A 71,091-nucleotide genomic window follows, 5' to 3' on the forward strand; every position below is an offset into this window, starting at 1 on the left:
AGATCATGTATCTTTTTTTTTGCCATTCGCTTGATTTATGCAAAAGTGCAGCATGAACATTCTGCTAAATATCTTATTTTTTGTGTGTCATCAAATCATGCAGATATTGAAACAATATAAGGATAAGACTTGCCATTTTTGACTGAACAGTCCCTTCATGAACGTGATGTTTTGGTATGGGTTTAAGGTGCAAATATTGTTTTTCTAAAATAGGCATTTAAAAGGTGCCAACATTTTGCACACCACTCTCGCTGCAGGTTAATTCAGAGGACCAAAAAGAATCAAATAAAACGTCAGAAAAGATTAGAAGAATTATTTGTGCTGATAAAATACATTTGAAACCTGAAGACAGATCCACTGGCTAAACCCAGCAGAATAAAGCCTGGCTCTCTGCATCGTGAAATTTCCCTTACAGACTATTTTCGCATTTCTTTGGCAAATGTCTGAGAGAACAACGCGCGTACAACGCGTCTCCTGATCGCTGGGAAGAACTTAAATTGCGTCTGAAGCACATTATGCGCGAGGGAAGACGTCTTACGGTAACTTCCTGTGAACAACAAATATGGTACTTGGGTAAGTTATATTCTATCATCCTTTGAGGAAACATGATTTAATAGTGGGCCTTAAACTGTAATTAAATCTCAATTAAATTTCACTGTCTATTGTAATAGAAATGTATAAAGCACAGAATGCACTTCAAACTAAACAGCTTTCTGTTGCTTAAATTTATGTGATCAAATGGCATGGGGAACTTTTTCACTACTGTGACAAAACTCCCAATCGTGCAGATTCTAGATGAAATCACTGGATTCTGACCACAAAATTCAACACTATCTCTCGGCAAGTCATACGTTTTTGATTTAGTGGCTAATTCATATGAAATCGTATGATCTTATTCATACAAATGAGTACAATTTGCTTATAAAGCTCAACTTTGTTCAACAATAAAGCTCAACTTGACTTGACTTATCCCCCAATGACTGTTGGGTTTAGGAGTGGGGTTGGGTGCTCTGCCTCTTTTTTAAAAATGTACATTTCCGCATGACCGAACTCATACGAATTAGCCAGTAAATTGACAAAACGTAAAATAGTTACGTTTTCTCGTGAGATCAGGCTGCAAAATTATAAAAAGTAATAGTAAATGTGACCGTATATTTAGGGTATGTTTACACAACAACAAAGTAGTTGGAAAATTTATTCTTCACAATTTATAAATTTTGCGTATTAATGTCAATGTTGTCAAAATCTAAATAAGCTGTATTATGCATGCCAGGCCAGTGGGTGGCAATGTCACTTTGTAAAGAAACACTACACTCCTGCATGCAAACAGTCCTGTAGGCCACTACTTATGGTTTCGCATAAGAAATTACGCCAAACTATGGTAAACGTTATTGCATCTTTTGAGTCGGTTTACATAAAACAATGTACTTAAAAAGGATCTAAGACGCGTGGACATTTTGACTTTACTCACTTTATTTGCGCGTCAATTTTGTTTCATTCACACGTCCAATTCACTTCACAATAGATGTGGCTTCGCGTCATGGGCAGGGCTTGTGTCTGCCCGTTGACTCTAGCTTCGTTGCTAAATGGCTAACATGGAATTTAATTAGCAAAATAGCTGTGTTTATGTGCTTTATAAAAGCTGAAAAACAGCATAGTTTCGTTCGGCACCGTGTCTGAGCCCACTTAATCCTTTCAGAGGTGCAACCAGCTCTGTGAGTTCACCAACTCCACCAGAAACTATACCTGGATGACAGAAGCTTTCAGCGGTGCTTCAGACTGAGCCGAGCCCAGTTTGACGAACTGTTGTTCGGTGTTGGCAAGAGGATTTCTCCTCGGAACACCAACAACACTACATCATAATCTCTCTCCTACAAGAGCAAGCTCCTGATTGGTTAATGCGCCGCGAATGTCTGCTGAAGTTCAGATATTCCAACTTGAGTGATTCGCATGAAACGCACGTTAAGCGAGTCAAACGTGCAAAATGCTCAAATCAAGCCACTTCATTGATTCGCATGAAATGCGCCACAGGATGTCTATTCGTGTCTTTGCAATGGCTTTGCAATGACTTAACATGTAAATCACTCGTGTTTAATGCTTCATTCATGCGTCTGGTGTGACGCAGCATTACATTTTGGTGCAGTAAAATATATATTACACATATAACTCCTTTTCCAAGGTACCAAAATAATAAACCGTACTGCATGACTTTTTAACACTTTTTCCTTAGGGTAATTAGCACAACAATAAAGAACCAAAAGGGTGAAGCTAGACTCGCCGATGAACGTGTCTGAAATTCTAAGTTGTTTACATGTAGACCAGTGTTTCTCAACAATTTTCCATGTCTCCTTAACCAATCAGCTCATTAGAGGAGACTGAAAGACCTGTAATGGGTGTGACAGAGAAAGGAGACATCCAAAACATGCAGTGTTGGTGGGCCTTCAGGAACGTGGTTGAGAAACACTGATAAAGAGTTTTTAGATTTTAGTTGACAACAATGTTGTGTAAACATACCCTAAATCTGAATAAACAACACTGCTAACTTTACACAGTATTATAAATGTTGCATAAAACTACATCCATTCTCACTGGGGATAATTCACAATCAGATTACTGATCAGTACAATTCTAATAGTCCATAATGACAATCAACTGATTCAAAAACAGCTGAGCAGGAGGTTTAATACCATATTATTCATCATTTATAACATTTATTCCATTGTTTTTACCCTACTATAGACTTTTAAAGTTTCATAAGTGGGGCCGTGCAGTTGATTAAAAAAATTAGCTTAATAAAAATCACACTTATAAAAGTGATTAGGTCCTGATTTGTCAGGTAAACATCATCAATATGTCTCACGACTGCCTCAGGCACAATTACAGCCTACAAGCTTTCTATTACTTAAAATACACTGAGGTTTAAACCCTTGGCTTGGAATAAATGCCTCTATTGTATAAATAACAGGAAAGGGGGGACATTCAGACGAAGATCTCGTGGTCTCCACACACACACGCACACACACACACGCACACAAACACACACACACCAGACGTAGGCCATATGCGGTTGCCTCGCACGTGCACGTCCATAAGCAGGAACTAATCGTCTAGAGGCGGTGCATTCTTAATCAGTGCTTGTTGGCTTAACAGGTAAGCATAGGTATATATACACAGATATTTGTATATGAGCTTTTGACAACAGTCTCAATCCAGTAGAGCACATCTCAGGAAAGCCTGAGGTTTCTAAACGAAATGTTACGAACAAAGCGAGGAAAAACAGCATCCTATAGCAGGTGTTCTAGGGAGAACAAATTAAATACAGTATTTCAAAGAAGTACAAAAAAACCTTATTAGTTATAAGTTCGTAAATTCACAGACAATATCATTTATAGAAGAAAATCGGTGCCTTTAAAAGCGAAACAAATAAAAGATCAAACATCATCATTATTATTATTATTAAAGTCCTAATAAAAAGGAAAAGAAGCTGTAACAGTGAAAGATTTTGTGGCTTTTAAACTTGTGGTCTGGCTTATAGCATTCCTTCATTTATGGAGACTTCCCTGTGAGCTCAGGAGGGTTTCAGGAAGAAGAGTCTGAGGTTCGAACCAGCCCAAGAGCACGGGGAGCTGCTGTGTGCTGCAATAACCACATTCTAAGCAAAGCTGTTTTACAGGAAAATATCAAAATGTCAATAAAGCACTCATCTGACTGAGAAGCAAAACTGTGTGAGAGAATGCAAGAATAAATCTGTTTTTAAATCAATTTAGACCAGAGATGCCCAAAGTAGGCCCATTGTAACCTTTGTTTTGGCCCACCATCCCATATGAGAGGGTAGTGAGAATGATTGAGAGGGTTGGAGCGAATGCCTTTAAGAGACAGAGATGACATTTTTGTTTGTATTATTGCTGAGCTACAAAAAAATGCTAACGCAAATGAAATGTTTCAATTAAATGTTGTAAATGAATCAGATTATTAAAATGGAAATACTGTCACTGGACAGATAGAGGACTATGCAGAAGACATAGAGAGCAAATCAAGGCAAAAACTAGTGTCATTCTGTTATAAATTAAATTGTTTTGGTTTCACTCTAATAAGTTCATTATAAAATGTGAAAAATACTGTATTAGTTAAGATAAAGCAATGTTTTCTAGTCATTTTTAAACATTATTAAATAAATTAGAAAATTACCCATGGCAACTTTATTTACCTTCGGCCCACTTGCCTCAGTCAAGTTTGATTTTTGGCCCTTCATAAGGAAAAGTTAATTTAGACAGACAAATCATTCACATTCTGTCACATGACTCATAAAACCTTCATGAAGTCATGTTGTAGCTTATTACTGGCACTTACATTTTAATGAATGATTATAAGATTTGTTTTGATATTGAATGACTCGCTTTTGAACGATTCTGTTTTGTTAATGATTCTTAACTTGGTCAAAACACATTCATTCATTCTCTTTGGGCTTAGTCTCTATTTCAGAGGTTGCCACAATGGAATGAACCTCCAACTATTCCAGCATATGTTTTACTCACTCATTCACACACTAAGGCCAATTTAGTTTATCCAATTCACTTATACCGCATGTCTTTGGACTATGAGAAATTCGGAGCACCCGGAGGAAACATGGGGAGAACATGCAAACTCCACACAGAAATGCAAACTGACCGAGCCAGGACACGAACCAGCAAACTTCTTGCTGTGAGACGACAGTGCTAACCACTAAGCCACCGTGTCACCCTTGCTCAAAACACATACGGGATGAAATAGCAACTAAACCACCAGAAAGGAGACTGAATGACTCTTCTGAGTGCACTTTAATTCACTCAAATCAAAAATTCCCACCATCCCTAAATTCATCTTATTTTTTGGAGGATAAATCTAATTGGGTGGGCATAGTGCCTGAACCTGAAGAAAAGGTCACTGAGCGAATCAGTGAATCTATTTATTACACAAATTTTACTCTTTTACATCTAAATTCCCACCAATAATCTTGAAATCATCAGTATTTTTGCAATAAAATCTAACGATTCATAACTTACTCATTATAATAGGTCATGAATTAATCAGTGAATCTTTTCAAGGAATTCATTCAAAATAGCTGATTCACTCAATGGAAAAATTCCACCATTACTTCATTCATTCATTTTTCTTCAGCTTAGTCCCTGATTATCAGGGGTCACCACAACGGAATGAACCGCCAACTATTCCACCATATGTTTTACACAGTGGATGCCCTTACAGTCGCAACCCAGTACTTGGAAACACCCATTCCAACTTGCATTCACACACACACTCATAGATTACGGCCAATTTTATTTACCCAATCCAACATTAATCTTGAACTAATATTAATTTTGCAGGATAAAATGCTTCATAACTTGCTCATAACTCTTGAAATAAGGATTAAAGAATCATTTTAGTGAACTTAAAACAAAATATCTGATTCACTCAAATCAAAATTACCAATACTAAGCTTTAATTAACCTTATTTTTCATAATGAATCTCACAATTGGAAAAATCCACAAATATAACAATGATTCATAATTCACACTGGTTTGGCATATGAAAAGGGTCGCTGAGTGAATCATTGAATATATTTTGTTAACGTAAAATTTCGGATTCACTCAAATCAAAATCTTCACTGCTTGACATTAATTAATCTTAATATTTAAATAAATTTTTAAGTATTAATGTAGATGTGAGTTAAAGAAAAAAATAAATAAAATGAAACGCAATGACGTTTTCCTTCACACAGTCCTGCTTCTCAAATAAACAGACATTGTTTGAAGAATTTGCAGATATTTTCATTAATTCCAACAAGAACGTGATTATTTGCAACATGCCTATAACACAGCACACAATCTGCTTTGAACTGCAGAATGTGACCCTGCAGGGGTTTGACTCACAAGTGCCTGAATCGCAGGATGTGCACGTTTAGAAGAACATGCTATGCTGATTCTTACAACTCAAGGTGTGCGTGTGTGTGAGAGAGAAAGAGAGAAACGTCTTTCTCTTAAACATTGATTGCTGTTTTCATAGCCTCTCCCCCTCTCTCTCACCGTGTGCTTGGAGGAATGGACAGAATCAGCAAAACTTTGAGCTGGAATGGTGTGTAAAGCCTTCGGGTACAAGAAGGAACCGAGGGCTGAGCATCTCAGTGATGATACAAAAGCTAGTTTGAGACTAAAACAAAATAAAAAGAAAGAAAAAACACGCTCTTATTATAACAAAAGCCAACGACAACTAAAAGCATTGTCTACTGTAGCTAGAAATTAGTGCAGTGTCTATTATTAAACTATATTAGAGAGGAGTAGCACTCGTTTGGATTAGCCAGCAAGACGCTACACACTGCAGTAAGGTCAAGTATTGACATAAAATGCATTTTGTTTTTCATTCAAGTATAGCCATACTGCTCTGATAATGAATTCATTGATAGCTGTGCATGTCAAGAGGAAAGCGCAGAGCTAAATGTGACAGGACGTCACAATCTAAAATGGCTAGACTGGCTTTCCATTGGGTGACTGAGTCAGTCAGAAACACTCGTAGGCAGGGTCTAAAATTACAGCTTTGGAGCAAAGGTTAAAGGAGTTTTAAAATTTGAGAAATATTAACTATTGCCAACACTTTTTATATTATAAAAAATGCAGGAGAAAATAAAAATATACATTATTTTTAGATTATAGACTACTGTTCAAAAGCTTGGGGTCAGCAAGATAGTATTAATTAATATTAATTAATACTTTAATTAAACAGAAATGCACTACACTACCTGACAAAAGTCTTGCCGTTGATCCCAGTTGTAAGATCAACAAATAGTAACTTGACTTCTAGTTGATCATTTGAAAAAGTGGCAGAAGGTCGATTTTTCAGATGAATTATCTGTTGAACTGCATCCTAATCATTACAAATACTGCAGACGACCTATTAGAACCTGCATGGACCCAAGATTCTCACAGAAATCAGTTTGATCAAGGAAAAATCATGATTTGGGGGCTACAATCAGTATTGGGGCGTGCGAGAGATCTGCAGAGTGGATGGCAACATCAACAGCCTGAGGTATTAAGACATTTGTGCTGCCCATTACATTGTAAACCACAGGAGAGGATAGCGAGGATAGCGATCCTTCTCATACTTCTGCCTCCACATCAAAGTTCCTGAAAGCAAAGAAGGTTAAGGTGCTCCAGGATTGGCCAGCCCAGTCACCAGACATGAACATTATTGAGCATGTCTGGGGTAAGATGGAGGAGGCACTGAAGATGAATCCAAAGAATCTGGATGACCTCTGGAATGTTTTCTTTGCCATTCCAGATGACTTCATTAATAAGTTATTTGAGTCATTGCAGAGATGTATGGATGCAGTTGTTCAAGCTCATGGGAGTCATACACAATATCAATTCTTCTTCCACTGCACCATGACTTTATATTCTATACTGTACATTATTTCTGTTAAGTGACAAGACTTTTGTCTAAGAAAAGTCAGACCTTACTGTCCTATTTAAATCATTAAAAAACACGGCATGATCATATTTAATTTTGGTGAAATAAGTGTAACCTAGAGGCCTTTGCCTTTCATATATGCCACTTCTGATACCAAATGACCAACTAGAAGTCAAATTATTATTTGCTGCTCCTAAAACTTGGATAGGCGACAAGACTTAGGTCAGGTAGTGTACGTGAGCAAAAGTGACATTACTGTTATCCCATTTCTATTAGTAAATGCTGAACTTTCCATTCATTAAAACAAATCAAGTAATACACATATTACAGTTTCCACAAATAAAAATTTAGCAGCACAACTACTCAACAATAATAATAACAATTGGAAGAAATGTATCTTGAGCACCAAATGAACTTATTAGAATGACTTCTGAAGGACACTGAAAACTCCTGAAAGTTCAGCTTTGCCATTACAGGAATATATTACATTTTAAAATCTATTAGGATAGAAACTATTTTAAATTGTAATAATATTTCACAATATTACTATTTGTATCATATTAAAATAGTGAGCATAAAAGACTTTCAAAATACATCTTGCAGACCCAAAACTTTTGAACAATTAGCTTATATTAATTTATACATATACATATTAATACATATATGTGTATATACATATACATATATATATACACACACATATATACAATTGATAAATATTTGACGCAGAGCAAGTGCTAATTTTGGACCCTTCTAATATAGGTTTGCCTGTGACCACAGCACTTCTTGCACAAAATCCGACTTCCCACCCTAAACCATGGCTTCTGTTTGCAAGAGGAAAACAGGTGGTTTGCCTCTGACTGACTCCCATCTACAGAGGCACCGGAGACACTGAGGGTCATTGCTTGAAAGAAAGAGGCATCTAGGCATTGACTGTGCATTATGAAGGTGAAGGTGGTGCTTCTGTGCAGAAATGAATCTGAACAGGTTTGTGAGGTACGAGGCTGAGGTTGAGCAGCTCATTCTCTCTCTCATCACAAGCAGGAAAAAGGGGGCAGGAAGCCACAAAACGTTCCTTTGACTGAGAGATGTGCGCTGCTGAGTAAAAAAAAAAGAAAAAAAAAGAGAGACTACGTTTGTGCAATGAAGCTAGCCAGGAACGGAAAGGTTAAAAAGAGAAAGACGAAGAGGGAGCACTTGCTTCAAATGCACTTTTGTAGGCAAAACTTGACCTTAAATAGTAGCCATTTCTTGCAGATTGAAAACAAACAAACAAAAATAAGTCTGATAACTGGTCCAAAAGCCACCAGAGGAAACAGGCTAAGGGACCAGATTTGGCTCCCCCAGGGGCCCTGAGGGGGTGAGAGGGAGGGAGGGAGGATGGGGATTGGATTTAGGGTGAAGGCTTCTGGGATAAAGCATGTTCATCCGTCTCACAACTTCCTTCATCCCTTTTCCAGTCTCGCTCGCTCTCGTTCGTTCTTTCCCCCCAGCGTTGAGGGCAGAGGGTCAAGAATAAGGCCCCAGCATGTCTGTACACGAGCCCGGTCGGTCCAAGCCTGGCTGAGGCTTCACTGGTCCGCACAGGAAATCAGCACAGGAGCCATGTCCTTCACTTGAGCTTCAGTCGGGATGCTCACAGCACGCTGGGCTCTGCAACAAACACATGGGCCTTTGAGATATAAGTGTGTTTAACTTTTTAAAAACTATACGCAAATAAAATTAATTCTGTAAATGTACATTTTAAACGATCAAAAATGAGAACATTTTACAGAGTGATTAACTTCATTTTAGCATTTAAACGAAGGGTCAACCCTAATCAAACACACCTGAAGAAGCTAATAAAGGTCTTACTAGGAATACTTGGCTGTATTCCAAATCACCCTCTATACCTTTCATCTTGCAGGGAAGTATGGATGAAAAGAGATGGAGGAGGGTTGGTAAGGGAACAGTGAGATAAAGGGAAATGGAAGTAAGAGAATAATGAATAAGTAGATAGGCTGACAGGGCATCCTACAATGATGCCCAGAGACCCAGAGTGGGGGTATCGTCTCTGTAATATTTTCAAACCAGGCTCCTTCTGAAAACGTACCTCTATATTCATTTCTGGAGAGCACCAAAATACGTCCCAGGAGCTACGTTTTTTTGCAGTTTTTGTTTTTACGAATCCACCAAAGGCTGCTGTGTACGCTTTTTGAGATCTTTAATGATAAAAAAGTGCCATTCGTACCTGCTGTTCTCACGTAAATCCACCAGAGGCCGCTGTTGACTGACTGACTTACTGACCGACCGATCGACTGACCCACCTTCCTCCTTCCCTAAACCCAACTAATAGAGTTTTTAAAAGCACCAATCTGGAACTGTTCTTCGCTGGACTCAAACCCCGTCGTTGTGGTCAACTCTTCTCTGCCTCTCAAGTCCGCCAACATACATGGCGAGCTAACTGGACAAACTGGTAACTGCGGGAAAGCTGTCCATACACAGGTAAGCAGTCAGCTAGTAAGTGCAAAAAGGAACGGCATCATACCAGCCCACAGCATTCGTTTTAAAGACGAAATGCAGCCATACGTACTTCTGGCTATATAATTTGTGATTTCCAGAAACGTATATAGGGCTTCATTTTCAGAATGAGCCTGTGTTAAATTTTTTGATAGAGTGATAAGGACGACCCCAATTTAACCTGGGAGGGAAGAAAGGATTATAATGATTGTTAATGGAAAACAAGAAAATAGAGGGAGGAACAGTGGGTTCGAGAGAATAAGATGAACAATGCTAGAGGACTGATCTACTTTAAATAAGTTTAGGGAGTAGGTGATTGGATAAGGAGGTAAAATGGGGCGTGGTCCTGCTCTTGAACTTCTGCTAACAAGTTAATTTATTTAAGGGAGCAGCCATTTGTAGTGGAGTCTGAAACCATAGTGGATGTTCTGAAGTGCACTCAATCAATCCCTCAATGCACTGCAATAAACTAGTGTAGAGCCGGTGTACAGTCAGTGGCTAGAGAATACCCACACCACACTGTGAGAGTTCTCTGAATGAATTTCTCAATGTAAGCTCGTTAGAAATAGGTCACAAGCCCAGGAATACATTTTTGCAAAACCGTAAAAAGTGCATGCTTCAGCATATGTTTTCCTACAGGTTCTGAGTAAAATGACAACTTTTGTTCCTTTTATTGCTACCAATGTTTACAGGGACATATTATCGACAAATAACGTTGGAGTTTGAGTCCAGCGAAGAACGGTTCTAGAAACCAAGTAAAAAAGCAATCTGAAATTGTGGTAAAACAAGATGGCTACAATGCACTTCTTTCTACTTCTTTACTTTTGAAAACACTATCGGTTGGGTTTAGGGAAGGGTGCAGGTCAGTCGCAAGATCCATCACTATAAATTATCACTTTGCACTTTACATCAGCAAGTAGTGCCACCATTTTATTGTAGGTTTTGTCACATTACCATCCATAGAAAACCCACTACAATTCTTCCTGGTTCGTCAACCTCACAGCGATATATGCAAGACAAGCTGGTTGGTTTCTTGTGAACATGCACAGGAGGATGTGTAAATGACACATATGAGAAAACATAGCCCAGTAATGTACTTGCGATTCAGAAAATGGTAGACAATGGAACTCTGGTGAATTTGTCAGCACAAGCTGCAAGTAAACCTATTTAATGCTTTGCGAAATGTAGCCCTGGCCACATAATCCCAATCTGACCACTAGATTGTATCCTATAGGTGCAAGTTTCTAAATAAATGATAATTCTATTGTTAAAATAATGTTTGTATACATAACAGCAATCAAAATACTTTGTTTCAGTACTAATATCCCAGCAAGAAGTCTAATTAACATCTAATATAAGTCAAGACATAAACAACTTGACTAAAACAAGGCTAAATTTGGGCTGTCAGTGAAAATCCAACAGACGTCTAAGAATAGCCCTAAACTAGGGGGATCATTAGATACACAGATGTGAATGGCCACCCATGTGAAGTCTGTCTAATCTGTCTGTTTGATAACTAGTCTACTTCTGGACAATATTGTTGACAGCCCAAATTTAGCCTCCTTTAAACCACACCATTGTGTTTAAATGTCTATTAGATGAACAATCACAGGGTCTGACCAAGAAGTTACAAATCGAATCTGTCTATCTGATCGATCAACCAACAAAGCACAAACAAAACAGCTCCAATTCATTCACTAGTTTTCACTGATTCCTTTAAGCGTCGTGGGGTGTGTATTACTGTAAAGTAGGGAATAATGAATAGGGTATAGGGGTGATTTTGTATACAGCTCTTGAAACTTCCAGGCAGGTGTGTTGAGGGAAGCTGGCACTAAAATTTGCAGGACGCTGGTTTGATGACCCGTTATTTAAACCATATATTAAAACGCAAATCCATTCAAGTAGGTGGTGCTTATGGAATGACAGAAATATTCCAGTTACCCTGGTAACCACTGTAAACAAAACAATGCTTATAAACACTTTCATTAAGCATTATATTTTATGCATTGATTTGTATTGACCGCTACAGACACATTGACAGGGCTGCCATTTTGGAAAGGTCAACATATCGTCACTTGCAATAAAAAAAAATCCTTTTTTGACCTTTCACAGATGAAAATGTGTTTGTTAGTGTATTATATGTATGACTTAACTATGATAATGTCATGTTAACGTCATATTAGCTAACTGTCACAATAATTTCCTACACAATAAACACCGCACAACCTACCTGTGCACATTCTCCATGGCCGCAACCTCAGCGAGAGCAGCTAAGCTGAAGAAGGCCGGGAGGCTGCCGGACGCATCCGTCAAGTCTGCTTCTGCTGATCTCGGGTCAGTGCAGCAAACCCCTCTATTGCATAATGTCTCTTGAGTGAATGGCTTTTCATCTTGATTCTTGGTCTGATCCTTAGATTTGTCTTCTGCTGCAACAGAGAAATGATTTTGAAGAATCCAGTCATATCAGTGACCTAAGTTCCACCATACTGAGTTGAAGTGACCCTGTTAATGTGGTTGGTTTTATCAGAGCTTTTATTGGCCAACCCTATTTTTAATTTCTGGTTGTGGTACATGTGTTACAAACATGTCTGCAATCTACTGTGGAATCAGTGGTTAAGTTTTGTTATTGCACCATGCGTCAGCTTTACCGTTTTCTGTTTGAAAAACACTGTCATATCAGAAACCCAGATCACCAAATGTGCTGAATGAAAGAGGCACGTGAAAATTTATAAAGCTCATTTCCCACATTCTGAAGGTTTCAGGTTGGCTTTAAATTAACTGAATGAAATGAGGTTTGTTAATAATAAATGTTGCCTATAGAGAATAAACCAATTAAATGTAACAGGGTTTCTGCAGGTTTCACCAAGTCAAATTTAAGACTTTTTAAGACCATCAAGAATGAAATTTCAGACTTGTATAGGGTTAAACGCTAAGGATTTTCTTAATGGGCCAGCAGAAAGAAAAAAAATGTACTTGCCCCATCAAGAAACAAATTCTAAGCAGTAATTTTTGGTCTTGTATTTTAAATATGGTGTCATATCAAGCAGACCCTAGTTGTACACATGCAACTTAAAAAAAGCTTTAAAAAAAGCGTTTTTGCTTTTGCCTTATAGAAATTTCCTGTAAGGAATTATAATGTTGTGTATATGTATTTATTTGATTTTTATTTTATATCAAGCCTCTCTTGGAGAAGCGTTGAGAATTAGTAAATCTGCTAAAACACTTAAATTGCATTTCGTTTGTCCAGTGTAATTGTGATGTCCATGTCAAATAAACAATAAATAAAATAATATTAGTTATATTAACTATAACTATAGTTATATAGTTATATTAGTTATAGAGTTTTGCTAAAAGTTTTATTGAGATGGATTGTTGGTGATTTGATGTGTGTTGGACCGATTGGGTAGCTTTACATAAACAAAGGAAGTTTATTAGAAAAGTTTTTGAAATTTAAGACATTTAGCTTTATTTTATTTATTTATATATACAACATTTTTTCTCTACAATGCAAAACAAAAACACAACACAAATTGCAAAAAGTTCCATTAAATGGGTTACTGTAATAACTTAATAAAATTAACAAAAGTAAACTATTAAACACTAGTGTTATTCCATATTAATTTTCATTCATTAATTTTCTTTTCGGCTTAGTTCCTTTATTAATCAGGGGTTGCCATGAACCACCAACTTATCCAGCATATGTTTTAAGCAGAGGATGCCCTTCCAGTCACAACCCAGCACTGGGAAACACCCATACACTCTTGCATTAAGTCTTTGGGCTGTGGGGAACCGGAGCACTCGGAGGAAACCCACGCCAACACAGGGAGAACATTCAAATGCCAAATGGCCCAGTGGGACTCAAACCAGCGATTTTCTTGCTAACCACTGAGTCACCGTGTCGCCTCCATATTTAAAATATTATTATGCTATAACATATTAATAACTTAAGTGACAATAAAATGTCAAAACATTTAAGAAATAATGTTAAATTTTGATTCAAACTATTAAATTTTTGTAAAACTTCACTTATAATAATATATTAATAAATAAATTATAGATTATTTAGTAAATTGATTCAAACATCTTACAAACAGACAGGTAAAACCTAGAATGTTGAAAGAGAGTGGCAAAGAATTCATTTAAAATGACAGTGAATTAGGTTATGTCATCAAACGGCACATTACATTATTCAATGCATAAACTACTGTTAAACTGAATTAAATTTTGTGTGTTTTCTATAAATAATGGTCAATTTTACTCAGAAAAAAATAATTAAGACATTCCAATATAAAGGGAAAAAAAGCATTTGAATTATTAGTTTACAGCAATGGTCTCAAAATCAACTCCTGGAAGGCCACAGCTCAGCATAGTTTAGCTTCAACCACCTCCAACTCACACCTGGTTAATAGTCTCTAGTAGTTTTGAACACCTTGATTAGTTGAATCAGCTGTGTTTCATTAGGGTTGGAACAAAACTGTGCAGACCTGCGGCCCTCCAGGAATTGAGTTTGAGACCTATGGTTTGAAGAGTACACGACGTCTCTGGACTCAGTTAGCAACTGAGATGTGATCAATAAAACTATGCAACAGGAAACTGTGGCTTAGCTCACCCTCTGCAGGTGAAACACGACCATCAGCCGTGCGCACCAAATGTGTGATTTTATTCTTCCTGGCCTTCCTTTTCTGACTGCCCACAGGTATGTCCAAAACCTTCTGCGGTTCGGGAGAAGGAGACACACATGGACTGCTCGACTTTACCGCTGGACTGCTTTCTGTAGCCACAGGCTCAAACATGGCGACTTCTAAAATAAATAAATAAATACATGAATAAATAAAATAGGAGAAACAACTTCACAATGCAGACATCCTGACAATAAATGATGCTTTAGGTATACAAAATAGGATTCATCTAGCTTTAATGCGGCATACTGCGTGATAGTATTTACATAAAGGTGGCACGTGTGACCATATAAGTAACGAAAAGTGTACAATGACCTAGATATGACCACGTTCAATTCTTTGTGGCAGGAAATACTGAAACACCAGACTAAACCACGGACAAACAACAACCAACACAAAACGGGCACAGTTTCCAACACTCACACACACACACTCGTGACGTTTGAACAGAAAATGAAGAACAGTTTCTAATGGCTGTGCAGTTTCACCTTTGTCTGCGCCACTGGATTTCTCCTTCCTGTGTTTGTACTTGTTCACTATCTTGTGGAATAAGGTCTTTTTCTGAGATGAGGATGAACCTAATTTCAAAAGCAATAAAATAGCAAAAAAATAAAATAAAAAATACAACACAGCATGCTATGTTAGATGGAGATCATGTCATTCTGAACATGAGATGACTAGTTCCTAAGAAAGTAAAGCCAATGAGGAAATGAGGAGTGCGTGTGGGCCTTGAGGAAGTGATGTCAGTTTCCATGCATTCAGCGCACTCACCCTTGCAGGTTTTGGGCGGTTCAGGAGGGCTGGGCGTACTGTTTTTTTTCTTCTTGGTGACTGCCACACTCTTTTTGTCAAATGTCAGGGGGCTGTACTGTGGTAAGCTGTTGAACTTTTTCTCGAACTCCTCCTCAAGCTTTCCTAGTCTGGAGGTTTATAGATAGTAAAGCATTAGGCGTCTGTGTGCAGCGTCTGCTCACCTGGATTCATGCTCTTCTAGATGAACTCTTCAGTCTTGCACGGTGACATACAATGGAACTGTATACTACTAAACTATGATCATGGGGTGGTAAATATGAGTATGGTGCATGCTTGAAATGTGTAATGTTAGGCTGCGTAAAGAGTTACTCATCTAATGCACAGAAACGGACTGCTTCCGAGAAATGTGTCAAGTTAGTTTACAACAATTAAACTTATTTAACCTTATTTTTTAGTCCTTGGTGATTTATAATACACAATTATGGCTAAAAATGTACACACAGGCAAAACAAAATAAATTCACTGACTAAACCTTGAGCTCTTACAAGGCTAAACAGTGGGTTTGTTTGAGAAACTAAGCATGTTGGTTAGCTTCCTTAGCCTTCAATGTAGGGCTGCATGATATTGGAAAAATCTGACATTGTGATATGTTTTTATGCGGTTTATATTGCAGTATATATTGTTATTTATTCAGTATATATTGCGGTATATACGATCTGTGTCACATATGAGCAAAAAAAAAAAATCGAAATTGGGTCTCATTTACTGGCAGTGTAAATGGGGCCTCAGATAAAATGCTAGAAAGCACCATTTCAACTCTTTTTGTGGTGTTGTCACTTTTGCAGAATAAAACAGAGGTGTCAAAAAGGGGAAGTATGTATTTTTGCAAGCTTATCAGCTTAAATTGTGTTCAATTTTACCATGCATAAAGTGCATAAACAACAAAAAAACTCAAGAAGCATACTATTTATATAATCTAGTTCTATTGTATCACACTTATATTACAGTTAATTTGTGGTTTATTACGCTGTGGCAACCACTGATGAAAATGGGAATAAGCTGAAAGACAGTATATTAAAGTTATTAATATTTTTCAGTTTCTCTTGTGTTTGACTAACTGTCATTTTTCTGTACATTCCTTAATAAGCCTTGTGTTATCGCAAATCATACAATTGAAATACAGAGCAAATAAAAAACGTTTTACAATATTTAGCACAACTACACTTTTACTTAGCAATCAACAGCAATATGCTTGTATAAAGATATACATTTTCATAGACGTCACTTTAATCCACGACATGTTTATATTTCAGTGTTTTGGAGATTATGTTTATGGAAAAATGCTTTTATTTTTGAATTTTTTTTATAACCTGATCAATCAGCTAGTTAAAAGCGGCCTCAATAAGAGGAATAAAAACAAACAAAAAAAAACTCTTGTACAAGAATAATTTCTGCATCATCAGTGAATAATGTGATGGAGAAATTCCAGCTCACCCTGGGGTGGTTTCATCTTTAGACTTGGACTTCTTGAGTTTCTTCGGGTTGCTGGTAGCAGCTTGAGAAAATCCCCAGTTCTCGTCATTCCAGCTGCCCTCGTGATCCGACACACTCCCTCTCATGGAACCTCTTTTCCCTGGAAAACAAATCAGAAACACGTGTTTTCATTCATTCATACATTCTTTCACTTTTACTTTGAATCATTTAAGATCATGGCCATCTTAAAAGGATAGTTCAGCAAAACATTCTGTCATGATATCCACTCTATCCTCTTAATGCAAAACTGTCTTTTTTTCTGTTAAAACACAAAAGGAGATATTTTGGAGAATGTTACCACAGTCATACCTGTCAACCCTGCCGTTTTTCCCTGGATTCTCACATATTGTACAGTTCTATCCTGCTATCATCCCGTAAAGGTATTTTCCCATATTTTAAATTCTTTCTCAGAAGAGTGGCAATAAACATTAAAGAGCCGACCCTCCCTATACGCAACCCATACCGCCGAACCACCCAGGGACGCCCCTTGCTCTTAAATGGGAGTCAGTTCTGTCCTTTCATTTTACTTGAAACACTTACATGAAACTTTACATGAAAACACTTTGAAATGAATATAAAAACGGCGTGATTCATGTGCTTTTCATTACAGCTGCCATTGCCTCTCCTATGCAATCCACAAAACTGACGCGCTCCATAGTGATAAATAGATGCTGTTTCCCAAACTGATTCTGTACACACGATCTGAAGCAGAGTGAAAGTCTGGGTTTTGGGTGCGTGTTTGAACAGACTTATACACATAATCAATAATAATAACATCTGAAGATGTCGATCTTTGTAGGGTTTTTTTCAAACACATCTAATTTTGTCCTAAATGAGCATAAGAGGTTAGGAAAGCAATCGAATAAATCTAATTTTGGGATTTTTAGGGGGGGGGTCCCTTATTATGGTGGGCATATCTCTTATTTTCACATACCAATGTTGACAGGTATGATCACAGTATCGATGACAAAAGCTACCAGTTTCCAACATTCTTTGAAATCTCTTCTTTTGTGTTTAACACACACACACACACATACAATCTCATTAACTCATGAAGACTTGTAGTCACTTGAGGGTGAGTAAATGATTTGGTTTATTTTTAGAGCTATTCCCTTAAGGGTAAAAACTAAATTAAATTCAGTACAATAGGAGTTCAAATGAACATATCTTCAGTTCTACAGTGGAAGTCCAATGACCCTCTTTCTTGGATAAAACGCTAGAAAGCAGAATTTATACTCTTTCTGTGGTGTTGACACTTTTGCAGAGGATAAAACAGAGGCGTCAAAAATGGGAAGTATATTTTTTCCATGCTACTATTTGCCCCACATTATTAATTGGAAGTAACGGGTAATCAGTTTCACATCCAGCATATGATAAAATCAACCAAAAGCAGGACGCATTACCTCTGTCTACATTTGCTCTCAGCGATGTGAGCATCCCTTCAGACACCAGAGTCTTATAAAGAGCTCCTTTACAGCTTCTCTCAGACTTCCTGGACCCACAGACCTCCTGCTTCACCTCTGGGTCTTTATCATCCTGTCTGCTTTCAAGTGGTTTAGCATCTGAGTCTTCTTTCTCGTCCACTTCTGTTGGCTCCATGGGAGAGAATTGCAACAGTGCATCCTCCATGCCACTAGGGGGCTCCACTTTTACGTCCAATTCATCCTCACACTCTGTTTTAGGGGTCATGGGAGCTTCCTCGGTAATCATCTCAACATCCTGAGGCTTATTTGCAATTTTGTCTGCATCTTCTTCCTCTTCTTCCATGACGTCGTCTTTTAACTTCAATTGTTTTTTTGGTTTGGGTTTTGTTTTCTTCTTCACAGACGGAGACTGTTCCGCAGTCGGGCTGCTTTCGCTCTCTGAGGGACGGGATTTCTTCTTGGGTGTCTCTTCTGAACCCCAAGCTCCTTTCACTACCGCTTCGATGGTGAACGTCACGCTGTCCAGGTCCGACTCGGGCGACTGCCGTTTCTTCATCTTTTTGGGCGAAGCCGGATTTTCGTCCGACTCCTTGTTTTCTTTCTTCTTTTTCTTCTTCTTGGGTGTTTTACATGGGCTGGTTTCAGTAGGGGTAGAAGAGGTGGAGCCGGAGGTAGAGGAGGATGAGCATGAAGATGTGGTGAGAGGAAGCTCAGAAGCTTCTTTCTGCTCCTCGCGGTCTGGGATTTCTGTGCTACTCTGAGCACATAGAGAGGAAGAACCGCCAGACGGCTGAGAGGATCGAGCTTCCATCTTTTCAGCCTCAGAGGCCAAACACATCTATATATGGACAGACAATGACATCATGTTACGGAGCTTTGTGATGAAAAGAAACAGTGGTATTGATATTCACGTCTAATAGGCCAGTGTTTCCCAACCCTGTTCCCAAAGGCACACCAGCAGTACACATTTTCAAGCTCTCTCCAATCAAACACACCTGAATCAACTCATCAGAACATTAGAAGAGACTCCAAAATCTGAAATGAATGGGTCAGATAAGGGAGACTGTACTGTTGGTGTGCCTCCTGGAACAGGATTGGGAAACACTGTAATAGGCTATTGGATGTCATATAATCTGTATGAACGTTTAAATGAAATTGTGTTCATAAGCCATTTTACTTTAATATTGGGTCGTTGATTTAAAAACATTTGTAATTGATTGTAAAGTAATTGCTAATTAAATGCTACATTGTCACCATATGTCAAATTGGTAATTTATACTTGCATTAAAGGTGCAATCTGTAAGTTTGACACTCAGTGGTTGAACTAGGTATTGCATTCCTGGATCAAAACTAATTCAAGTGCAGGTTGCCAGATTAAGGACTAACAAGAGTGTGCCTGACTATCGAGCCTGAAAGCTGATTTAAATTGTGTTCTATATAAAAGCAACGACATGCGATAGAAGAAATATTTGCCATATTAAAAGGAGTTTTTGTTGTAACCAACACCTCAAATCAATATACTGTATATGGCTTCTATTTCTTGCAGCCGGATACAAGCGAATAAACTGACAATAAATCACCTCAGGTACACTCGATGTGCTTTATTCAATGTTGAATGCTAACGATATGAGTTTGAATGACATTTTATATGACATTTAATGCCATACTACTGAAGGCAGCAGCAGATAGTTCACCTCAGATCTTGAAAATAAAATAAACTGTTTGAAATTGAATTTGAGAGCTGTGAAATAATGCAAACCAACACATATCAGTGACTCAGCATGTACATTAAATAATGTTTAATGTTATTATAAGTCTTACCATTTCGATGGGGTGCAGTAAGTGCACTATTCTGTGCTTCTGAATGGCTGTTTTTAAATTTCTGTTGTTTAGTCTGACACAAACAGCCAAATTGCTTATCAATGCAAATTTCATTACGTAGTATGTTGTTAGGAGACAGGGTTACAATGTAATCTCCTCTCCTAATGTTTACGTTTGTAATATTTATATTATTTGCTAATTAATAACCTCATATGGAACTCTAAAACTGAGTCTCATTTCAGAGTCTGCTACTGTCCACTAAAGGTCGCATTTCAGTCACGTAACAGACATTTTCAAAGCAGAATATCTGACTTCAGCATTGTTTTTCAGATAAACAAGAATGTTTACTTAGCATGTTTCTTAAATATCTGCAAACATATTATGGCATTTTTATGCTTTAGGAGTCAAAAACTTAATACAGCACCTTTAAATAATATAAAACTTCAATAAAATTACCCTAATTTAAAATAAAATAAAATGTTATAAATTTGGATCCTACACTGTGAAAAATATTGGGTTCTGAACAATCAATTTGTGTTGGCACAACATGAAGGAATTAAGTTAACATATTAGTTTTTACAAATTTGAGTAGATTGAACATAAAACAATAAAGTTGTACCCAAATAAAACTCAACAATTGTGTTGTTTCAGCTCATTTTAAACTAAAGTAAATAAAGTAGGTTGAACAAATGGAAAACATATTTTTTGATTGTATTTTAATTGACTACTGAGTGAAACAATATATTTCACTTAAAAAAATGGTCTCTGACTTTATTCAAGTAGTATTTCATTGTCACAAATACCATTCTTTATCAATATTTCTTCCTCGTTTTCCTTAAAAACATCTAAATATCATTAAAACAATATGTAATAATTGCTTTAACATATTACAATGTTCGTTCAGCAAATACATATTATATACAACTGGTAATTTTTATACATTGTATCAGTGGTTCCCAAAGTGGGGGTTGCGGTACAATGAGGGGTTGGGCTTCACTAGGTGATTTCCAAAAATCAAATAAATTTTATTAAACTATTAGAATGACCATATTTTATCCATAACCATCAGAAGATTAAACATAGTATTTAATAGTTATTTAAAAAAAACTGTGCAAATAAAAACCTATCAGGCTTTCAATTAGTTGTTTTTTTCCATTGGATTGTGACCTCTTCCGTGATTTTGCTGCAGCAGATTGATTTTACGGCACGATGTTAAACTTTAACACCTGTATGGCACTCACATAGGCTACATTAAAAATAAACACCATGAATGAACATTGAGAATGATCTTTAAGTGGTGGTCTCGAAAATTAAACCAAGAATAGACTTGTGCTGTAAACATTGTGTCCATCAGTCTCAACAGGTAAGGTTAATATTAAATTTAACAAATGAATAATTGACTATAAAAAAGTATCCTGTTGCTAGACTGTTGCACTTAGTGTTGTCCATATGCTTGTGTTTAAACAGGCTTTTTGGTGTGTGTTTGTGTGTATCGTTGTGTGCAATATTTATAGGTTTATAACCACCTCCGAGGATAGTGGGGGTCGCGAGTCACTGGAATTGTTATTTTTGGGGTCGCGGGCTGAAAAGTTTGGGAGCCCCTGCATTACACGACTTAAGTAAATGACAATAATAAAGCTTTTTTACCTGAAGACTAATTCAAGTTTAATACAGTGATAAATGTTAAGTATTTTCCATCCCCCCACCCATATGATAAACTAAAACACAACACATCAGGTAATTTTTAGTGACTTTATAATATATAAACACCCACCAGGTGGCAGCATATGCATCAAAATCATCCTAGCACTCATTACATAACATTGCCTGCCACTGTCCATGCCAACCGGTCAACACCAGCCACTGCCTCACTGATCTTTAATTCTGCACTATAATATCAAATACTGCATGCAGCACAAGATTCATCCTCATGTCTTGTAATCTTTCATTATCCTGTGTGTGTGGGATGTTGATGTACCTCAGCGAGCTGGAAAAGAGCCGACTGGCCACACTGTCTCCCTTCAGATGCTGACGGAGACCTACTGGAAGAGATCTGCTATAGGGACACACAAACACACACATTATAACCACTGAAACGAAGAAGAGCATTAGGAAAGTGATGTTTGAACATGCAAAACGTGATGTGACACTAATAGGGTATTATGGGAGGTGCAAGGGTGTTGCTATGCACTTGCTAGAAGGTTTTTTGCAGTTAATGAAGATTTTTTATAAGCAAGCTGCACTGTGCAGGACCACTTTCCTTCTTTTGAAGCAGCATAGAGTCAGTATTTTGTTCAAATCATACACAACCCATTTTACTTTAATGTGGGACTGTTGATTTTAAGAATTAGTCATTTATTACAAAGTAATGGCAAAGTAAATGCTACATTATCACCATCTTTCAAATTGGTCGTTTGTACTTGCTTTAAATAATATAAAAATACAATAAAATTATCAATTTGGATCCTACACCGTGAAAAACATTGGGTTCCACACAATTGATTAGAGTTGGGACAACATGAAGGAATTAACTTACCTTATTAGTTTTTATAAGTAGATTGAACATAAAACAATTAAGTTTTCCCTGAGTAAAACCCAATAATTTAGCTGTTTCACACATTTTTGAGTGTATTTTAATTCATTGCTGATTGAAACAATATATATTAAATTAAAAAATGGTCTCTGACTTTATTCAAGTAGTATTTCATTGTAACAAATGGATTTTAAAAGCATTCAGGCTTAAGAAATTGTAGAGTTTGTAACTTTGACAAATTAAAAGATTAATTTTATTGAATTGTTTATAAAACGAAGACTATACAGCATTATTTTACATTTGATTATTTAAGTACTGTATCCCTGAATATAGTTCAACTTCTCGGAAAACAACGAAACAATATTATGCATATGCACTCCCCAACAGAATCATCCCAATCAATTTTTGCAAATAGTTATGCAACTAATCTAGTAAAATTGTATTCATATTGTAATATATAATCGCAGAATAAAAAAATATAGCTTTTTCCAATATCGTGCAGCCCTAGTTTTAAATATGTAAAAGTTTTTATTTAGCCATTTTAGTGCTTTTGTCCTGTTTTATTAACCCTCAGGGCATCAACATAACGTCATATTTACGTTGTACCGCAATGTACCCCAATGTCGTGGGGACGTTGGATTTTGTTTGGAAATGAAAATCGGCTTGATGCAGAACCCAATGCCATTGTCCAACGTCCAACCTGAAATCAACGTCTTATGTTACTCCTTGACGTTGTGTGGACATTACCACTATGATGTCTATTGGGTGTTTGATTTTGGTCACTTACCAATACAACCTAAAATTAACCAAATATCAATGTAAATTGACGTCGTTATTAGACATCAAAATAACGTTGTCTTTAGACGTTGGCTAGACATAAAATTTTGGTCACCTGACGTCATGACCTAAATCTAACCTAATATTAACATCTTATGATGTTGTGTGCTTGCTGGAAACAGACAAGCACTATCCTATCAGTTAATAAAGTTAATGAGAAATGCAACAACTCAAAATTCTGTATCATCAAAAAGGCTGTAAAGGAAATGATTGCGATTTATTTTAGCTTAATAATTTTTTATATATATTCATTTTCTTTTCGGCTTAGTCCCTTTATTAATCAGGGGTTGCCACAGCGCAATTAACCGACAACTTATCCAGCATATGTTTCATGCAGTGGATGGCCCTCCAGCCGAAATCTAACACTGAGAAACACCTATAAACTCTTGCATTCACACACATACACTACGGTCAATTTAGTTTTTTAATTTACCTATAGCGCATGTGTTTGGACTGTGGGGGAAACACATGCAAACCCCCCAGCCAGGGCTCGAACCAGCAACCTTCTTGCTGTGAGGCGATTGTGCTACCCACTGCGCCACCGTGGCCGTTATATATACATATACAGTTGAAGTCAGAATTATTAGCCCCCTTCTTTTTCAAATATTTCCTAAACGATGTTTAACAGATTCAGGACATTTTCACAGTATGTCTGATAATATTTTTTCTTCTGGAGAAAGTTTATTTGTTTTATTTGCTAGAATAAAAGCAGTTTTTAATTTTTTAAAAGCCATTTAATAAGCTCAAAATTATTAGCCCTTTTAAGCTATATTTTAAAATATATTTTAAGCTAATAATTCACGGGGGCAAATAATTCTGACTTCAACTGTATATTACATATTTTATATTGCATTTATATGAAATATTTTATTCAACAACAACAACAACAACAACACTGCCAAAATACAGCAATCCTCATGTGTCACATTCTGTGCAACCATTAATAGTAATTTTAATAATAACAATTTAAGCTTTAAAAAAACAATCCTCGCGTCACATTGTTTCTTGATTATTTTGTGACAGCATTTCAGGAGAGAAAGCGCTAACTACTCAAATTCCTTTTCAAAGCAAACAAAACCAGCTGATTTGTCTTGTTAATGACGTTGACAAGACGTGGCACCAACAAAAGCAACAACTAGAAATGCAGCAGTATCAAAATGGCTGCATGGTTGGAGGAAGTTGGTATTCTCTCAGGTAAAACACCAGCGAAAGCAGAAGTGACGAGTATTACTGGCACTCTGTAAGTTACTGAAGGTTTCTGCTGTTGTCATTGACTGACAAATATTTGCCTACATAGCGAAAACTAGCAAACGGTTCTGTGGGGGAAAAAAAGGCAAAACACTTTAGCTTAGATTTTAGGTTTTAGCTAATGAAGTATATCTACTGAAATACCCTCCTACACCTTTTTGGTTCCCAGAACCAAATGTTCTTTACGTTAGCTGAATGTTAGTGTTTATTTTTTGTATAACATTATACTATATATATATATATATATATATATATATATATATATATATATATATATATATATATATATATATATATATATATATATATATATATATATATATATATATATAAATATATACATATATATACACACACATATATATATACACACACATACATATATATATATATATATATATATATATATATATATACACACACATACATATTATAATATATATATATATATATATATATATATATATGTTATTTTAATGTAAGAAAATCTAATAATAATTGTAATTATTATCAATAGTTATTTTAACAATCACGTAGTTAGTTACTATATTGTGTTCCATAAATATGATCTGAATCTTCTCGTTCAGTGCAAGTCGATCTGTTTTTTAATCTATGTTGCAGTTTATAACATTGCTCAGTTTTTTTTTTCTTTTTTAAATCATTACAAAATCAAAGTATATATAGCAATAGTGATGTTTGCCCTATTTATAAGCTCTAATAAGTAATTGTCTTTCATTTTTGTAGTATATAAGAAATTAATTTCTTACCGCTGAATTGTAGTTTAGAGGGCCATGAAACAAATACTTGGTTTAAAATCATGTTAGGCCTATTAAATCTATCCAAAATATCTGAGAAACAAAATTAATATATTTCAGTCTATTTAGAAAGTCTAGATGGTGATTGTTTTGTTGAATTGATGGACATTGAAAGTATATAGATTAGACAAATATGTTATTGCTGAATTATTTCATATTATTATTATTATTGTTATTATTATTATTATTATTCATTCATTCATTCATTCATTCATTCATTCATTCATTCATTCGTTCGTTCGTTCATTTTCCTTAGGCTCTCTTTTAGAAGTTGCCACAGCGGAATGAACCACCAACTATTCTAGCATATGTTTTACACAGTGGATGCACTTCCAGCCGCAATCCAGTACGAGGAAAATGTTATTATTATTATAATTTTTTAAAAACATATTCTGGTATTATAAGTTTATATATTATTCTTGGGCGACACAGTGGCGCAGTAGGTAATGCTGTCGCCTCACAGCAGGAAGGTCGCTGGTTCGAGCCTCAACTGGGTCAGTTGGCGTTTCTGTGTGGAGTTTGCATGTTCTCCCTGCGTTCGCGTGGGTTTCCTCCGGGTGCTCCGGTTTCCCCCACAGCCCAAAGACATGCGGTACAGGTGAATTTGGTAGGCTAAATTGTCCGTAATTTATGTGTGTGAATGCAAGAGTGTATGGATGTTTCACAAAGATGGGTTGCAGTTGGAAGCCGAAAAGAAAATGAATGAATGAATATTATTCTTGTTATATTATTTTTTGCTAAACTGAACATTTTAATCTTTGTTAATTTGTATGAAAATGTTTCAAATAAAAATAGTTTTTGCAAAATTGTAAAATAACAAAAAAATTATAATAATAATATCATGTTTATAAGTTATAGCAAAGATTTTTAGGCGCTGCGTAATATTATTGTGCCCACTGAAGCCATGGTACAGCAGCAAAGATCCTTGGAATTAAAGAATAAAAGTATACTACCTCGCCATATCTAGCATAACTTTTAATTTTGTTCTTAGTACATCACTTAAACTACAAAAGAGTCAAGCTTATAATAGTAAAGTTATCCAAGCTCTTTGGTCATTCTTGAGTGAGGTGCTAATGGTCTAATCCAATTCAATCAACTATGCTAAGCTAAGCTAAAAATACTTCTGCCAGACCCAGAGATCGGCTGAATGGATTAAAAAATGGTAAAGCTCAAACCCTTACCTCTATGGGTATCAAAAAAGAGTGTTTCTTTGATACTAGGTGGAAACGATAATGATCACACAATTCCAATTATAAACAGCAAATCTAATTTTGTTATTTTATATTTATTTATTTATTTTTCCAGTTTCATGGCATCTGACTGTATATAGTTTTATTTGTGTGTACGTAGCATAATTTGAATAAAATATTGATCCTTAAAAAAGCTACTGGTCAGCTCACGATTCAGCAAACATTTGAAAAACATACACCAAGATCCCAGCATGCTATAGACCTGAACAGTGCAGTTGCTTACTTTATATCCAAAGAAAAGAAAGGTATCCAAAGATGCCTTATCAAGTTGTGAAGAAATCTGTGTTGTTGAAACTAACGAAGACAGCAGAAGTCAATTATTTATTTGAATTCTTTAGCCTGACATGTTTACTGTAAATGTTTTAAATGTTCATTTATTTATTTTCCTTTGGCTTAGTCCCTCATTTATTTTGGGTTGCCACAGCGGAATGAACCGCCAACTATTCCGGCAAATGTTTTATGCAGCGGATGCCCTTCCAGTCACAACCCAGTACAGGGAAATGTTTTAAGTGTTTCTTAAATTAAAATCTGTTGTGTTTTTGTTGTTCCTTTTCAAAGATATATACATTAGATATCGCATACGGACCCTGGGCATGCGTCAATAGCGCCGCCACATTTTTACAGTGCTCCCAGGACAAATGTCATTCAACCGCACTAGTCAAGACTAAAGCCAATCTAAAGATGCTGGACTTTAGCGCTGTACAGCACCAACTCGCACTAAATACCAGGTTTATGCTAGTTTTGTTGAATAAAATAAGAAAATAATGTAAATGAAATAAGACGACATGATGCTGCGGTGCTAGAAACTTGAATTTTTGTCAGCTAACGTTAAGTAAATGAGTCGTTAATAACGAGGATTCATTTACTAACGAATCAATCCCTCAGAATTAGAAGTGAAAACAGGAGAGGGGGTGTGTTTCAGGACATGGTTTAGATCAAATTTAAACAGGGAGGGTGGATAATAAATTTCCATGCACACAAACACACACTCTTTGTCGGCAATGCCCATGCACTGACTGATCTATTGATGTAGAAAAGTGATGTAAAATTATAATTTTCGTAATTTAAAAAAAATATTTGCATCCTGACCACCGGGAAAACTCACGATCTTATATATAGGTATATATGTGTGTATAGCTATAGCTCTGGATGGCCAGTTATCGACTGCACCTTGGCCCCACGTTCATTTCAAAGGAGCGCTACCCTGTACTAAAATGGCGGCACTACTGTTCCTTCCAATAGACAACAATAGCGTAGGCGACATCTAATGTAAATATCTATGGTTGCTTTTTTACTCAGACATTTAAAAAGAACATATTTTAGAGCAGTAATCACAATATCGTGAAACCGTTATCATACCATCACAATCTTAAACCCTAATCACAGCTGACCCCTTTTGATTGGATCACAAAAAAACCCATGTTAGTTCAGTTTAGTACTGTACCTCAGCCAGCTGAAACAGGGGTGATTTAACACAACTCTTGGGCAGGTCTGGTGAGCTTGGCTGAGACGGTCCAGAAGCCTAAGGAGGACATTAAAGTGAACATAATCAGTGTTCAGATGTATTGTAAAGAACGAACTAGAAAAACTAAATAACAATTTGACTGTCCCTCACCTCTACATGTGTAAGTGAGCTTGTGTCCTCTGCGTTCTTACTTCCTCCAGCTGACTGTGCTGGACTGGAAGAAATCTGAGAAGAAGAAGTCCAACGAAACACGTTCAGATCATTAAGCAAATCATTTACACGTTCACAGGCAACCATCCGTATCTGAGACATCTCAGCGCTAAGTAGGGTTTTATGAGTCTGACTGACAAGTTTTTTAGGTAATCTCACCTCAGCCAGCTGGAAAAGGGCTGATTTCCCAGTGTGCTTAGCAACATCTGTGCATCCAGTCTGGGAAGAGCTGGAGGAAATCTGAAAGCATTCAAAACATAAAGAAATGAAATCAGTGGAGTAGAACAAGCCATAAACAAACAATCTTAAATCAACATTCGCCTTGAAGTGACCGCTAACATTTACAACTCAACACCTCCCTCTGTTGACAGTTTGATGGAAAAGCCACAGGTAGAGTCAATAAAATAAAAAATATATATAGCCATCAATTATGTCGTCTAAACAGGAAGTGACAGATAATGTGACTGGAAATGAGCTGTACTTGAAAACTAGGCATCAGCAGTGGAAAAACAGGCGAATAATTATGTCACCATTGTGTTTAATCAAATCCAATGACTTGGGCTATTTTAGTAGTAAAAATTTTAAATAAACGTAATTATAGATTTAATAATTTTCAGATTTATAAAAATATATAATTTATAGTTAAGTAAAGTGTCTAGTTCACATGTTTTGACTTATAATGGTCTATCGTAATTCAGTGTCAAACATTTTTAAATAAAAATAAAAACAACCTGCTGATTTTGACTTACTAAAATCTATACAGGAAAAAGTGATCAAACTAAATATTCTATTTTAAATTATTGAAATAATTTAGTGGTTTGGAGTATATAAAAAATATACAAATAATTAAAAATAAAATAATATTCAATTCAATTCAATTCATCTTTATTTCTATAGCGCTTTTACAATGTAGATTGTGTAAAAGCAGTTTTAACATAGAAGATTGTAGTAAATTAAAACTGTGTCAGTCCAGTTTTTAGAGTTGAAGTTTAGTTTAGTTTAGTTCAGTCTGGGTTAATTTTCACTACTGAAAGTCCAAACACTGAAGAGCAAATCAATTGATTTTCAAATAGATTTTTTTACATATATATAAATAAAAATTAATTTAAAGTAAAAAATTAATTGGTCTTAAGAGCTGCAATAAATATATACTATTATTATATTATTAAATTATTTCTTCTAAATATGTCTAGCAGGATTTTTGGGGATATAAACAATTGCTAGACATTGTTACATGATGCCATTTTAGCAGGAATTTTCAGATACATTATAATGTTAAAAGAAAATTAAAACTACCTGCCTGTTTTGACTTCTTAAAATATATACAGGAAAATGTGATCAAACCACAAAATTATTTCAATAATTTAAAATAGAATATTTAGCTTGGGAGTATAACAAAATTCACAAATTATTTTAAATAAAATGAGTATATAAATAAAAAAAATTAATTGGTCTTTACAGCTACACTTAAATATACAGTTGAAGTCAGAATTATTAGCCCCCATTTGAATTCTTTTTTCTTTTTTAAATATTTTCCAAATGATGTTTAACAGAGCAAAGAAATTTTCACAGTATGTCTGATAATCTTTTTTCTTCTGGAGAAAGTTTTATTTGTTTTATTTTGGCTAGAATAAAAGCAGTTTTTAATTTTTTTTTTAATTATTTAAAGGTCAAAATTATTAGCCCCTTTAAGCGATATATATTTTTTTCCGATAGTCTACAGAACAAACCATCATTATAATATACTGACATGCCTAATCACCCTAACCTGCCTAGTTAACCTAATTAACCTAATAAATGTAAGTTAAGCCTTTAAATGTCACTTTAAGCTGTATAGAAGTGTCTTGAAAGATATCTAGTAAAATATTATTTACTGTCATCATGGCAAAGATAAAAGAAATCAGTTATTAGAAATGAGTTATTAAAACTATTATGTTTAGAAATGTGCTAAAAAAAAATCAGAACCAGCGACCTTCTTGCTTTGAGGCAATCGTGCTACCCACGGTGCCACCGTGACGCCCATATTTATTTATTATTATATCATTAAATTATTTCTTCTAAATATGTCAAACAAGAATTATGGACATTTAAATAATTGTAATACATAGTTACACAATGACATTTTAGCAGGAGTTTTCTGCAATAATAATGACTGATATTTTGCTCAGACACCTTATAATGTTTAGGGAAAAATACTAAAAGCTGTATCAGAATGTTATTGTATTGATACTTGACCATTTCTTTTTGTCTTTGAACTAGAACTGGTTTTCACAATATTATATATAGCTTCATAGCGTACAAATTTAAAACAAAAGCTATACATTTGTATGCCCAGGAATAGAAGCTTAACACACGGATTTTGATTTTAAAAATAATTTTTATTGTTTATTATGAATATAAAAACATAAATCAATTTACTGATATCTGATAAACAATAATCTGATATTTGTCATTTTAAAAAATATATTTATGATATGCTATTTAATTAAATGTACAATTTTTGTTTTCAATTTCAATTTATTTCTTAGTGTAATGTATTCTTGTTATGTCAAAGCTATATCTTCTTCATTACACCTGAAAAGGGAATTGCATTTTAATAATTTAATGAACTTAAACTGTGAAAACTGGACTGAGACAGTTTAAATTTACTAGAACTTCTATGCGAAGCTGCTTTGATACAATCTACATTGTAAAAGCGCTATAAAAATAAAAATGAATTGAATAATTTAATTATAATATAATTTTTATTGAACCTTTTCAATATACAGTGGTCAGCATAATTGAGTACACCATATTTTGAAAATTAACATTTTTATCAATTTCTCAGTGAATATAGGCAATGCATTTTGGTGCATTTAAACAAACAGATTTATTTAACAGATATATTTATTAAAATAACATTTTAGTCACCAAACATATTTAGAAATTGAAAGATAATACAATTAAATTCAACCTAAATATTTTTTTTTAAATTACAACCTACAAAATTTCAACAAATATTTGATTTTTCCTCTTTTTTAAATTTGTATTTAATATTTTTCTATAACATATAAATTTGGGTGTACTAGATTTTGGACCATTATGGTAAGTTATTTTGTTAAATCAGCTTCAGATTTAGCTTTAGTACTGACTAATCTAATGTAAATGCACAAATATAATATTGTATAGCTTCCTTTTAAAAATATGAGTATAAAAGATAGATTTGTGAGGGGTGTACTTATATATGCTGAGCATATACATATATATATACATACAACATGTGACATTATTTAACATTATAATGTTTTAGGGTACCTCTATCCTATATAAAAGTCCAACATTGTCTCAACATTGACTTAAACCGTAACATAAGGTTTTCAAAGTAAAAACACAGCAAATTTTCTTTGTGCACCAATGCCAGGCATGAACCTGTGTGTGAGATAGCATTCAACAACAGAGAGATTCCAAAGATAACTCCTGGTTACACATCACATGCAGCCAACAGGTAAAGCTCCTTTAAACAGATGATGTAATGTGATTTGTCCGCAAAACATGGAGGCGCTGCCTTTTGTTTTGTATAAACCTCCCGTGGCCCTCTTCAGTGACAAATGCACTGCGCCCAAGGCAATTAGGATCACTTAGTGGCAGGAAAATGGAATTTACAGAGGATTAACAGGGGTGAGAGTCTGAGGAACCCGCAGAAACACACACAAACAGCTCAGATCCCTCAATCACACACACATACTGGCACACAAAACGCCTCGAAAGCTCCACGATTTATCAAGTATGTGCACCTCCTAATGGCACGCAAACCCAGTTTGGGGCCCAAAAACAGTGGTTTGAGTCTGTTTAGTCACAGGCCGCTGCTGTATCTGTGGAGATGGGCCTGTCACAGTCTATTTACGTGAGCACTGATCATGTGCTCATTATATCAGAGGTCTGCCGTGAGTACAGAATGATGCAGATTTGTCTCAATCACATCCAGATATGAGGACATGGATCTAGACTAATAACTGTTATTCTCATCTGGAGCTCTCTCTGTGTGTTCCTGGCTTTAAAAAGCCATTTGACTAGAGCGTTGGCTGTGTTCCTGCTGCAAAAATCTACAATTACAAATTAATACATTTGAAATGTTATTTTTGTGGTGTATTTGCAATTTCTAGATGCTGTTCTGATTTTCATTGTAGCTGCAGGAATATTCCAATTTATTATGAATAAACTGATTATGGACAATTATACAATAAATACTTTCATATGTCGGCTTCTATTATTGTGTGATTAAATCATTTAAAAATGCACATTTTGAGATTTGATAATTATTTATTTTAACATTGTTTTTATCTTCTCATGAGATTTAAACATAATATAACATATGAGAAACAAGTACGGACAATGAAATATCCAAAATCATGCAACCTGCAAAGATATTGACCAATACAGACTTTCTAATACCAACAGTCTTTTATGTATTATCTATTCTGTGCTGTTCAGAATAGTCAATATGGCAAATCTAATAGTCATCAAAATTTGGCAATATGTCGCACACAGGGTTCCCACACTTTGGTTATCTTCAAATTCAAGCACTTTCCTGGTCCAGTACCCACAAATTCAAGGACTAAGCGTGCCCTAAAGTTTCTAAACAGACAAAAACTGTTAAAACAAGTCACGTGCGATTAAACTCCCGTCATGCTGACAGTTCCACAGTCCTGCTCAGCTGTCTTACATCGTCATTTTAATTTATGACGATGAGCAATAACACATTACAAGCGAAAACTGCACTTTCATTTTGAATGGTGACACCCACAGACATAGCCGCCAAATATAAATCTTTCTCAAAGTCTTAAAGGTAAGACTTTCTCAAAGGTACATAGCTCAAGTTTTGTAAAAAATCTATCTATTAAATCAATTAATTTATAAAAAAAAAAACGTTGGCTAGAATTATGCATTATAGGCTTAAATTCTAGAGAGAAATAACAAATGAAGCGAGACTGCAGTCAGATCCTGAAGCTGATCAATGTTTATCTTTCTTTTGAGGTGCCAGTGCAGAAATAAACAAAACAGGCCTAATACAATACTACATTAATACTAATACAATATTATAAGATTAAAATAGGGCGACGCGGTGACGCAGTAGGTAGTGTTGTCGCATTTGCGTGGGTTTCCTCTGGGTGCTCCGGTTTCCCCCACAGTCCAAAGACAAGCGGTATAGGTGAATTGGGTAAGCTAAAATGGTCCGTAGTGTATGTGTGTAAATGAGAGTGTATGGGTGTTTCCCAGTGATGGGTTGCAGCTGGAAGGGCATCCGCTGCGTAAATCATGTGCTGGATAAGTTGGCGGTTCATTCCGCTGTGGCGACCCCAGTTTAATAAAGGGACTAAGCCGGGAAAAAAAAGGAATGAATAAATGAATGAAGATTAAAATATGGCAAAATTATGAGATGGTAATTTCGGTCAATTTTCCTAACGGATAAACAGCACTCAGTAATATTTCAACATGCTTTCACTTTCGTTTTAGACATGAATCGCACAATTACAGGTAGGAAAGACATTTCGCCCTACTCATAATTCTTACTTCATAGAGCCGTGTATATGGCTATTACATATCCATAATACACTGTTATATATCCTTGTTCATTAGTTCGTTGGATCGTTTTACTTTCTCACTACAATCGGTCCACTCCAGAGTTTGTTTGAATCGAGCTGATTTAAGTTCATTAAGGCAATCTCAGACCGATTGATTTGGCGTGGATCCGAGAGCGATTGCAGGTTTCATATATGCCAAACAAACCGAGCTAACTGGGCAAACGTGACAGGTTCTGAAACAAACGTCTATGTGTGAAAGCACCCTTAATGTGGAACATTTTAAATGTGAGCAAAGTTACATTGTGTTACCTTGTTCGATACATTGTTGCACGTTACACATGTCAAACACAATGGAAAGAAGCTTTTTTTTAAATTTATGTTTGGCCATATCAAACAGTTCTGATATCCTATTTGCCGTCTTATATCTATACTTTGCATACAATTTAATATATGAACAGGCTTTTAAATTTTTATTGCCTCATAGGTTTACATTATCTTAACAAGCAAATGTAACTAATGTAAATCAAGCAAGCTAGTATGCACAGGCCACAAAATGTAGGCAAAAATCACAACACATAAGCAGACCGGAGGGAACAACGTGGATTTTTTCCCCAGAACCCTTCCTGCTCAAAACTAATTCAATCACTTTAAAGAACCTCTACCTGTGCATGTTCATTTTAAAAAATTTTCAAGGGCCTTTTTTTTAGATTCACTTAATTTTAAGTACCAAGGACCAGTGGGACCCCTGCACAGTCTTTAAGTTTGTATTCAAAAAGGGTGTTTTATATGCATTAAATTGATGTTGCTGTACCTCTCTGGCGGTCAGTGCGTGTTCCCCAGCTAACAGCAGCATGCTTAGACCACCCATTTTATTGGGATCTATAATCACAGGAGAGAAAAAAAGGGATTTTATAAAGATACAAATAATAAAATATTAATTCATCAATCTCTGGCTAAACAAGTGCATGAAAATACTCGCAACAAAAGCAAATACAGAAATAACACTGCAAATAGCACAGACAACAACGAAAATGTGTCAGGGGACCCCAAAAAGTTTATAGATTGTTTATTCGATTTTAAAGAAAGGCACTCTCACTGCAGAGTCATCTAAATCAATCTAACATTATACATTTATTCCAAATAATAAAAATCTTTCCAGATATTAAGTCATCTGGTGAAATTGTATTCATAAAACAATTTTTTTCACTAAAACAAATATTGCAATGTTAGATTTTTCCAATATTGTGCAGCCCTAGTAAAAAGCTTAACAAGTCTAGCCTTTTTTACAGAAAATTTTAAAGAAATAAATAAAGGATAAAATGTATACTGTTTTAATGTCAAATTCACATAAACTCACATTTTTTTTTCTTTGCTATCACAGAAATACATTACATTTTAAAACATTTTTACAATATTTTAAAGTATTACAGTTTTTCTGTATCTTTAAAATCTTTAAATGAATAAATACAGACTCAGGGGCTATTCACACAGAATGCATCTTTGTATTTCAAAACGTGAGACTCTGAGCTTAGGAATGTTTTTTAAAAATTGTCTCCTCCGCCATGTTGCTGTCAAATAAAACACTTGTCATGCTAACTTGCTATTGCAAACAGAAGCTCAAAATGCTTGCCCTGCCTCTGAGTTCTCCTAATTGATCCACTGTTTTGGAACTCACATTGAGGACCGGTGCTGTGTGTAAAAGTTTAAATTCTTTTAACTTGACACAGCATCTAAAAAATGTGGTGCTCTTGTGTGAGGCCAAAAGACACAGGCCCATGTCCAACAAGTGTATTTAATTGAAATAACAACAGAATAGCAGCGTATTCAAACTGAAAAACATGTTCTGCTTGAATTTTCCCTCAGAAATTGAAAAAAAACATTCAAATGTGTACATATATAGATTACGGTACAATTGTTGTGGTTGGGGCAATATTTAAGAGCTCGTTTTGTTCCTACCAGCCATGGCGAAGTTGAGCTGAGGTGTGCTGTCAGTTTTGGGCTGTTTTTTGGCAACTGATGGGTCCTTGTTTGGGTTGGAGGGAAGAGACCAGACCTTCTTGCGGGAATTACTAACGGAATGAGAAGGACTCTTTACTGGCTTGTTGGTGGCGGGACACCATTTGTATCCGGGGTTAGCCTTCATGAATGCATCCTTGTACTGTAAAAGACAGAATATAATATCAAACATTGCATTCTTCTAACAGTGTTTCTAACAATTCATTGAATTATTTCCATTTAGCACAGTTTTTCCTCTAGCACCATGCTAAAGTATTTTTTAGCTACAGTCAAACCAAAAATTATTCAGACACCAGGTATAATTTTGGATATTTTTTAAATAGTGGTGCAGGACACTGTGCTTCATGTATGTGAGGATAGCAGATTAAAGTAAACCATGACATAACTAAACATTATTCATACAGTGCAGTGTTCATTTTGTCAAGGAAAATAAGGGGAAAATGTGTTTGGTGATGACCTTTTATCCAAAGCTAAGACGAAACGTTGGTGGAACGACATGATATTGTAAGATACTAACAGTGTCTACATCAATATGCAATATTGTTGACGATTAAAGTTAATACTAAAATGTAACCAACATTAAATTTTGTTATAATCTGCTGTGTTGTACAGTTCATTAATTAGATAAGTGGATCACAGTGTGCGCATTTATAGCTTTCTATTACATTACTTGCACAGCAGACCTGTCAAGTTTCTGTTTGTTTCAAGCTAGACTCAAAAATGATGCTTGTTCAAACTACTTATTTAAAATGAGCTGAATCGGCACAATTTTTGAGGGCTTTTTGGGACAACTTAATTGTTTAATTTTCAATCCACATAAGGGAATTGTGTGGAACCCAGCATTTTTCAGCCTTTTACTTCCTTTTTTACATGACAAATTTAAAAAAGTCCCATGAAAAGTTTTATAGATGTTAATATTAAAGACATCTATAAGATTGTGTGCACCAAAACAGTGACAAATTTCTTTTTATCTTGCATTAACTAGATATCAACATACGAAGCTTGCAGTTGGTCACTTCCACATAAATGGCTCAACATTTTTTTGACATCACCTCATACTTCAGTTGTCACCAACTCTTCTGACGAATCAAATACTCTCAAGTATCTGTCATTTGCTTTTCATATGATGTGCTTGAGTTCAATCACTCTCAATGGCAGAGCTGTGATAAAACAAAACGCTATTGGATGGTTTTTAAAAAGGGGATCAGCTGCTATGTGTCCTGCCCTGTTTTCATTTTTAAGTTGAGATTACATCAAACATCTGATCAAAAACACATTTTTCAAAGCACTTCATGGGACCTTTAACCCTAATACAGTAGACTAAAATCCAAACAGAATTGAAGGATCTTCTGCAGTGAATCTAGAAAAATATTGATGTTCAGTTTGCATCAATATGGTTGACAGCAACCCAAGAAACTACAGGCTGTCATTGAGGCTAATGGTGGCACAAAAATTGATAGTTGCGTAAATAGTTGTCTGCATCATTTTTGGTTGACTGTAATCCATTACATACTAGTGGTGGAAATACTATACTTTGAACGAAACAACATGCAGCCTTCCACACGAACGCAGGTTCACCGCCGTTGAACTTTATTTTGTCAAAGAGAAGTCAGCCAGTTAGAGCACACCATACAAATACTTTTGAGCAGATGCTAGCCAATCACATTTACGCAAAACTGGAAAAGCAATGTAACTGGCTATTGTCCTCTGTGATGCGGTGATGCAGACATGTTTTGTGAATGAACGTTGTAGTAGTACGAGCCATGATCAATATGTTGACAATGCATTTGTTTTACACTAAAATTAGTCAGTGGTAATATATGTTGCATGGTTTTGCAACGTGTTATGAGCTGTCGAATAGCATGTGTACATATTTTTCCTGCAAATAAATAGCAAATTGTGGTGTGTTGCAAAATGTTTGCATTTGGTGTTTTATTGATGACGTCACCAGTGACTAGTCAACTTTATTACTAAAAAAGACTTTAAATAATGTAAAATCGTTCAACCCCTATTACATACTGTACCTTTCTATCAAAGTAATCTTACATTATCATTTGTTCTGACAGTTTAACTGCAAAAAATGAGCTCTTGTCATATTCTATTACCATTCTCTAATCTCTAGCAAATGAACTGTAATAATGTGAGAATGGTGTCAGAATAATTTTTCGTTTCGCTGTATGTTAGCTAATCATTCAATCGAGTCGTGTGTGTTGATTAGTTCTTACCTCCTTGGCCATGTCTGTGTATTTCTGCTTTTCTTTGGGGTCCAGTACGGCCCACCAGTCGGCCAGGATTTTAGTGGCTCCTCGGTTGTCTAATCGTGGATGTTCCTGACGGACCAGCGAGCGATGGCGTTTGCAGAATAGCAGAAAGGCGTTCATGGGCCGCCGAGCCCGCTGTTCAGAGGAGTATTCTTCACTGTCATCCTCCATCCCGCCACACTCTCCCTCCTGAACACTGCTCTCCGCACATAACACCGGCTCCTGAGGGGAAGATGAGTGTGGAAAAGGTGGAAAGAGAAATATGGAGATATAGTCAGTGGAAAAAGCCCCACTCAGAGCAAAACAAGGCAAAAAATGTTTAGGTTTATTTGACAGAGAATGCACATTAATAATACAGAATATACAGTGTGTCAGAATTAGTCAATGGCTATTTCTCATATATAAATCTGGAAATATGTGCAAATGACAGTTCATATTTGAATTTCACATATATAAAATATGTCATTTATGCAACATATATTTTAATATATTGCAAAATTGGCCACTTATATCTATATATATATATATATAGATACTGATATTACAACGTTAACTGTAATTGAAATAGGTGTTCATATATGGCCATTTATAAACATATACTGTATAATTCTACCTAATATATTTAACATATAAATATATTTCAAAATTTTAATACAAGAAGTCTTGTGGTGTAAAGATGAATATACAATTGTGGATGGAAAGCATCGTCAATGCACTGAACTGCATCGAACTGAACTGTATTGATAACTTGATAATCGTAAACGAACAAAACCCAACTGAACAACGTAAGATTACAAACTCACAAACCCCCTGCTGTTTGGAAAACCGTAAAATGATGACAGTAATTATTATATAATATAATAATATGTTTGATAAAGACTGGACATTTTCAAAGTGGAACTAAATGGCACTGACCATTTGCCCAACACAGTTTTTGATCAACCTCAGCATGATTTTAGATTTCTGTATGCATGTAGGTCTCGAATAGATGACACTAAAAGAGCATTAAATTGATCGAAAGTAACAATAAAACAATTATGTTACAAAAAAAAAAATCTGTTGGAAGCAGATGCTATTGATTTAAACTTTCTGCTTATCAAACAAAACTGATCAAAACACAACTGACAAAAATAAAAAAAAATGTGTTTACAGAAGCAAATCAGCATTTTAGTTTGATTCAATTTCCAAAGAATGTGATCCTGAGACTGACATAACTATGCTAAAAAAAAATCAACTCAAAAAATTATAATTTATTAAATTTGTAACAATTTCTCACAATTGTCCCACACAACTGATTAAATCATGAAGATATTAAAGTTAACTCATTAGTTTTTATAAACTTAAGTGGTTTAAACATACTGTAAAACAATTAAATTGTCCCAAAAAACCCCAAGAATTGTGTTGTTTAGATGATTTTTAGTAAGTAGTTTGAACAAACAGCAAACATCACTTTATTGAGTGTACTTCTGTTCTTACAGTATTTTTGATCAAATAAATGCCTCCTCTGTGACTAAAACCCCTGAAAAAGCATTCAGACCCCAAACTTTTGAATGATAGCGAAACGTTTAACTCTTCAAAAAGCTAATCCCCAATTAATTATGTAATAATGTAAAGATATTCTGGACATGGTATACAAGAAGAATTTGGTTAAAAGTGTTGTGAGTTTTAACATGTTTGCATGGACTGTTGCCAATTAAGCAAAAGCAAAAAATGTGTCGAGTAGTAAAAATTGCCAGTGCAATTGTAGGTTAAGCACAAAGATAACCAAGTGAAATTTATTCAATCGGAATTAAACATTATTGAAGAATGTTCCCATCCCTTCAATATAAAAGTTCAGCTTTTGCCTTTAAAAAGACGTTTTAGGCAACCACAAGTGAAGAAAAATGTGTATCAAATGTCCTTTGTGATGGCTGCCAATAGAATTTTAAATACTGGGTTTTAAATATGTATAGGGTGTAATTGAGTTTTTAATGTAATTTTTGTAATGACATTGAACGTATTTGTGTAGCCTGTTTTTCTGTGACGTGTGATGTGAACGCTGATGTTGTTTGTGTGAATCCAAAGATAAATTTCCACTTTACAACATAGAAAGTAAAGTAAAGTAATCTTTATAGGCTTTCAGTCCTTAAACACTCCCGTAATGAACACAACTCTAATGGTAGAGTTACTGCAAAGAACGTATATGACAGTCACCTTCTCCAGCTCCTCTTCGTCCTCCTCCTCCTCTTCCTCAGAGAAGTCTGGAGCTTTCTTGGCCAGCAGCGGGTGCCACTGCAGACACTTGCGTTTGGGTCTCTTCCCGCTGACCTCACCCTCCCCCGGAGGCTCTTTCCCTCCACCTCCACCCTTCATTCTGCTGCTGACCCTGAAGAGGACACAGGCCAGAGGTCAAACACGCCGCTTAATGCTATTTAACATCACATAATAGACTAGAGGAGAGGAAGAGGCTGTGACACATTGATAATTGCACTGCCAAGTAGTTCATTTAAAGGTGAAATGTGTAATTGGTTACAAGGGGAAGAAAGAAACAGAATGGCAGCTACAGACCGTGAAGGTAATTTAAAGGGTATTTTAGTATCAATAAAATAATCTCTACTTATTTTAAGATAGTCTAACTTGACATAGTTCATTAATTAACATCAGACATATTTAAAAAAATGAAAAAATTATTAAAAAAACGAAATCACGACAAAATAATGAAGCTAATTGACATAGAAAGACAATCAAAAAACAAACTACCTAAACAATACTATCTAAAATCTTTCCATTTGAATTGGGTTATATATAGAAATCTCACATCCTATAGGCTCAACTGATGAGAGATTTCTATATAAAACCGATTCAGAATTTTAATGCAACATTTAAACAATATTCAAAGTCCACAAATGCAAATGTTTATTGCCTTATTTACCATTTTTTCAGCTAGTTGCCAAGTAAATGTTTCATTCATTCATTTTTCTTCGGCTTAGTCCCTTATTCAGGGGTGGCACAGCTCAATGAACCCCCAACTTTTTCGGCATATTTTTAACACTGTGGTGGCTCTTCCAGCCGCAACCCAGTATTGGGAAACACCCATACACTCTCATTCACACACACTCATACACAACGGACAATTTAGATCATCCAATTTACCTATAGCGCATGTCTTTGGACTGTGGGGGAAACCTGAGCACCCAGAGGAAATCCACGTAAACACAGGGGAGAACATGCAAGCTCCACACAGAAATGCAAACTGGCCTAGCCTGGACTCAAACCAACAACCTTCTTGCTGTGAGATGACAGTGCTACCCTGCTGAGCCACCATGCCACCAAGTAAATATTTCATTATTTTTATTTAGTTTAAATTGAAACTGAACATAAACTAAACAAAAATAAATGTTGATAATTACATACATAAACTCTAAATTGGTCCCAAGACATTCAAAGTCCTTAAAAAGAACCAAAAATATTGTCAAAGCATTTACTGTGACTTTAACTGCAATCATATGAAGCTCCAAGAACACTTTTGTGTGCCAGAAAACTGTTAAAAACAACTTTCTTTGCATTTACTATGGCCATTAGAATCAGAATTAGCAGTGCTGCATTGCCCTTCATGAACACACAGTCCAATTTAACGTGGAAGACGTTCATTCATTCATTCACTTATTTTCCTTTGACTTAGTTCCTTATTTATCAGGAGTCCGACACAGCTAAATGAACGGCATATGTTTTACGCAGTGAATGCCCTTCCAGTACTGGGAAACGTGGAATATATATGTAAACAAGTTAATTTTCACAGTTGTTTTGGCACAGAAAAGTTTTCTTGGAGCTTTCCATGATTACAGTTGAACCACTGAAGTCACATGAAATGTTTGCAACCCAAGCTCATTGTGGATACGTACACAGGTCTACATTTCTGGGCACCACAAAATATGTAACCAGAGCTACGTCTGCTTGTGGTTTTTGTTTTCGCTAATACACCAGATGTTGCTGTGCAGTTTTGATGATCTATAAATATTTCTGTTATCTGTGCATCCTTTTCGTGTACAAATCTCCCAGTGGTCGCAATATAGATTTCAGCCGATCAGCTTGCAGTCGACTGACTGACCTAGCCACACTCTTCCCTGAACCGAACTGATAGTGTTTTCAAAAGCAATCTAGAAAAGAAAAGCTGTCGCAGTGGTGTGATTTTACCAGGTTTTCAGCCTGTTATTTTTTTTATTTTGTTTTACCTGGTTTCTAAAACCGTTCTTCACCAAACTGGAACCCTTTAGCAGTCCACTCCGTTAAACATCCCAAGTCCAATGTCATACGTGATGAGCTACTGAGCACACTGGTAACACAGGAAGAGCTGTCCATATGGACTCAAGCAGTCAGGGGTAGCGCGAAAAGGAACAAAAGCTGTCTGCGGCGTCATACTGCCACACAGCATTCATTTTACACATAAAATGCAGCCAGACGTAGCCCGTGTACATATTTGTGGTTTCCCAGAAATGTAAACCTGGGTATGTATCCACAATGAGCCTGTGTTAAATGTTTTTGGTTCCGTTTCTGGACTTTGAACATCTCAGGACCACTGCTGTCTATGGAGGAAGAGAAAGCTCTTGGGTTTCTTCTAAGATATCTTAATTTGTGCTCCAATAATGAAAGAAGGTCTCAGAGGATTGGAACAACATGAAGGTTAGAAATTAATAACAGCGTTTTGATTGAATTAAATCTTTAACGACTACAATTGTGACAACACCATAATAACATATTTATGACAAGGCCATAAATCAAGTGTGGTAAATCTAAGCATCAGCAGCTGTAATGCAGTGAACAAGCAGCCCTAAAACGGAGTTGATTCAGCGCAGAATCAATATCCAGTGCGTATTGTTAGTTTAAGGTAAGTGGTTGTGCTGTGGAGTGCAGTGTTCGCTGAGGGAGTGCAGACAGAGGCTTCCTTGTCCATCTCAGCACTGCTGTCCTGCGTCTGCAGCACCGGTGCAGATCTACTGTACTGTACATGTCACCTTCACACACTGCCCTCCCCTACAGGACCAGAACACACATCACACATACTGTACATACATCCATGCACATTTGCACACATACAGTCACATCACCATGTAATCCTCATTCCCAGCTAAGCTGTTTCAGGACTTATGCCCTTCACTTATTGTGCAGTATATTTTAAATAGGATGTATAGGAAGGATTCTGAATGGATGTGGATTTCGCAGAACAGTGTATGTGGATGCTGAATTAGCAGCAGACATCTTCTGGAAGGTTGTTCATAGCTGGTGTGTGCTGCCCTCTTGCTGTTAATTCAGTTACAGGACTGTTATGAACAAATGCTGCATTTAGATGAGGTCTAGTGTGTTCAGTCATTGTTGTTAACTCAAAAAAGGTTAATAGAAGATGGTAAATGTGAATTTTCATGGCAAGGGTCCAAAATATAAACATTATATAAGAATATGTTTATTCTCATGTTTCATGTTTAAGAGACCACTTGAAAACTCAGTTAAGGAATGAGCTTCGAGATATACTACTAAACTACATATGGAATCTGTACCATCTATCGCTATAAAGTCTGTCTATTTAGAACAGTACACGCGTTTTTTAATGACTGATTAAGGTTTATATTATTTCAAGTATCTTTTTGTGTGTGTTTTTGTGTGTTGTGATATGTTTTTTCTCTGTAACGTTGTCATATGCTGCCTGTCTTGACCAGGATTCCCTAGTAGAAGAGATAATATATCTCAGTAGGACCTTCCTGGTTAAATAAGTAAAAAATAAAATAAAATAAATGTGCTTACTATAGCAATCCCAATTAATTATGCAGATTACATTAAACTAACTCCAAACCTAACTCGCATTTTAACCCTAATATAGTACGTACAGTTGCAGTCAGAATTATTAGCCCTGCTTTGAAATTTATTTTCTTTTTTAAATATTTCCCAAATGATGTTTAAGAGAGCAAGGAAATTTTCACAGTATGTCTGACAATAATTTTCTTCTGGAGAAAGTCTTATTGTTTCATTTCGACTAGAATAAAAGCAAGTTTTAATTTTTTAAAAACCATTTTAAGGTGAAAAATATCAGCCCATTTAAGCTATATTTTTCAATAGTCTACAAAACAAACCATCATTATACAATAACTTGCCTAATTACCCTAACCTGCCTATTTAACCTAACTAACCTAGTTAAGCCTTTAAATGTCACTTTAAGCAGTATAGAAGTGTCTTGAAAAATATCTTGTCAAATGTTATTTACTGTCATTATGGCAGATAAAATAAATCTGTTATTAGAAATGAGTTATTAAAACTATTATGCTTAGAAATGTGTTGAAAAAAATCTCTCCGGTAAACAGAAATAAACAGGGGGGCTAATAATTCTGATTGCAACTGCACATGTAATCAATACATTTTACTCAGTAGTTAAATGAACAAGTGCATCTTAAAATAAAGTGTTATAAAAATTATTTGAATTTTTTCCTTTTAAAAAAAACTGTCAAAATAACAAATGTTTGTTTTTTTTATTCCATGTATCAAATATGAATTATTATTGATTTTGTATTGTCTAAAAATGAATATAAATGCATCGCAAAGCATGGAATATTTTTGTTATATTGACCAATAGTCATTTAGAGTCATTAAAATGATAACAATTACATTTTAAAATGAGAAGGAAATGCCATCAGTACTTGGCAGAACAAAACAAAAATTGTTTCTTTTACTTAAACACATGACTATAATAGTAAATACAGCCAAAATGAGAATTTGCAACAAGGTTTTTTATCTGTATATCTGTATACAACATAAACATCAACATTTACAGAAATCATTTTAATTCTGTAATCATATAATCAGGCGACACGGTGGCTCAGTAGTTAGCACTGTTGCCTCACAGCAAATAGCTCGCTGATCCACTGTGTAAAACATACAGTATAGTGCATGTCTATGGACTGTGGGGAAAACCAGAGCACCCGGAGGAAACCCACACGAACACGGATAGAACAAGAATGGAAAGACTTTCTTGCAACAGTGCTAACTACTGAGTCACCGTGTTGCCCGATTATATGATTACAGATTTTCAAATTATTTTTTAGAATAAAGGTGCTGCAGGTGGAACTATTTGCAGGTCAGCTGAGCAAAACCAATGGGGATTACAGGACAGCAGTTCTCTTTTTATGACTGGTCACTACATGCACTAATGGGGAATCAGTTTGAGTGGTAATAGACCCTCTTAGTGAGTGACAACATAACAAAGAACAATAAAACAGACATTACAGGAGCTTATATTTTCAAAAGAGAATGAATGACACTTTCACATGAAGTGATTGTATTTTCAATTTACAAATTAATAAACCCCACACTTAATCAACCAAAATAGTGTATAATATGTTATAACGGTAACACTTTACAATAAGATTGTGTTAGTTAATGTATTTACTAACATGAACAAACAATGAACAATCATTTATTACAGTATTTGTTAGAGATGTGACCTACACTAGTCTTATCGTTTGGTTTGGTTACGATTATCATGCCATCGTTCGGTTCAATTCAATATCTCGGTGCATTGACGGTGCATTGACGGTGCTTTCCAAACAAAGTTTTATATTTTCTTCACAGCAGCAATTCTTGTATTAAAATGTATACATATATTATATTTATATACTATTTGTAATACAATTTTGTCCTTTAATACAAACAGTTAGATATATAAACTGTACCTTTAACAACATGAGGATTTATAGAAATAAACAAATATAAATATCTCGCTAGCTTTCTGAGCCTTGCCTTGCCAGTTCTTTCTTACACCCCTTTGATGGGTCACGCGCTCAACAGAAAGGGCTGCGATTGGCTCTTACCGCGCTGGTGCTCTTCACAGATGAGTGACACTGATAAACGGCAGTGGCGATCACAGTTGATCCATGATAGACACGGTGTGAAAACTCGCTCTGCTGCAGACACGCGCTCGTGTCTGTATCCGACGTATCGATGTTAACAGCCGAGAGGAGAGGAAAAGTCATGCCAGCAGGTCAAATGGGCCACAGTGAGAGAGAGAAATTGTTTACTTTCATTCTCTCAATCGCATTGAAATAGGGGCTTCTTGCTGTAAGTGTCAGTGAAAGACTGTCCAGCACAAACACAACACACAGTGAAATTGTTTTTGCGTTTTTAAGTAGTAGGGAGCGTTGTAAATACTCGTGCTCGCCTCCCTCACCATAGTAAGCTACCGCGACATAGCACATATGAGATAAATGACGACAGTACACAATAACCGGTTATGATTATTACTGAACCGATACGAATTGTCCGCGTCTGGATCACGGTGCACCGAAAAAACTAATAATTCTGACACCCCTAGTATTTGTTCATGTTAGTTAACGAAAACAAAGTTGTTCATTGTTAGTTCATGTTAACTCACGATGCATTAACTAATGTTAACGAGCATGAATTTGCATTTAATAATGCATTAGTAAATGTTCAACTATGATTAATAAATGCTGTACAAATATTGTTCATTAGTTTGTTAGTAAATGCATTAACTAATGAAACCTTATTATAAACTGTGGCCGCTCTAACTGTAAGAATTGAAAACTTGAATTGTTTTCAATTGTAAATGTAATGTAATTGGTTAATTAATTGTTAATTAAAATGTAATTAATTAGATTTTTCAACTTAATTTATAAAAGTTTTCAGTAACAGGAAGAAATTTAGGTTAATAAAAAATGTTTTCAGTATATTCATGGATGCACAATGTAATTACCCATTAACACTGCTATTAAAGGAATGTAGTAGCAACCAGTCGATAACCACAGAAAAATTATTTTGGTTGGCACTGTGGTACGTGAAAAAGATTTCAACAGTCAATGGCTATATTTTTAAAATCTACTGATAATGACACATATGGTTATAAATCGTACAGACATTTGATCATTTACTATTTGATTATAGTTTGAGTAAATTGATTCTACTGTTAGCTATCTTTATGCCTCTCTACTGTAAATACCAATAACATTAGTGTCTAAGAAAATCATGAAAAGTAATAACTTAGTTTGCAGTTCAGTTAAAAGGATTTTCACCCAAAGCTGAAAATTCTGTGATCATTTACTCTCCCTCAAGTTTCACTTTCTGTTTTACTTTCTCTTTTCTGCTGAACATCTTCTTTCTGTTCAACGAGAGACAGACTCAAACAGGTTAGAACAAGTTAAGGATGAATAATGGTGAAACATTGTAATTTTTGGGTGAACTAACTCGTTAACACGGAGAACATAAATCAGACATTTTGAAAAAGACCCTTCCTGCATGTTTTATGTCTGCATAAATTGCATTGCTTATTCTCATGCACATGCATGGGAAAACGAATGTAACAATCTATGTAATTTTATCTATGACTAAACAAATAGGATACAATATCTGAACGCAAGTCTTGTGCAGGGTTTATTCATTCATTTTCCTTCGGCTTAGTTCCTTATTTATCAGAGATCGCCACAGCTGAATGAACCGGCAACTATTCCAGCATACATTTTACGCAGAAGATGCCCTTCCAGCCGCAACCCAGTACTGGGGAGCACCCATACACACACACACACACACACACACACACACACACACACAAACACACACCGCACGCACGCACCAACAACACACGCACCACACGAACACAGGGAAACATGCAAACTCCACACAGAAATGCCAACTGACCCAGCCGGGACTCGAACCAGCAACCTTCTTGCTGTGAGGTGACAGTGCTACCCACTGACCCACCATGCCACTTGCATGGGATTATTCATAACTTCATCATGAATTTAGCCTAAACTGCTCTATTTGAATAACAAACAGTGCTGATAATGACAAACCGTGCTGATAATGACAAACAGGTATATGCAACTGAGATAAGGAAACTTGTGGCACCAGATCATTCAAGATCAAAAAAATAAAAAAATCATAGTGTAAGGAAGATAAGGCACATAAACAGAATGGTGGAACTTTTACAAATGGGATGTAACATTGTTCCTCATTGAAATGTCTAACTTTCACAATCTGATCTGTCAATTCTTGTTATTCTTACATGTTTTACTAGCAAAACATTGTAAATTATAGTAAGTAAATTGGCCTTCTTGTAAATCAAACAGTAGAGGATGGTGTTAACAATGCCAAGGTTGAGGGTTCAACTCCGATGGATTTCCAGAAACGATAAAACCAGTAACTTCAATGCAATGTAAGTGGCTTTAGATAAAAGTGTATGCCCAAATTCAGAAACGTAAATATCAATGTAAAAATAAAAAAAAGGTCATATTTCTTTATAGCAGAGATGCCCAAAACTAGGGCCCGCAGGCCAAAGATGGCCCATGCTAACCTTTTATTTAATTTTTGGTTTGTTTTACTGCTGAGCTACAAAACGCAAACTGAAATTAAGTGTTTCAATTAAATGTTGTAAATGAATCTGATTTATTTTAATGTAAATACTGTCACTCGACTGATAGAGCACAATAGATCAAATCAAGGCAAGGCAGGTTGACTAGTGTATTTAGCATAAAACTCCATTTTTTTATATTGTCCGAACTGCTTAATAGTATTACAATTATTCATATTTTCTTAAATTTACTTAAAATTAACTACTTTATTTTTGCCATTTTCTATGTCTGTCACATTTTATTACAACTGTTGTGTTCGGATTTAAAACAAACTCTCCATTTTTTAATGGAAATAATTTTGATTTGCTTAGTATATGAAAATAGAAAGTAAATCAAAAAATGTATTATATTCTTGTATTAGCTGTATGAACTTTGCACCTTAAAGCCACAGTTTTGATTTTAATAAATGTGATTATTGACCACAAAACCAGGCTTAAGTTGCATTGCACATGTATATTTTTTACCAATAACCAAAAAATAAATTGTATAGGTCAAAAGTATTTTTTTTTTTTGCCAAAAATCATTAGAATCTTGAGTAAAGATCATGTTTCATGCAGATTTTGTAAATTTCCAGCTATAAATATATCAAAACTCCAACCAAGCCTCATTATTGACATGTACCCCTGTATCCATTTTTGATCGTACAGAGTGCGAAATACGTCCCAGGAGGTACATTTTTTGCAGTTTTTGTTTTCGCGAATTCAACAGAGGTACGCTTTTGGAGATCTCTATTTCTCTCGCGAGTGCCATTCACACCTATTGTTCTCACATAAATCCATCAGAGGCCGCTGTTGACTGACTGACAACTGACTGACCAACCCCCCCCTTCCCTGAACCCAACTGGTAGTGTTTTCAAAAGCCATCGAGAAAAAGAAAAAGCTGCCTGATTTTGACCATGTTTTCAGATCTCACCACATTCTCACTCTTACCATGCTATTTATTTGTTAATTTAATTTTTGGCTTTTGTTTTAGTTTTACCAGCTTTGTGGAACCATTATTTGCTGGACTTGAACCCTCCCACCCCTTATTCTACATCTTGAGTTTGCCGATATACGCAGTGAGCCACTGGGCAAACTGGTAGCAGCAGAAAAGCCATCCACATGGAGGTATAGCGGTCAGCTGGTAGTGCAAAAAGAAACAGAAGCCGTCGGCGGCGTCATGACACCCCGTAGCATTTGTTTGAAGACGAAATACAGTCATACGTACCTCTGGCTAAATATTTCATGCTCTCCAGAAATGTTTACTGAGTACGTGTTCACAATGACCCTCAATTTCTCATTTGTAATATGCATTACTAAAAAAAAAAAAAAAAAAAAAAAAAAAAAAAAAAAAAAAAAAAAAAAGCGTAAACTGGATACCACAGTATGGGTTAAAAAAATAAATATACTATTGAACTCCAATTGAAAAACAACAATCATTATTATCTGATTTGTTTTGATAGCATACAAAACAATTATGATTTTGATTTGATGTTTTGAATGTACTTATAATTAATGTCTTTGAATCCTTAATGTAATTTTAGTATTTATTTTTCTGTTATATTTTTTCTTTTCTACAATTTTCTAGATTCCTTAATTGGGTTGTTTTGTGTATCCAATGTGGAAAACACTATAAACTATACACCTGTATGTAAATTTGGAAACTGCTATAAAAATAACTAAACAAAATAAAGAACTCCACTTGGACATCTTGGATTTTCTAAGTATTTTGTTTTTTTAACCATGACATTTTTCAACATCGTCCTTATCAAAGTGAACATCAATGGAAAGCCTATGTATTCAGCATTTACTATTACTGTTTTATGGCCACAAGGGTCACAAAATAGACAAGTTTTTATCTTTTAAATTACAACATGGGTCAGTGATAGCACGATCGCCTCACTGCAAGAAGGTCACTGGTTCGAGTCCCAGCTGGGTCAGTTGGCATTTCTGTGTGGAGTTTGCGTTGTTTTCCTCCGGGTGCTCCGGATTCCCCCACAGTCCAAAGACATGCGGCATAGGTGAATTGAATCAACTAAATTGGTCGTAGTGTATGAGTGTGAATGAGCGTATGGATGTTTCCCAGTCCTGGGTTGCAGCTGAAAGGGCATCAGCTGTATAAAACATATGCTGGATAAGTTGGCAGTTCATTCCACTGTGGTGACCCCTGATGAATAAAGGGACTAAGCCGAAGGAAAATGAATGAATGAATGAGTCAATGCTATTTATATAGTAATTTTTCATCAATTCTGTTTTTATATATTCATGACAATGTCACAAAGCCTGGCTCACATTTACCAAAGACAATGTGGTATTTTTAGCCTATTCTTCACAGATTACAATGGAAGGGTTAAAAGAATAACATACTATGCATTTCATAATACGCAGTCCTAAGATGATCAAAAATGCAGTTGGTTACCGATGCAGTCATTCAGGAAAGTAGACCGTGTTTGAACAGACTGGCTCTTTGCATGATAAAAGGTTGAAGAATGAATATGTGTTTTATCTGGGATTGAGCACAACCCAATAAGCAGGTGATTATGTACAGGCACAAGCTTAAAATCTGTGATGTAATGAGCATTTGATCCACGATGTTAAGGCATCAGATTCCAATTAGGCTGCAAATTTAAAAGATATAACAACCGATGGAGGGGGAAAACATGGCATGAAGTGAAGGCGTACTTACAGAGCCACAGAATATGGAAATACGGTATTTGAAAGATGAGGATGGATCTGTCAGTCAGGCTGTATCATGCGATGAAGATGACCTACAAAGTGAAACAAAAAAAAACACACTGTGCCCTCAGTACAGGAATAAATCGTCAAAAGCAAAGCCAAATGCACCACATTACGCTGTCCCCAGTCTGACCTCTTCGGTCAGTGACATTTTAACTGTGTTTGTGGATTAGTTACTGGCATATGTGCTAACTAAGGTGGCACCTTCAGTAGTGACGAAAAGCAATCAAGTTAAGACATCGCTTCGTTCACAGCATCCAGTGACTTCATTAAAGCCACTTCAGATATGGCAAGCTGTTTTAACATTTATACTTTACCTTAGTTAATGAAATCTATGGTCCCATTCACAAGTTAAAATATGATCATATTTTGATTTTCAGATTATACAGTACAGTTCAATAGTGACCAACTATTAGTGAATAAAACAAAGTAATATTCTTTCTTGCCAAACTTGAAAATATAATAAAGCTCCACAATATATTGTTTTAGCATCGATATCGCAACATGGACATCTGCAGGAGTCACATCTTCACACGTTTTTTATGATGAGTCTGGATTATAGTTGATTAGCACACATTTCAGAAAACATAAGCTTTGTGGAGTCACTGCAAAGTTTAAGTACAATAGAGTAAAAGTTTATCATTTGCATGTGTTTTTAAGTCCTGTGACTGTACACATTTCAAGAGAGTTCTGAGCATTCAAGCTTTTGAAATGGTACACTTTGTTACTTTATTATAGATTAAATATTAATGTCAGATTTTTCAGGCCTGTCATAATATAATTTTGTTGTACGATATATTGCACTAAAATATATTGTGATGAACGATATTTCATTTCATATTAAGAGCATTTCATGCCACTCAATATAATGGCAGAATGACAAATATCACCACAATGCAAGTACACTCCTCCAAAAAACCATATTTTTTTCTTAATAAATTTAATTTAGTTATAGTCATTTTAACAATTTAATAATTAGGCATTGGAATCAGAATGTGAAAACTCTTATCCTAAATAAATAATAATAATAAATGTTGCAAGGTCAAAAGTAACAGAGGCTGCAATATCTGCGACCAGAGCTATTGTACTTTCAGTTGTCAGACACCCATATGAAAATATACTAAAGTAATTTAAAGTAAATACTATAGTGTTTTTTTGCCATTCTGACACCTCCAATAGAGATAGAGATGTTGCACAATCAACTAAAACGTTGCTAGACTTGGTTGATATGTACGGGCGATATATAATGAATCACCAAAAATGATTAAGCTCATGTCCATGTGTCGTGCAATAAGTTGATATATTGATTATTGTGACAGGTCTAGCAGTGTGAAACTGAAATTCTTGACCCATAAACTAAACTGTAAGGCATAAATGAGAAATCTTTTGATTGTATTCATTCATATTAACATTAATACATTTTTTTAGGCTTAACCTTTTTTCCCTCGTCACAAACAAAAGCGACTCTGCATTTGTCTGTTCAATTTCTTTTTTAAATACTAGCAGTGCAGATCTTACAAACAGCAGTTTTTCTTTTCATTGTCACCAGTTCCAGGTGACTCCTCACAAGAAAGTTACCTATACAAACAAAACAAATATGATGCATTTGTCTATTTTCTTTTGACTTAGAAATATAATTGACCTTCTGATACCAGCCAATACCAATTTCTCAATGTCATAACTCTTCTTCTGGTAAAAACAAAAAACAAAACAACAGAATATTTTAATAACGTATTCTCCAAAAATTCACCTTTGATTCAAATCCCTGCTCTCTCTCTCATATATATATATATATATATATATATATTAATATATATATATATATATATATATATATATATATATATATATATACACCCCCAACACTCAGCAATCCAGAACGAAGGGTGTGTTCACACTTGATTAAAACAAACTGTGGTGTGTAAAAGCGTCTTACGTCAGTCGCATCCAATCAAATGAAAGCAGAGGCGGGGTTTCCGATGAGGTGACAGTAGTGTTTGTGTTGATAAGACAATTTTAAAAACTCAGATTTTTAAAGATGGGGTAGAGACTAGTGGTCGCTGTTTCAAATTATCCAGAGCAATATGACTTTCCAACAAAAGAGACAGTATCGTGCGCCTCGCATTTTAGGAACATAAAAGCACATTTGGTGTGATTTGCTCCTTTCGCGCCCGACTCACAAGGAGCTTCAACGCTTGACGGAGGCGTGTCTGAAGTTGGGGCTGATGTGATTGTCATAGCTGCGTCAGCCAATGAAATTAGTCTGCAATTAGCTACTGTCTGTTATTTGCATAAAGCCATCTGATTGGCTGACGCTTCTGTTGGCGCTTAAAATGTTGAGAAATTCAACATGCTGCTGAAGTGGCGCTGACTGATCGACAATTCAGTTCGGCAACGATTGACATCACACATTTAAAGTGAATGTGAAGTGTTGATGCTGACGCTCCGTGTGAATTGGGCATCAGTGAGGTTCAACAAAATAAGTCAGTACTTCGGAGCGCACCAGAAAAGGTTTGACTAAAATGTGAATGCTTAGGGCTGTTCAATATGACAAATATTATTTGAGCAAAATACAAAGTCTATCGTTTCATATTATGCTATATCATTTATTTTGTGGTGTCACAAAATACATAGTTTATTGTAATTTTTAATATAAGTCATATGAGCGTAATATTACACACCATTACAGGCATGCAGACAGAAACATGAATAGCCGTGAGAAAATTGGAATCTTGAAAATACAATGTGTAAATTTGGCACTTTATTTCTTTATGTTGGACCTATATTCATTCATTTTTAAAAGTGTTTTATTTTCAGTTATCTTTAGCTTGTGATTATACATTTTTAAAATGACCACATATGATCAAGCCAATTTCTGAGTATAAACTTTAAAATGTAAAAAATAAAGTATTAAACTTGTGGTTATTATATTAAACTATTAAAAGATTGAACTTGAAAATACTGTGATATTTAATGTTATCAGGCAATGAGATTTTTCATATTGCCCAGGAATTCCATTATGCACCAACAACATATAACTATCATAAACAGAACATACTAAAAAGTTCCACCACAGAAATGGGAAAGTGCTCAACCATATCCATTTTTCCTCATCATACACTCACAATGTCAACCACTACAGTTCAATACAGGTGTAGAAAAAGAGTCTTGTTGCAGCAATTCTTCATTTGTTTGTGTGAGGATAGAATTTTTAGCATGGTTTTGACTCCTTTACACACACTACTAAGAGCTCATTCAGTTTGGGTGTTTGGCAGGTTCTGTTGCAAATACACAAAATAAAGCCTTTTTTGTTTAATATCTGAAGGTTTGGTCTTAAAAACTAGTGTGAACACTAACCAGACAAAACTTTAAATGTTCGATTTTCATTACTGATCTGAACCAAGAGAACAAAACTACAAGTGTGAACACAACCTAAATCTATTGGTTTGTTATCTGGATAAGACCAGATAAATCGAACTACAATTGTGAACACAACCTAAATCGGACAGGGTCACAAAATCCCTGTACATCTGATTTCTAGTCAGCGTTCCTACTCTGTAGTCATACTGGTAATCATCTAATCGTGACGCTATTTGTTTGCATAAAATGAAACTCATTTCAACTTTTTTGCACCACATACAATAATAAACACTCATGTCAAATGAATGACTTCCTGTTGCTTTGCCATTACAGAACGCTGTCAATGTAAACAACTGTTTATCTGTGAATGGTCTATCTGGTGAACGGTCATTGGTGAAATGACACAACAAGACCTAATAAATATAAATAAACAAACAAGTTAACAACAAATGGTACAGAGGCTTGCCATACTTCGGCTCGTTCACGTAGGTCTTATTAAAGCACATCCGACACAGTTTCGTCGAGTGGATGGACGGTATATACACTATTGCAGCGTATAGTTGTCAGGTACAGCCTGAGAGAGGTGCTCTCTCCGTGTGTGAGTGCGAGTGTGTCTCTGCAGAAGTCTCGATCACCGAATCAAGAACTCCACAAAGCAAGATGTCGATGATATCCTCCAATTATTTAAGCCATCGAGCTCATTTCATAACTCATCTGACCCCTTATTTGAACTGTGCTTGGTTTGCATCTCGGTGCAAAATGTCGATCTAGGCTCTGACAAGACAGACAGCCGAGAGTCCATCTTGCTTTGGGGAAGATGAAGTATAAATCTCACTCCTGTCAAACTCCGCCAGGGCATTTTCAGAGAGAGATCCCCCTCCACGAGCTTTCATTACTTAAACTAGGGGTTTTCGGGGCAGACTTTTCGGATGAGACGGTTTTGTGCTCGGGTTTCTCGCTCCGTTTAGTCAGATAGAATAAAAGTAGCTGGCTAGCCTGCTAGCCCCTGTGATGCGAGATTGCTCTAGCTCGCCTGAACGTGTCATTAGCAGACCTATATGTAATAATCGCACGGTAGCTCGTACATGGTTAAACCGTCGTCAATTTCACAGAAACCCTGATGTTCGGTGAGAGCAGGTGTCAAACACGCCGATCGCCAAAGTTGTTTATGCCGAAGCACAGCAAACTGGCATGAATTTCGCACTGTCTACGCGCGAGCTCCCGATCATTCGGAACTCGGGGCTTTTCGCACACAAAATATGTCCAAGTTTTCAGTCATCGCGGCATCTGTGAACGCAAACTTACCCCTGAAATCCGGTCGGAACGCCAGGGCCTTCTCATTCCAGCCTCAAACTTATTGACACATCAGAACAGTTCTGCACTGGCCGTCCGTACAGTAGCCCCACAGACACTTATATTATTTTTACCGGATGCTTGGAAAGGAGCAACAACACCGCAGCGTGAAGTCGACAAAACTACATCGCAATCGCACAGATCGCTCCGAAAACAAATAACGGTGGGGGACGAATGGCACTTGGTAGTGGTACTTTCGTTTCAGGCGAACAATTTTCTCGGTTTGTTTTCTCTCGCAGCCCTCCTCCCCCCCGCGCGTTCAAGTGTTCCCACTGACTGCTCTGTTATGAAGCCCGTGTGCACAGTGGATGTTCACAGCGCTGGACTCACTGGCCTACCGTGTCACATCACCATCATCATCTTCGTTCAGTCGCTGTCCTGTTAGAAAATGCGCTCTAATACGATGTCTTTGTATGAGAACATGGCAGCTGGCTGATCAGAAATCAGCTTGACCACCTTGTGACGAGCTGGTAGGTGGTTTGCTGCTGGTTTACAAGCTACGACCAGCTAATGACCATTGAGAATCAGCTAAAAACCAGCTACCATGCTCCAAAACACTTTTTAGTTTGTCCAAACTGTGTTGCTGTTTTGGATTGACTTGACTATGTCATCATCATTGTCATCATAATTTGCAGGTTGACCAGTCAACACATTCTGAAAACCAACCTGACCACTTTAGGGTACCTGGTTTGGAGCTGGTTTAATTGTTTGACTAACTTAAAACCAGCTAGAAGCCAGCTCCAATTTTAAACACGTCAACTAAAACCAAATTATTATAATTGGCTGGTTGACCAGTTACTGCTGGTCTACCCGTTAATAGACTTCTCTCTAAGCTTACTTAACAAAATCATTAGCATCATAATTAAATCATTATCATAATAATTATCTGTTTGACCTGAACCACCTCATAACCTGCCAGTATATGGTCTGTTGCAGGTTTACTTCTAGTTTAATTAACTTAAACCAGCTAGAAACCAGCTATGATGCTTTAAAACACAGTTGATTTGTTAACATTGTTTTGAACACTTTTATTAAATCATATTCATCATAATTAGCAGGTTCATCAGTCATGTTAACTAAGTTGACAAGCCCATAGCCTGTTTGTTGGTGGTCTACCCATTAATGACTATGTCAGACCACATAGAAATCAGCAAACATTTTTTTTAATTTGAGCATAGTTATAGCTTTTTTGTACGTAAATGACACATTTTTAGCTGGTTGATCAGTCAGCGTGTCAACTAGATGTTTTGTTGCTGGTTTAAAAGCTTAATAATTAGTTTGTTAACAGTGCATGGCTGTTCTTAACTGACTTAAAGAAACATAATGAACTAGTCCAGGGTGACATGGTGACGCAGTGGGTAGCGTTGTTGCCTCACAGCAAGAAGGTCATAGGTTCGAGCCCCAGAGTGGAGTTTGCATGTTCTCCCTGTATTCGTGTGGGTTTCCTCCGGGTGCCAAAGTCCAAAGACATGCATGCCCTACAGGTTGGACGTAGTGGTGTGGGTTTGAATGTGTGAGTGTATGGGTGTTTCCCAGAGCTGGGTTGCAGCTGGAAGGGCATCTGCTGTGTTAAACATATGCTGGATAAGTCGGCGATTCAATCCGCTGTGGCGACCCCTGATTAATAAAGGAACTAAGCCAAAAAGAAAATGAATGAATGAATTAACTATATCCCAAAACCAGTCTAGCCAAAAGCAGTTTTGTTGCTAGTCTTGTATTTAATGGCTATCTCAGACCTGCGATAAACAAAGAAAAGTCAGATAACAAGCTACTTATTTATTTTGCACACATTACATGGCTGTTCTGGACTGACTTTACTAAATCATAATCAGCTGGCTAACCAGTCACCATTTTCCAAAAACAAGCCAGACCACCTCACATGACTTGTTGTTGCTGGTTTCCCATTTTTTGAGAATCTAACTGACTTCCTAGAAATCAACTGACAGGCTATTTGCCAGTCTAATTTGTGCTAATGGCTGTTCTGAATGTAAATCATAATTGTCATAATTCACTGACTGATCTCACATCATATTTCAAATACATGCTTGAGCATCTCATGTCCAGCGGGTTGCTACTTTGTTTTTCTTCCAATAGAATCATCTCAAACTACTTACCGTTTTATAACCATCTGTAACTAGCTTAAAATCAGTTGACAAGCAGTTTTATGTTGTGCACAAGTTTGACTGTCAAACAAATCGTCATAATCCTAATTAGCTGATTGGGCTGTCATGTTTCAGAAACAGGTTTGAGTGGGCTATCTTAAATGACTAGTTTGTTGCTGTTTGTAGTTTTTCTACCAGTTTGATCACATTACACTGGTTGACCATGGTTGGTCATATTAGCTAGAAAATTATTGTGTGCTATTTAGTTATGTTGTTCAGAAACAAGCTTCAGCATCTCATATCACCAGTTTGTTGCTGTTTTGTTGTTTTTCTACTACTAGTTTAAACATATTAAACTGGTTAACCACATAAAAAATATATCTGACTGCCTAGAAATCAAGTTGGGCGTGCTATTAAATTATATTGTACAGTTTAACTTCTCTGAACTTAACTAAATCATAAACATCATAATTGTCTGGTTGACCAGTCATTATGTATCAGAAACAAGCTCAAGCATCTCATATGACCAGTTTGTTGCTGTTTTGTTGTTTTTCTACCAGTTTGATCATATTAAACTGGTTGATCATATTAAAATAATGCCTGATTACTAGCTAGAAATGTATTTGGTATGCTATTTAGTTATGTTGTACAGATTAACTTATCTTAACTTAACTAAATCATAATAACCATAATTAGCTGATTGACCCGTCATAATGTTTCAGAAACAAGCTTGAGCATCTCATATCACCAGTTTGTTGCTGTTTTGTGGTTTTTCTACCAGTTTGATCATTTTAAACTGGTTAACCACATAAAAATATATCCCACTGCCTAAAAATCAAGTTGGCGTGCTATTAAATTATATTGTACAGTTTAACTTCTCTGAACTTAACTAAATCATAATCATCATAATTGTCTGGTTGACCAGTCATCATGTATCAGAAACAAGCTCAAGCATCTCATATGACCAGTTTGTGGCTGTTTTGTTGTTTTTACACCAGTTTGATCATATTAAACTGGTTGATCATATTAAAATAATGCCTGATTATTAGCTAAAATTGTATTTGGTGTGCTATTTAGTTATGTTGTACGGATTAACTTCTCTTAACTTAACTAAATCATAATAACCATAATTAGCTGATTGACCAGTCATAATGTTTCAGAAACAAGCTCAAGCATCTCATATGACCTGTTTGTTGCTGTTTTGTTGTTTTTCTACTAGTTTGATCATATTAGACTGGTTGACCATGTTAAAATTATATCTGATTAGCTAGAAATCAAGTTGGTGTGTTATTTATATTGGACAGTTTAACTTCTCTGAACTTAACTAAATAATAATCATCCTAATTAGCTGATTGACCAGTCATAATGTTTCAGAAACAAGCTTGAGCATCTCATATCACCAGTTTGTTGCTGTTTTTCTACAAGTTTGATCATATTACACTGGTTGACCATGTTGAAATAATATCTGATCAGCTAGAAATCAAGTTGGCGTGGTATTTAGTTATGCTGTACAGTTTAATTCCTCTGAACTTAACTAAATAATAATCATCATAATTAGCTGGTTCACCAGTCATCATGTTTCAGAAACAAGCTTGAGCATCACATATGACCAGTTTGTTGTTTTTCTACTAGTTTGATCGTATTTAGACTGGTTGACCGTGTTTAAAAATATACCTGGTCGGCGCCAATAGCCTAGTGGTTAATGCGTAGACACATAGCACTGAGGTGCTTGCGGGACCCGAGTTAGATTCCTGGCTTGAGGTCCTTTGCCGATCCTTCCCCTCTCTCTGCTCCCCACATTTTCCTGTCTCTAATCTCCACTGTCCTATCAATAAAGGTGAAAACCCCTAAAAAATAATTATATAACAAAAAATAATAATAATTATATCTGATTAGCTAGAAATCAAGTTGGCATGCTATTAATTTAATAATTGTAGTTATTTTGTACAATTTAACATCTCTTAACTTTACTAAATCATAATCATCATAATTAGCTGGTTGACCAAAACAGGCTTGACCATCTCATATAAACAGTGAGTTGCTTTATTGTTTATTCATTATTTTTACACTAGCTTAATTGATCATCTACCAAACACCATGTTGCAAAACCTGGACGACCACCTTAAGCTGGTATAACTGGCCGATAGCTAGTTCGTCGCTGGTCTATGATAGTCCAGCAGCCACTGTACCTTGATACAAAACACACCTAATGTTAAACAGGATTTCCTGACAGGGTTTACAGTCAACATACTCTGCTTAAACTTTTATGCTGTATTTGAGTTAATTTCATCGCACCTACTTCTAGATGGTGACACCACCATGCTGGGAATGCTTTTCTGATCACAGATCCACTATCTATAGAGCTTCCTGGATGTTGAATATTAGTGTCACATCGGCGTCGCGCTGGTAAAATAAAGTCCAACAGTGCATGTGCGTCGCCACTTACCTGCAACAGGCCACCAAAGTGACTTAACAGGTCCGTTGTCCACCTCTCGCACCCCTTCGATGGTGTCTTTCTCTGTTCACTTTTTTTTGCAACATACAGTCTACTGTACATGCAGTGAGTGAAAATATAGTTTTCATGTAAGGACAGTTGTGATTGGTCACACGCTTGAGTGACAGTCCGAGACAGCCACTCAGAGCGCGTGAAACATCTCGGCACTGTTCCGAGATAGAGAGATTAAAACCACATCTTCATAATGTCCAGGACATCCACATAACCCTCAAAACACACAATAGTTACAGAAGAAGTGTGCACTATCATTCATTAGATCAGCAGGCGGAGTGAAATTATCGATATAAACGCCATCGAGAAAAATAGAGCGAGTGACAGCGCTTCAGAACAATCCCAACACACTGAACAGTCACCGAGTGCAAACACACATTAGTGAACAACATTGATGTGTTTTATATTATATTAACTCTTTTTTCATTCCCGATTTGGTTAAAGGAGGATATAAAGCCATACGTGTGTGTATTAGTGTCACAGACTCTTTCTCTCACATACTGGTGCACCGTTTTCCTGTCTCGGTGCCCTCTTTATGAGAGTTTTTCATGCGATGGCTGTGCGTGCTAACACACACTGGACATTGCATTTTAATAGCACAACAACTGGAATAGCACAAGCTGTGAACGTCCAGTGTTATTTATGACGTTGGTATTGATGAATGAATGATGAGGAAGAGGAAGAGGGTCAACAACTCATCATACCTGGCCGACGCGATGCTTTTATAACTGCTAAGTTTGTACTTTTCTGCCTATCTTTCGTAAAATACGGACATTAACCATATTCCTGCTGTTATAAACGCCGTATAACAGCAATAATTGGTTTGTTGTTTCCACATGTTGGTCAAGCTAGCCTGCATGCTGGTTTAAAATGGATTTTGCACTCTTTTTTTTTGCTGGTCGTTCGTTTAAATAAGCTTAAGCAGCTGAACACCAGCTTGGGTATATGCTCAGACACCATCTTAAACCAGAAGACAGTCACCCTAACATGTTTTAATTCATTATTTGCAGTATGTTCTATTGCAGAATGGATTTTACCTTGAAAATGTGAATACATCACTGTTATGACAACTGTTATTTCTTTTTTCACAATTTCCATTCTTCTCTGATAGACCATGACGAGTTATAATGTAGCTAATGCTTAGGTGTACAAGGGCGAGTGAAGAATTTGGTGATTAGTTCACTACTTAAATTAAATACATCTGAATCACTTACATGTTTATCATATATTTTAATGAGTTACACAACACAGACCCACGAATGTGAAGCGTGACATTTTGTAAGCAAGCATATGATCATTAGTTGTTGCTTTTATTAATGAATGTGGACTGAACAAATCTACTAGTCAAACTAAAAGGAGTCAGTCTTGGTCAGGGAATCTAATGGGCCAATCATTAACCATTTGGTCAGATAAGTTTGATGAGACATTCTGTTCCCACAAAAGTGAAATCAAATCAGTTGTATTTTGGTGCTCAATCTAAACCACAATATGTGTTGATAGTTGTTTTGTAAAACGGAGCCATTGAGAGACTGAAAGAGAGCCAGTGAGTTCAGGAAAATCACATTAATGACTGATCAGATTATTGCTTTCAATGGAAGGGGCCGAGAAATAAATCAAGGTGTTTGCTTTTGTGGTCTTTATTAACTCTTTAGCACTCCATCGTTTACAGTACTGGGAGTGATAATGCATGCAAAGGGCTTCAGAATTACAGGGTCTTCTATTCAAATGGATCTTTTGTATAGTCCTTAGTCTTTTGAGAGGGATTTATATCCTGTTGTTTAGGACACACATGAAAAAAGTTAAGTCCGTTATCTTTATTGAATCACTATACAATTCATGACCTATTAAAAGTTGTTTTATTTTTTGTAAATTTTAAATCTTTGTTTTGTGAATTGAATATACATTTAATCTTTACACATTTTGCAATGGCTAACTATTGCTCATATATTAAGGAAAACTGAATCATTCTCACAAATTGAATCACAGAAATGTCTGAATCTGAATAAAATGTTTATTTAAAAAAAAAAATCCTATATGGTCATGGAAAGGCTGTGGAACACTGTAAAAATGCAGGGATACAAACAATTCATTCATGTTGTCCCAACATAAATTGATTAGGTTAACTTAACAATTTAAGCAAATTTATGTGGATTGAGCATAAAAAAATTAAAGGGCACCTGTGGTGAAAAGTCTACTTTTAAAGCTGTTTGGACAGACATGTGTGTATATAGTGTATAGACAGTCATATTGGGGTGAAATAACACACCCAGTCCTTTTTTTTCAAATTTACCAACATAAAAACGGTGGACCAATTGGAGCGGTTTTCAGATCGACCGCAACTTGACGTAGGAGTGCGCTCCCCCCGCCCACCAATATTGATTGACAGACTCGCGTTAACATGTCTCCGTAGTAACAGATAATCAACATATCAACAAGACCAGACGTGCACAAAGCAACCGGGAATAAAAGGTCTGTTCAGTTTGCTAGGATCAATCATCATCAAATGTGATCAAGAGTGAGTTTCACAAGTTTAAAATGTTTTAAAACAGTGCACGTGTGTAATGAATTACAGCGATTTACTTCAGCTTTACTTCATCAGCACAGCTGCGTGTCAGAACAATTATAAAGGAAGATACCTCAATCCCGGGTTGTGGACATTAAATCAGGTTTATTTTGTACATTAACATAACAGATATCCATACAGCAGTGATTAACCTGTATCCTGTCACATATGCGTGCAAAAAGAGTGCGAAGCTAAACGCGCGCGCGCTGTCTGTGTCTCTCTCTCTGTGTGTGTGCGGGTTGCTGCGCTATGTGTGTGTGTGTGTCCTCGCTGTGTGTGCGCGTGAACTTTGTAACGATCTTGTGTGTGACTCATGGATGCAACTCACAAAAAATGCATCAAATACTCATTGGTAAAGTTCTTAATGTAGTATTTCTCACAAACGCGACGTGAGATCTGGTTCCTGAGGCAGCCGAGGGCGGCGATTGAGGCATGTTGCTGACAGGCACGTGGGAACGGTGGGTGGGGATGGACTAGCCTTAAAGGCCCAGTACAAAAAACAGCAACCAGGTTTTACCGGCTATAATACAGACACTTCAGACAGCTATAACAAACACTCTGATGGTTGTTTTGAGCGAAAACTTTACAGACACATTCTGGGGACACAAAAGAGTTATATTAAATCTGGAAAAAGGGGTAACCAAGGTGCCTTTTAAGTTGTCCCAATGAAATCTCAAGAATTGTGTTGTTTCAGCTCATTTTAAAAAAGTTTGAATGAGCAAAAATAATATTTTTTGAGTGAAACACAGAGATTAAAAAAGTTACAAATAAGATTTGTAACATATACGATTTGAGTAACATACATGTTGTATTAATACTTAATTTATGGGGCATAAATCTGGGCAACATGATGGCTCAATGGTTAGCATTGTCGCCTCATAGCAGTGTGGAGTTTACATGTTCTCGCTGTGTTGGCGTGGGTTTCCTCTGAGTGCTCCAGTTTCCCCCACAGCCCAAACACATGTGGGATAGGTGAATTGAATAAACTAAATTGGCCAACTAAACGCCCTCTATTAATTTAATAATAAAAAAAAAGAATTAACCCAGGAGCTGTGTTAGTCCCTATTACACCCAGAATTGGGTTGAAATAATCTGGCATTTTTAAGAGTGCAGAGCTGGTCAACCAGCATAGTCAAGTGTTAAAAGATTCCAGGATCAGATCCCGGACGAGCTCCCACTTGTTGCAACCTCGTTCAGGGTCACTACAAATATGAAAAAGACGAGTGCATTTACATTGAAAACATGTATTTATTAACACATCTAACTAAAACAAAACATTATTTATCACACAAGGGACAGGGAGTTCAAAACATGGAGAAATAAAAGACAGGGAGTTTAAAAGATGGAGAAATTAACCAAGGATCTGATCCAGTAAGAGAGCGACTCTATAAAAGGGATGATGTTTCATAAGGAAATACGTCACATACACCTATGTTCCCAATTACCATGCAATCCACTGGACTTGCAACACACATGCACATCAGCAAACAATGACCAAAAGTGTCGTCACATACGTTACTCTAAAGAAATACTGAATCAGTGTAGCTCAGCTATCTTACTTCCGATATGGGTATAAAGAAAACCAGCAGTCAGCAGTCTCTACTGGACCCAGAATCCGAAACTGTATGCTGGTGAGTATACAAATATTCATATTCAGCATGAGTACCAGCTACTGCCTTGATCTATTCAGGTGGTTCCACCAGATACCTACAAGTGCAGTTAATGGCAGAGTTCCACACAATCTGTTCACTGTCTCAAACAATAATTATACACAGGAATTAATTTGATAAAACCACACCTAAGTTGCAGTTTCTGTATAAATGCATACCTTCTTGCTTGACATCTCTACACACTACATCAAGACTGTAGTCTCAGGTTGGAAATATATTAAAGATTATTTTAAGATTCACTCGAAGACCAAACATAATATTTTGGGTAGCACAATCGCCTCACAGTAAGAATGTTGCTGATTCGAGTCTCGGCTGGGTCAGTTGGGGTTTCTGTGTGGAGTTTGCATGTTCTCCCCGTGTAGTCGTGTGTTTCCTCTGGGTGCTTCGGTTTCCCCCACAGTCCAAAGACATGCACTGTGAATTGGGTAAGCTAAATTGTCCTTAGTGTATGTGTGTGAATGCGTGTGTATGGATGTTTCTCAGTGATGAATTGCAGCTGGAAGGGCATCTGCTGCGTAAAACATATGCTGGATAAGTTGGCGGTTCATTTCGCTGTGGCAACCCCAGATTAATAAAGGGACTAAGCCGAAAAGAAAATGAATGAACTTGCAACTGAAAAAACTCTATCTGCAGATTTGCTGCAGAGATGACTTGAAATATATCAAGTGTGAATTCTTAATACATTCTACACTGATTTTCCAGGAAGGAAATATGGTGCCAGGTTTGCAAAATATTGAATTTTATATTTTCTAAAACATATTGCAAGAGTGGGTGGTGCAGTGGGTAGCGCTGTAGCCTCAAAGCAAGAAGGTTGCTAGTTCGTGCCTCGGCTGGGTCAGTTGGCATTTCTATGTGGAGTTTGCATGTTCTCCCCATGTTCGCTTGGGTTTCCTCCAGGTGATCCGGTTTACCCCACAAGATCAAAAACATGCACTAGAGGTAAATTGGGTAAGCTAATTTGTCTGTAATGCATGTGTGTGAAAGAGAGTGTATGGGCATCCGCTGTGTAAAACATATGCTGAATAAATTTGCAGTTCATTCCGCTATGGTGACCTCTGATTAATGAAGGGACTAAGCCAAAAAGAAAACAAATGAATGAATATTGCAACAGTCCAGAGATTATGAATATTTAAAAAGTGCCTAAGTTGGCACCAATAGCCTAGTGGTTGAGTGCACTGACATATAGCACCAAGGTGCTCATGGAGACCTGAGTTTGATTCCTGGCTTGAGGTCCTTTGCCGATCCTTCTCCTCCTCTGCTCCCCATGATTTCATGTCAGTTCTCTACACTGTTAACTCCATTAAAGGTTAAAACTTCTAAAAAATAGTTATTTAAAAAGTGCCTAATAATTATCAACATCAATCAATCCTGCCATGTATATCTGTGAATTTCTTATTATTAAGTCTCATAAGCTGTTCATCGTGCCATTTATATATATATAACAGCAGTGGGTAGCACAATCGCCTCACAGCAAGAAGGTTGCTGGTTCGAGCCTAGGTCAGTTGGTATTTCTGTGTGGAGTTAGTATGTTCTCCCCATGTTGGCATGGGTTTCCTCAGGGTGCTCCGGTTTGCCCCACAAGTCCAAAAACATAGGTGAATTGGGTAGGCTAAATTGTCTGTAGTGTATGTGTGTGAATGCAAGAGTGTATGGATGTTTCCCAGTAATGGGTTGCGGCTGAAAGGGCATCTGCTGCATAAAACATATGTTGTATAAGTTGGTGGTTCATTCTGCTGTGGCGACCCCAGATTAATAAAGGGACTAAGCTGAAAAGAAAATGAATGAATGAATTCTCATAGTCTGTTCATCGTGCCATTTTATATATTATTATTGTTATTTTTTATTTTAATAATCTGTTAATAATTATTATTCATTCATTCAGTTTCCTTCGGGTTAATCCCTTTATTTATCAGAGGTCACCACAACTGAATGAACCGCCAATTTATCCAGCATGCCCTTCCAGCTGCAACCTAGTACTGGGAAACATCCATACACACTCATTCACACACATTAAGGCCAATTTAGTTTATTCAATTCACCTACAACGCATGAGTTTGGACTGTGGGGGAAACTGGAGCACCCAGAAGAAACCCACACAAACATGGGGAGAACATGAAAACTCCACACAGAAATACCAATTGACCCAGCCAGGACTCTAACCAACGGCCTTCTTGCTGTGAGTCGACAGCCATTTTATTATTCAATAATAATAATAGTAATAATATAATAGCAATAATAATATAAGGTTTCTCATTGTCTTTTGATACCTCCTTCTATGTTTGCCTATTATCTAATAATGTTTCAGTTCCAGTTTAGGTGTTCATGGGTCAATGTTTTTTATTATTCTATAACACTTCCTATAGCTTCAATAGCACTTGGCTAGCCGTTTACAACATTATTAAGAATCTCTTATTCTGTGTTATAAAATAGAAATAAATAGGAACAAGTGGAGGATGAGTAAATGATGACAGAAAATTCCTTTTTGAATGGTCCCACAGTGGCAGATCTTGAGGATTCCTTCTAGTGATCTTTGACCCAGATAAGGAAATTCAAATAATCCTCTGAATTCTGGAGCGTCTGTAGATCAATGGGAAAGAAGCACAAGAGTTGTCCCGGCCTTTGGCCCTTGAAGATAAGCAGAAGGGAATCCATCCATCTTGCATGCCTAACGACCCCAGTGCCGCTTTCTGATGTCTGCGTTCATTACTGAGTCTGATGTATTGTGTATGTATTTACCACGGGTGCCGTTTCCGTGGTACATTAGCACTCTCTAGTGAGGGTTAAAATAACAACGTCTGTGTGATACCGCGAGACATGCTGCCCTCTGCTGTTCACCTGATAAAGCACTTGCAGACATGAGAAATTATGATTTAAATACGAAACAAACCAGTTATAATCTAAACATAATGCATTTTTTGATATCATAATAGAAAACATAAAAATATAATACATTCTGATTAATGGAAAAATAAATCAAAGTAACAGATTAAAAAAACGACGTAGATTCAGAATAGATTGAAATATGAGAAATAGTTTTCAGATAGAATTAGATACGTCAGATTAAGAATTACAGAAGCATTTGGTTCTTTGGACCAAGTTCAGGGCATCACAGGATTCGAATGTAGCTAAAGTCAGCCCATGCTTGAATGTGATTGGCTGGCTGGGGATTTCTAGGTTAGTGCTGTAGGGTAGAGCTGTCTCACTTCTGACGGAGAGAGAGAGAGAGGGAGAGGGAGAGAAAGAGAAAGTATACGTCAGTTCAGTGGAGCTTGAGATGAATAGTTTGCTTCATTAAAGTTCTACAGGTCTTTCCGTTTTGCAGTTTTTAAAGGCGTGGGTCTTTTGATTTAATAACCAATATTGAATGCAAAAGTCTATTCGATTTCATTAGGGTAATTGATTTTGAACAAAAATAGTTAAAACATTTAAAGACAGACCTGTTGCGAGCTCAGATGTTGTTAATCGATTGTATATGTGCATTTATGTTCAAATTTAATCAGTAATTTAAAAATTCTTGATTAATAGCAAAAAAACCCCTACATATTAGGCCTACTCATGATGTATAAAAATGTCTACTTTTAGCTCCGCCCACTCTCATGAAACACTGAATGATGTACAATCGCAAAATATTTACATTTTAAGTAAATATGTACAACCAAGGGCGTCATGGTGGCGCAGTGGGTAGCACAATCATCTCACTGTAAGAAGGTCGCTGGTTCAAGTTTGCGTGATCTCTCTGTGTTCATGTGGGTTTCCTCTTGGTGCTCCGGTTTCCCCACAGTCCAAAGTTATGCGCTATAGGTGAATTGGGTAAGCTGAATTGTCCATAGTGTATGTGTGTGAATGAGTGTGTATGGATGTTGCCCAGTGATGGGTTGCTTGATGGGCATCCGCTGCGTAAAAAAAAGCTGGTGTTGTTGGTTCATTTCTCTGTGGCGACCCCAGATTAATAAATGGACTAAGCCGAAAAGAAAATGAATGAATGTGCAACCAACAGCTTAAATAGTAAAATATTAATAGTTTCTCTGTGGATTTTTCATTTGTTTGTGTCATTCGCCATGAATCATTGGATTGTTGTCCTTTCTGTCTGATTTTCACAAAATCTTCTTTGCTTCAAGTTTTTAATGTGTCATCGCTGGTTGGTTTGGTTCATAGCTTAGTGATTTAAAAAAGACTTTAAATAATATAGAAAAAAGACCAATACATTAAAAAACAAACAAAAAAAGGAAAACTCTTAGATTCGAAGTCAAAAAAGTTTTATCATTTGAAAATGTGTTAGCATTTTAGTGCTTTTGTCCTGTTTTATTAACCCTCAGGGCATCAACATAACGTCATATTTACGTTGTACCGCAATGTACCCCAATGTCGTGGGGACGTTGGATTTTGTTTGGAAATGAAAATCGGCTTGATGCAGAACCCAATGCCATTGTCCAACGTCCAACCTGAAATCAACGTCTTATGTTACTCCTTGACGTTGTGTGGACATTACCACTATGATGTCTATTGGGTGTTTGATTTTGGTCACTTACCAATACAACCTAAAATTAACCAAATATCAATGTAAATTGACGTCGTTATTAGACATCAAAATAACGTTGTCTTTAGACGTTGGCTAGACATAAATTTTGGTCACCTGACGTCATGACCTAAATCTAACCTAATATTAACATCTTATGATGTTGTGTGCTTGCTGGAAACAGACAAGCACTATCCTATCAGTTAATAAAGTTAATGAGAAATGCAACAACTCAAAATTCTGTATCATCAAAAAGGCTGTAAAGGAAATGATTGCGATTTATTTTAGCTTAATAATTTTTTATATATATTCATTTTCTTTTCGGCTTAGTCCCTTTATTAATCAGGGGTTGCCACAGCGCAATTAACCGACAACTTATCCAGCATATGTTTCATGCAGTGGATGGCCCTCCAGCCGAAATCTAACACTGAGAACACCTATAAACTCTTGCATTCACACACATACACTACGGTCAATTTAGTTTTTTAATTTACCTATAGCGCATGTGTTTGGACTGTGGGGAAACACATGCAAACCCCCCAGCCAGGGCTCGAACCAGCAACCTTCTTGCTGTGAGGCGATTGTGCTACCCACTGCGCCACCGTGGCCGTTATATACATATACAGTTGAAGTCAGAATTATTAGCCCCCTTCTTTTTCAAATATTTCCTAAACGATGTTTAACAGATTCAGGACATTTTCACAGTATGTCTGATAATATTTTTTCTTCTGGAGAAAGTTTATTTGTTTTATTTGCTAGAATAAAAGCAGTTTTTAATTTTTTAAAAGCCATTTAATAAGCTCAAAATTATTAGCCCTTTTAAGCTATATTTTAAAATATATTTTAAGCTAATAATTCACGGGGGCAAATAATTCTGACTTCAACTGTATATTACATATTTTATATTGCATTTATATGAAATATTTTATTCAACAACAACAACAACAACAACACTGCCAAAATACAGCAATCCTCATGTGTCACATTCTGTGCAACCATTAATAGTAATTTTAATAATAACAATTTAAGCTTTAAAAAAACAATCCTCGCGTCACATTGTTTCTTGATTATTTTGTGACAGCATTTCAGGAGAGAAAGCGCTAACTACTCAAATTCCTTTTCAAAGCAAACAAAACCAGCTGATTTGTCTTGTTAATGACGTTGACAAGACGTGGCACCAACAAAAGCAACAACTAGAAATGCAGCAGTATCAAAATGGCTGCATGGTTGGAGGAAGTTGGTATTCTCTCAGGTAAAACACCAGCGAAAGCAGAAGTGACGAGTATTACTGGCACTCTGTAAGTTACTGAAGGTTTCTGCTGTTGTCATTGACTGACAAATATTTGCCTACATAGCGAAAACTAGCAAACGGTTCTGTGGGGGAAAAAAAGGCAAAACACTTTAGCTTAGATTTTAGGTTTTAGCTAATGAAGTATATCTACTGAAATACCCTCCTACACCTTTTTGGTTCCCAGAACCAAATGTTCTTTACGTTAGCTGAATGTTAGTGTTTATTTTTTGTATAACATTATACTATATATATATATATATATATATATATATATATATATATATA

At 36.1% G+C, this 71,091-nt stretch overlaps 1 protein-coding gene across 1 annotated transcript; it reads right to left on the minus strand.

The window, feature by feature from the left end:
- Positions 1-8,053: 8,053 nt before the first annotated feature.
- LOC130235975 (HMG box transcription factor BBX) lies at positions 8,054-56,373 on the minus strand. Its single transcript, XM_056466503.1, has 17 exons — positions 56,111-56,373; positions 51,396-51,477; positions 40,540-40,711; positions 38,311-38,568; positions 36,026-36,227; positions 34,881-34,948; positions 28,668-28,748; positions 28,449-28,523; positions 28,278-28,355; positions 22,129-22,206; positions 18,309-19,167; positions 16,867-17,005; positions 15,391-15,539; positions 15,108-15,197; positions 14,550-14,741; positions 12,171-12,366; positions 8,054-9,094 (listed from the first exon to the last, which is right to left on the minus strand). Exons 3-17 carry the CDS (start codon positions 40,696-40,698, stop codon positions 9,013-9,015), a joined length of 2,706 nt encoding a protein of 901 aa, XP_056322478.1. The 5' UTR covers positions 40,699-40,711; positions 51,396-51,477; positions 56,111-56,373; the 3' UTR covers positions 8,054-9,012.
- Between the last annotated feature and the right edge of the window lie 14,718 nt (positions 56,374-71,091).

This window comes from Danio aesculapii, chromosome 10, assembly GCF_903798145.1.
Source record: "Danio aesculapii chromosome 10, fDanAes4.1, whole genome shotgun sequence".
NCBI classification, from domain to species: domain Eukaryota; kingdom Metazoa; phylum Chordata; class Actinopteri; order Cypriniformes; family Danionidae; genus Danio; species Danio aesculapii.

Bases quoted from the DNA above. Each gene is read 5' to 3' on its own strand.
- LOC130235975 (XM_056466503.1), bottom strand. From the start codon at position 40,698: ATGAAGGGTGGAGGTGGAGGGAAAGAGCCTCCGGGGGAGGGTGAGGTC. The intron at 28,356-28,448 runs GTGAGGGACAGT...TGTCCTCCTTAG, and splicing joins GCTCACTTACACATGTAGAG to GCTTCTGGACCGTCTCAGCC. The intron at 9,095-12,170 runs GTAGGTTGTGCG...TGTTTGTTGCAG, and splicing joins GCCATGGAGAATGTGCACAG to AGCCCAGCGTGCTGTGAGCA.